We start from the raw sequence: 60,948 nt of genomic DNA, 5'->3' as shown, positions 1-60,948 counted from the left end.
TTTAACTAGCTCAAGTGATTCACATGCTTCCACTCCCAGTAGAGATTCCCATTCAGCCTCTAAAATGGAAAATTTTACTGTGTGAACTCCGTTCTTTAAATTTACGCCGAACTCGCATGCTCCTAGCGTAGTAATTTAATTTCCGTTGTAGTCTTTCAGTAATACTGCTTTACTTAAAACTTGTGGTTTAATTCTCAACTTTCTCAAATCTGACAAACTGATAAGGTTGGCCTTCACTCCTGTGTCTAGTTTGAAATTAATTAATGTTTCATTGATCATCAATGGAACTGTCCAGGAGCAGCACGGTGGCACAGTGGTTAGCATTGCTGCCTCACGGCGCCGAGTCCCAGGTTCGATCCTGGCTCTGGGTCACTGTCCAAGTGGAATTTGCAATTTCTCCCTGTGTTTGCATGGGTTTCACCCCAACAACCCTAGGATGTGCAGGCTAGGTTGATTGGCCACACTAAATTGCCCCTTAATTGGAAAAAATAAATTGATCACTCTAAAATTTAAAAAGAAAATCAAAGGAACTGTCCAGTTATCTTTTGGAGTATTTGCATTTGCTTCAACGTTGCTTTAAATCATCATTAAAGCTTTGTCTTCTTCTATGCCTTAACTATCCTTGTCCTCACTGAAAATCATGTCTACATGTCCCCAAGAACGTGTCCCCAAGGCTTATTTCATCATCCATGTTGATTGATTTTGTTTGTTCTAATCTTTTATTGGTAAAGCATTGTTTAGCAAAATGATTTTGGTTTTTGCATTTTTCCAAATTTTTCCAAACTCCGAATATTGAAGTTGCAAATGTCTATATTGCCGCATTGTTTGCATGAAATGAGGGTTTTGGTCGGTTGCTTAAAATGGCTGCCAGTTTTGGGACCATATTTTGCACTCTGGTGCGCCACAACATTAATGCCGTTGGCTGCCTATCTATCTTCTTAACAAAATGCTTGAGATTTAGAGTGCTAATCTTCTGTGCAGCTAGCTCGCTGGCATGACAAATTTGAATAGCATCATCGAGCTGAAGTTAATCTTCCCTGAACAGCTATCTTCGTGTACCTTGGCATTACAAATTCCGAGCACGGTTTGATCGCGGATCATCAATGCTTGCAAGGTAGCAAAATTACGTGACTGAGCCTTCAATTGCAATTCGGTCAAAAACTATCAAACCATTCACCTGTCTTCTGGGTGCTAACCACTGTGCCACCGTGCCGCCCAACTTTGGGCTGTGGGAGGAAACCGGAGCACCTGGAGGAAACCCAAGCAGACACGCGGAGAATGTACAAACTTCACCCAGTCACCCAAATCCAGAATCAAACCCAGGTCCATGGCAGCAGTGCGTCCTCAGCATTATCACCCGAGGTGAACTGGGGGCTGAGGGACTGGCTGGAGGTGTGTCTGAGCCTGCTCCTGCTGCTGCCTGGCAGAAACAGAAGATCGAATGAATCCCTGGACAGGCAAAATCCAACAGTACATGTAACTCACTGTGCAGGTCATGATATGTTCGACTAATGAATGTTTCATCTGTACTGGGTTTTCTGGGTAATGCGAATCTCCCCTTGGGCACAGGAGTGATCCCTATCATTCACAGCCAACTCGGCTGCCTGCTCCTTGCAGGGAGGGAGCCCCTGAATCTCTGGGGTCCCTCCACGGTCTGGGATTTCTCCCTCTTGTGATGGGCTAGATTTGACTGCGTGAAGAGAGATGGATAGAATGTAGTGAGAACAGATGGAACAGATGTTGTGAAACATGCATGGTAAAGTGTGCCCTCCCCAAAAAGGACAGAAGATATTCATTGTCCAGGAGCTGATGATGATGTTAAAATATGTGGGAGACATTCAATGCAGATGCTTCTTCTAATATTGTATGCGATCTTTGTAACTATAACCCTGAGGGTGCATGATGCCCTCATGACAGAATGAGTCTAGAGTGTATGAAGGTAGGCTTTCCTTGCCGAATCGGACAAGATTATTCATTCTCTTTCTGCACTGCAAGATGTTTCCTTTCCAGACAGGTCACCTGGTCAGGTTGGTCGCCCTACTCCTGCCATCCCTTGGGAAAAGGACATGTTGGAGAACAATCACCAGGGAAGTCACACGGGTAAAACATGGAGCACAGGGTTTGCTTCTCTGAGGGGACATTGTATTTGGTGATGACACATAGCGGGCCTGTAGAAAGTGAATGTGTTTTTGGACGATGCTTAAATATGGCAGCGGGAACTTCAAACCATGAGGCAATGGCAGACGGACAAATCAGTGCCCGCCCCATGATTCGTTGAGCATCCCTCTAATGCATAATTGATGAGGGCATCAACCAGACAAACGGCCAGGAGCATCCATCCCACTGACCCAGGGGAAACACCCTGATTATCCTGCCTGCCACCGTACATAGTCTGAAAAACAGAAAATTCTGCCCACAGTCTTTAGCGGGGTTTAGGCTAGGTGGAAGTTCAAGTTCAATACTTGAATTGTGGGGGAAATTGAATTTCGTAGGCTGCTGTGGCAATATGTATTTACTTATACTGTGCAAAATTATGTTACTGCTTTGTTGCACTGCCTGTAAAGCCTTTAACTTCTTAACTGCTGCTTTCACAACACATGGAATTAATAGTTCAGGTTCTAGCCTATTGTGTTTTTTCATATCTGGAGTAGTATTTGATGATAAGCTGTCCTTTAGTTCTTGTAAGATGTTTTGCTTCTCCCCCTGCACTTTGTCTTTAGTGGGTTCTGAATCAAAATTACTGGGTTCAGTTTGTTTTGAACTTCGAAGCTGACCATCTAAGTCCACACTGACTTCAATTTCCTTTTCTTTGGGGTTTTCAAAAATCTTGTTCATCTTGTGATGAATTTAGGAATTTCAGCTAGATTGTATTCTAAGTATTTAGTGAAGTAAGGGTTAAAAGTCTGGGTTAGAGTGTGCTTGACTGCTAAAATTGTTTTGAAAGATTCCTAGGTTGAAAGGCAACAAAGCTTTTGTGAGCCAGAGGTGCGATTAAACATAATAAAAGGTTAGGGCTAATGAAATCTTGTCTTGATTAAGGGGATTCCCTGGGGAGTTAATTAGTTTTCAGCTTGGTGAGATGATGTCATTACTGGGTGTCATTACATCAGCCTTCTTGAGAAAACACTTTCAGTTCAATTCTGTTCGAGGTGGAGCTAGGACCACAAGTCAGGTTTTGCTCTCTGCAGTTTAGTTAAAAAGCGATTAAAAGCAGTGCAGACACATCTGAGAACAAGAGGGAGCTGAAACAAGCCAGTTGAAACAGCTTTTGAAGTCGTACAGACATAATTTCTGCATGGGTCTGTCCAAAGCCAGATCTTTTATTGAAAGCAGTGTCGGGAGATCTCGCTTTCTCAAAGAATATCTCTGTAAAGCAAGTATTCCTCTGTGCCATTGGTATTTAAGGTGAATTGAGAGCTGAGATGGTTTATTTCCTTATTGCTAAAGTGGGAATAAAGATAGCAATTAAGGGTATTGTATTCACTGTATTGAGTAGTATTGTTCAAGGGGTAATTGTAAGCTATTTTCTGGTGTGATGTTAAATATTTTAATATGTGTTCGTAATGAAGTTTGTTTTAATGTACCATATCCCTATTTCTTTGTGCAATCATTCCTGCGGCAAGGTATCCTTTCCTCAGTCTTACAAAATTAAAATAATATATCGGGGCCTCTGCCCAGTATCCTAGCCGCTGTTGGGGTCTGGTCTGGGATTGTAATAATCTTAGGGAGTATTACCTTCTCTTTTCCTTTGGTTCCTCCCAATTTGTCCCATGTCCAGGGACAATTTGAGGTTTGTTAGTACCTCAAGCAAATTGAATTTCAGTGCCTGAAGAATTTTTGCCATTTTCATAATTACTGCATGACAAACAACATGATAAACAAAGCAACACAGAATTTATTACAGATAAATGAAAGAATTGAACACAGCATCCATTCAAATTATCCGAACTGAAACTTTAAGTCTGTTAGAATTTTAAAGAACTCTTTTCATGATAATATAACAGAAGTGAGGAAAAAGAGAAAAGTTATTATCTACAAATGAGTCAAATAAAGAAAGATAAAGAAAAAACAAATTTAAATCAAAAGCAACAACAGACATACAAATCCTTATATTAAATTGTTTTCCTCGATATCAAATTTTTCTGCAGCACTTTCTATATTTATATTTCTGACAATGTCATTTTCTATTGACAAAATTGCCAGAGAATTTAGTTTTGCTTGTGTCATGGAAGACTTTTTAAAGTCTTTATCAGTTTTGGATTACTAAAGCTTCTTTCTGCCATGGCCACGGGTATTGGAATTGGAAGCATTATCCTTACTGCAACCTGCAGATTCGGCATAATATCCTGCAGCTTGTTAGTGTCGATAAATCCATGGTTAGCATTGCTTCACGGTGCCGAGGTTCCAGGTTCGATCCTGGTCCCGGGTCACTGTCCGTGTGGAGTTTGCACATTCTCCCTGTATCTGCGTGGGTCTCACCCCTACAACTCAAAAAGATGTGCTGGGTAGGTGAATTGGCCACACTAAATTGCCCCTGAAGTGGGAAAACAAATTGGATACCCTAAATTTAAAAAGAAAAGTGTTGATAAATCCAACTGCTTGTGCTGGGGACTTTACACCTTCAGCATTTGCAATTTTTAATTCACTCACAAAATCACAAAGTCACAACCATTAATGTCACTGCTTTCATGATGTTATCCTCCAACCATTGACATGTCAGTTCATTTTTACCTGCCAAATCTTTTAGATGACTTAAAAATCGGCAAGAACAATTGAAGTTTTGCAACTATTCAAATCTTTCTTATAGAAATATTATGACTGTGCCTACTATAACACTAAACAATTCCGAACAGGCTTTTGGGGTTTTCTGCATTAAAAAATTACACAACACAACCATTCTCAAATTGGCTTTACTTGCACCTTGCTCTTGTACTTTCAATTTCTGCAGCTAATTCTTTTGCTGATGTTAGCACCCTGTCATAGCCATTTGCACGATAATCAGTTAAGTGTTGTATTACGCTACTCATTAATGAAAATGTGGTAACCAGTTCCACAGAGACACTCTGCATAGTTTTACTGACAACATTTATTTTGAGTAAGATATCATACCAGAAACTCATCGGCTGAAATTCTCTGCCCGTTGGGATTCTCTATTCTCACAAGCAGCACATTGCTGTATGTGGGTTTCCTGGTGGCGTTGTTGTGTTATGCTGCTTCGGATAACACATGCTGCTACTTGATGCAGTCTTTACTAAAGTATGCTCCAGACTCTGAAATTAGTTCAACGTGTTTATTGAACTATTAACACAGTTCTCAAATGAGTTTGACTCTCTGATAATCTAACTGTAGTAACTCAGTCTAACTGTACCAGCTTGCTCTAAGCCATGTATTGGGGTGTGATGCTGCTGATCAACCCTGTCTAACTCTCTAGATGTCTGTCTGTGGAAAGAGGCCGGGTGTGAGTGCCTCATCTCTTTTATAGTGTTTATGTCATGCCCCCATGTGGTGATGCCACCTCTGAGAGCCCTGACTGCCCATTGGTTGTGTCCTATTCTGAGTGTTCATTGGTTGCATGTTTGCATATCATGACATCTCCCCTTTTTTTAGATGTATATACATGTGAATGTGTTTGTCGAATGTGACTGACTGAGGAATACAGAACAGTGTTATGGACCAGGGTTTAGAGAACCCCAAAGTGTATCATGGAGTTCACTGACCCACAACTTTTACTAGATTGTGGTTTGGCGAACACACGGCCCACTCTACAGGTGTGGTGGAGCAGAAATGGAACAGTATTTTTTAAAGCAAAACAATGTTTATTCTATGAACTCAAGTTAACCTTTTTAAAACATACAGTGAACATCTTAGCAACCATTAATTCAAATACAACCCCCAAAGAATACAACACTAAGTAATCCTTTAAGCTTTCCTTTTAACATCCCTAAGACTTAAAACACCTTTTACCAGAAGCACATCAGGTTAAAGTCACTACTGTTATTAGTTTTAAATCACCAGGATTGATTTACAGTCTTGAGATTACAGAGAGAGTCTCTAATACACCTTCTGGCTGTGACTGCAGCTATCCAGCTCTGAAAATGAAACTAAAACACACCCTGCAGCAAACAGCCTAAAACGAAAGTAAAAAGCTGACAGACATCCCAGCTCCACCCACACACTGACATCACTGATAAACACCTATTTCTTAAAGGTACTCTCACATGACACCTCCACCAAGAAAAAAAATAAACCATCAACTTCAAAATGGTTTCATTTTTCACCTTTTCACCATTCTTTAAGAAATGCACACAGTAAATATACTGTTTTGTTTCAAAAAACAACACACGCAAACAGGTATATTAATATAGTCAATTTTTTCCCCGTCTTCTTCCAACTGAAATCCTTCTCGATTGACGGTCTCTTTGAACAAGAAGGTCCTTGCAGGATCCATCCATTTCTCTACGCCTCAGCATTTCTCTTTAAAGTCAGATCCTTTCGTTCAATCTGAACACAGAGTCCCTTGTAATCCTCCAACACAGGACCATTAGTTATCACAGCTTTCAGGCAGTCAAATGCATGTTGAAACTCTGCTGTCCACTGAAATTGCCGATGTTTCATCAACAAGTCCATCAGTGGAGCAACCACGCTACAAAACCTTTGCAAAAATGTTCAATCAAATCCACTCATGCCAAGAAATTGCATTCTTTCCCTGTGTCTTGAGGGTATCGAAAATTCCTCAAGGAAAGTGACTTGGGCTTTTCCAAATTCACTTTTGGCTAGGTTTACCACCAAACCCGTCTCCTGAAGTAGATCGATTAACTACATCAGATGTTTTAAATGCTCTTTCCATGTCTGGCTGAAAATTACCAGATCGTCGATGCATACCGCACAATTGGGTAATCCTGAAACAACTTTGTTAGTTAACAGTTGAAATGTGGCTGGGGTGTTTTTCATGCCAAATGGCAAAACTTTGAATTGGTATATACCATCTGGAGTCACAAAAGCTGAAATCTCCTTTGCCCTTTCGTATAAAGGTACCTGCCAATAACCTTTAAGTAAATCCAGTTTGGAAATAAAAGCTGATTGTCCCATTTTCTCAATGCATCCTCCAAACGTGGGATAAGATAAGAGTCCATTCTTGTAACTGCATTAACCTTACTATAGTCCACACACAACCATTGGGTACCACCTGGTTTAGGTACGATCACTATAGGTGAGCTCCATTGGCTGCAACCCACTTCAATTATGCCATTTTTAAGAATACTCTCAATCTCTTTGTTAACCTGTGCCAATTCTAAAGTGTTATGTCTATATGGATGTTGTTTGATTGGAATAGCATTTCCCACATCTACATCATGTGTAGCCATTTTAGTACTTCCTAATTTATCTCCACAAACTTGCCCACGTGATATCACTAACTCTTTCAGGTCAGTCCGTTTTTCCTCTGGAAGGTAACTCAACAATTTATCCCAATTTTTAAGAACATCCTTGTTTTCCAATTTAATTTGAGGTATGTCAAATTCACAGTCATCTGGATTTGGTTCATCACTTTGAGTTAGAATCATTAAAACATCCTCCTTTTTCTCTCCTTCCCTTTCAAAGTACCTTTTAAGCATATTCACATGACACACTCTACCAAATAATTCACCTCACTTAATTTCCTTTCAATCTGATAAAGTCCACAAAACCTTGCTTTTAAAAGTTCACCTACCACTGGTAACAACACTAAAACTTTTCTCCACTGGCAAAACTACAAACTTTGGATTTCTTGTCCACTACCCATTTCATCACATTTTGTGCAACTTTTAAATACTGTCTAGCCAATTCACCTGCTCTATTTGATCGTTCCCTAAAGTTTGACAGGAAATCCAATAATGTAATTTCCGATTTTTCACTCACCAATCTTTCCTTAATCAATTTAAGTGGTCCTCTTACCTCATGACCAAAAATTAGTTCAAAAGGACTGAATTTGGTTGATTCATAAGGTGCATCTCTAATTACAAACAGTACGAATGGAATTCCTTTATCCCAATCCTCTGGATAATCTTGACAATAAGCCCTCAACATTGTCTTTAATGTCTGATGCCAACTTTCTAATGCTCCCTGCGATTCTGGATGGCATGCAGTTGATTTAAATTGTTTTATTCCAAAGTTATCCATAACTTCTTTGAATAACCTTGAGGTAAAATTTGATCCTTGATCTGATTTTATTTCTGTGTGTAGTCCATATCTAGTAAAGAATTCAAGTAACTCCTCCACAATCTTTTCAGCTGTAATATTATGTACTGGAATGGCCTCTGGAAACCTTGTAGACACATCCATTATAGTCAAAAGATATTGATTCCCACTTTTTGTTTTAGGAAGCTGTCCTACACAATCAATTAGGACCCTTGTAAAAGATTCCTCAAACACTGGAATGGGTATTAAGGGCTCTGGTTTTATCACTGCTTGAGGCTTCCCTATCACTTGACATGTGTGACATGATTGACAAAATGTAACTACATCTTTATGTAGTCCAGGCCAATAAAAATGTTTCTGGATTTCAGCTTGAGTTTTCCTTATTCCCAAATGACCTCCCACTGGTACCTCATGTGTAACTCGCAACACCTCCTTTCTATACCCTACTGGAAATACTACTTAATGAACTTCTGACCACTTTTCACCCACTTGCATATGTAAAGGTCTCCAATTTCTCATCAAGACATCACTTTTACGGTAAAAACACTCTGGTATACACTCAGATTCCTCTTCCGTAAATGCTTTCTGATACATCCGTTTTATTTCTATATCTTATTGTTGTAACACCGCCAATTTTCTTGAACTAAAAATATCCGCCTCATCCTCCACCTGTTCTTGTTCTTTTTCAACCATCTGATCAAAAATTGTTTCTGATTATGTTTCTGATTACAGTCCAAAGATGTGCGGGTTAGGTGGATTGGCCATGCTAAATTGCCCGTAGTGTAAGGTTAATGGGGGGATTGTCGGGTATACGGGTTACGTGGGTTTATGTAGGGTGATCATTGCTCGGCACAACATCGAGGGCCGAAGGGCCTGTTCTGTGCTGTACTGTTCTATGTTCTATGTTCTATGATAATTGCACTTCAACTTCATCTTCACTCTTTGATTTCTCCTCTTGTTTTAACCTGTGAGTTTGCGACCTTGTTCCTATACAACCCAAAAAAATCCCAGGATATCCGTCCTTCAACACTTCAGTTGTCTGATTTTCCACTGGCTTATCAACCACACTATGCATCACTCCCACCTGTGATCCAGCTATATCATTATCCAAGATAATCTATATTCCTATACAAGATAGTTTCTCTATTACTCCTACTACCACTTCACCACTCTTCACTGGACTTTCCAACTTAACTTATATAATGGAACACTACTCCTCTCACCCTGAATTCCACATATTACCACCTTTTCTGGCAATATTCTTCCCAGACTACATAACTCCTCATCTCTCACCATTTAAGATTGACTAGCTCCCGTATCTCTTAAAATTTTGACTTCTTTATCTGCTCCTCCTGATACACGAGTAAACTTTACCCACACAAGTAAATTCTTTAAAGCGATCTGGCACCTTCTTATCAATCACCTCTTGATCAGGCTGTATAATCTTTTGCACTTCCTTTGCTTCACTTGGGCTTTCCTTTACCACTTTGACAAACCCCACTGTCTTCTCCTGTTTTACCACGTCAACCTTCCCAGTGCTTTTCTTCAACCGCCAACACTGTGACTTTACATGGCCTAGTTTATTACAGTGAAAACATTTGAAATTATTCATTTATTTTCCACCCTCCTGGATTTATTTTTTAATCTGAGGTACACTCTCCTTATTATCTCCCATCAGATCCCCTTTACCTTTACCTCTTGAGTATTTCTCATGTCCCCAGTTTCTATCCCTCACAGACTGAAACTGATGCCAGAAACCAATCTTTGATTTATGAACTAATTCATAATCATCTGCCATTTCTGCTGCTAATCTCGCAGTTTTAACCCTCTACTCTTCCACATGAGTTCTCATGACACCAGGAATTGAATTTTTAAACTCCTCCAAAAGTATAATTTCTCTGAGAGCTTCATACGTTTGGTCTATTTTCAAAGCCCTTGTCCACCTATCAAAATAATTCTGTTTGAGCCTTTCAAACCCCATGTATGTTTGACCAAATTCTTTCATTAAATTTCTAAACCTTTGTCTGTAGGCTTCAGGCACTAGTTCATATGCACCTAAGATGGATTTTTTCACCTCCTCATAAGTCCCAGATACCTCCTGCGGTAGTGATGCAAACACTTCACTAGCCCTACCTATCGGCTTTGTTTGAATCAGTAATACCCACATGTCCTGTGGCCATTTCATTTGTTTAGCGACCTTCTCAAATTAAATGAAAAAGGCTTCTACCTCCTTCTTGTCAAACCTTGGCAATGCTTGGACATATTTAAATAGATCCCCACGAAGCCTTCGACTTTGACGCGCTTTCTCACTATCCTCATCACTATCATCCAACTGTACGTTTCCCTTTACGTCTGCCAATTTTAACTGACTGTCATGTTTCATGGCCATTTTCTGAAGTTCGAACTCTCTCTCTTTATCTTTTTCCCTGATCTGTATCTCCCTCTCTCTTTCTTTTTCTCCAGCTAGGGTAATTCTTTATTTTCTCCTTTCTTCTCTCTTCTTTGCTTTTTCCTCTCTTTTGTAGTCAAGCTGCTTTAATTCTTTCTCATGTTCAAATTGCTCAATCTTCAACTTGATCTTTGCCATTTCTAATGAGTCAAACTGTATCTCAGGCAACTTTAATTGCTTCGCCACCGCCATAATTACCTCACCTTTTCGCATTTTGTCAGATAATGTTAACTGCAATGCTTTTGCCAAATCTAACAGTCTGCTTTTAGTCTCTGTCCGTAAGGTACTGCGTGTGACATTCACCACCCCCAAAAACTTCTGAGCCTCTGAAAGAGCCACTGTCCACAACACACTCCCTACTTAAACTAGAATACCACACCTGATAAGCAACCACAATATGCTCACCCCTCACTGTCTTTAAGTTCACTAAGCCAATCCAATAGATAGACGTTTATCCCCCTTGAGCCCCCAATTTGTTATGGGCCAGAGTTAGAGAACCCCAAAGTGTATCGTGGAGTTCACCTGACCTACAACTTTTAATAGATTGTGGTATGGGGAGCACATGGCCCATTCTTTAGGTGTGGTGGAGCAGAAATGGAAAAGTATTTTTTAAAGCAAAACGATGTTTATTCTATGAACTCAAGTTAACCTTTTTAAAATATACAGTGAACATCTTAGCAACCATTAATTCAAATACAACCCCCAAAGAATACATCACTAAGTAATCCTTTAGGCATTCCTTTTAACATCCATAAGACTTAAAACACCTTTTACCAGAAGCACATCAGGTTAAAGTTACTACTGTTATTAGTTTTAAATTACCAGGATTGATTTCCAGTCTTTAGATTACAGAGAGAGACCCTAATACACCTTTGGGCTGTGACTGTAGCTATCCAGCTCTGAAAATGAAACTAAAGTACACCCTGCAGCAAACAACCTAAAACGAAAGTAAAAAGCTGGCAGACAGCCCAGATCCACCCACACTCTGACATCACTGATAAACACCCATTTCTTAAAGGTACATTTCTTAAACACCCATTTCTTAAAGGTACATTTCTTAAACACCCATTTCTTAAAGGTACTCTCACATGACAACAGAACAAACAAAACAAATGCTCATAAGTCCAGCCTCTGAGGCTTGCGTCTGATCCTCGTTGACTGCCGGAGAGGTGGTGGAGGGGATGATGGTGTCTTGACAGGCGAGTGGGAGGCACAAATGGTTTGAGGTGTTTGGAGGTAGCAATTCGACATGTGGAAATGGAGGGGAAAGTGGTTGTGGACAAGCAACTTTTCTCAGTGCCCTTCGATTCCTTTGCACAATGGAGCCATCAGCCATACGTATGACATAGGATCTGGGCGCGGCCTGTCGAACAACGACAGCCGGAGCAGACCACCCACCATCCGGTATCTTGATCCTGACCGTGTCAGCCGGGGATAGCACGTCCAGATCAGTGGCATGTGCATCATAGCCCTGCTTCTGGCTGTGGCGAAGCTGCTGCATCTTCTGCAGCACTGGGAGGCGACCAAGGTTGGGCAGGTGTGTGGCTGGAAGCATCATCCGCAGGTCCCTGTTCATTAGCAGTTGAGCTGGTGACATGCGACATGCCAGTGGACAAGGGAGTCTCCCTGTATGCAAGTAGTGCAAGTTGTATGTCGGAAGCAGAGTCCGAGGCCTTGCGAATGGGCTGCTTAACGATGTGCACCCCTTTTTTGACTTTGCCATTGGACTGCGGATAGTGCGGACTGGAGGTGACATGCCTGAAATTGTAGCTCTTGGCAAACGTAGACCATTCTCGACTGTGGAAGCATGGGCCATTGTTGCTCATGACGGTGTCCGGGATGCCATGCCCTCAGAATGTCTCTTTGCACGCTTTGATGACGGTCCGTGAGGTGAGGTCAGGCAGCTTCAGCACCTCAGGATAGTTCGAAAAGTAATCGATGATTAAGATATAGTCGTGACCATTTGCGTGGAATAGGTCAATGCCAAACTTGGTCCACGGAGAGGTCTCTAGGTCATGTGGTTGGAGCGTCTCCATGCTCTGCGCTGGTTGGAACCTCTGACTGGTTCGCAGTTCAGGACCATGTCCATGATGTCCTGGCCGGGCCAGTAGGCAGCTTGCCGGTCCTGCGTCTGCACTTTTCTACGCCCAGGTGTCCCTCATGAATCTGCCGCAGCACCATGTTCTGGAGACGTAGCAGGGTGACTATCCTGTCCAGCTTGAGCAGGATGCTGTCGATCCTTGTCAGGTCAGGTCGTCCTTGATGTTGTAGAATTGAGGGCATTGCCCTTTCTGCCAGCCATTGCTGAGGTTGTGGATGACTCGCTGCAACAGGGGGTCTTTGGCCGTCTCTTCTCGGATGAGAACGACCTTCTCATCTGTTGCCAGGAGAGTGCTAGCACACAGTTGTACCTGCAATTCAATGTGCTGGATGATCTCCAATCGTTCACTGGGTGAGTTGACGGAGCGGGACAATGCATCGGCGATGATGAGCTTCTTGCCAGGTGTGTACACCAAATTGAAATCATCCTTTCGGAGTTTGAGCAGAATTTTCTGCAAACGAGGCATCATGTCGTTCAGGTCCTTTTGGATGATGTGGACCAGAGGCCTATGATCCACCTGAACAGTAAATGTTGGCAAACCGGAAACATAATCATGAAATTTGAGGATGCCGGTGAGAAGACCTAAACACTCCTTCTCAATCTGCGCATATCTGATCTCAGTGGGTGTCATCGCCCGTGACGCGTATGCTACTGGTACCCAGGATGACGTGTCGTCTCTTTGAAGCAACACTGCCCCAATGCTATCCTGACTCACATCTGTGGATATCTTGCTCTCTTGGTCTGGATCAAAGAATGCAAGAACGGGTGCAGTGGTGAGCTTGGCTTTCAGCTCCAGCCACTCTGTTTGGTGCTCCGCCTTCCACTCAAAGGTGGTTGATTTTTTTCACCAGATTGCGTAGGGCCTTGGTGTGTGTGGGCAAATTCGGGATGAACCTGCCAAGGAAATTGACCATTAGTGCTGCCTTCTTGTCCTTGGGGACTTTCACTGCCTTGATAGCTTTAATTTTGTCTATGTCCGGGCGCACACCGTGTCGCGAAATCTGATCGCCCAGGAACTTCAGCGTGGATGTCCCAAAACAGCACTTGGACCTGTTTAGCTTGAGGCCATGTTCATGTATGCGTCGGAATACTTTCTTGAGTCGCGACACATGTTCCTCTGGGGTTGTGGACCAGATTATGATATTGTCAACGTAGACAAAAACCCCTTCTCTTCCCTGCATCATCTGTTCTATGATGCGATGGAAAATCTCTGATGCCGAGATGATGCCAAATGGCATTCAGTTGTAGCAGAATCTACCAAAAGGCGTGATGAAGGTGCAGAGCCAGGTGCTGGATTCTTCAAGTTGGATTTGCCAAAATCCTTGGGATGCGTCCAATTTTGTGAAGAAGCGCACGTGTACCATCTCACTCGTGATTTATTCCCTCTTCGCTATGGGGTAATGTTCCCGCATAATGTTTGTGTTTAGATCCTTGGGGTCAATGCAGATGCATAGGTCCCCCGAAGGCTTCTTTACACGCACCATCGAGCTGACCCAGTCGGTTGGTTCAGTGACCTTGGAGACGATGCTTTTTTGTTGTAGACTCGTGAGCTCTGCCTTCAGGTGCTCTCTCAATGGAGCTGGGACACGTCGTGGTGCGTGGACCACTGGCTTGGCATCAGGCCGCAGTAGAATCTTGTACTCGTACGGCAGCGTGCCCATCCCGCTAAATAAATCTGGGTACTGGGTTAGGATGTTGTCGATGCTGGCCTGAAGATCCGAATGGGATGGCGTCGTGGTATAGGCCCTTTAAATGAGGTTCAGTTGCTTGCACGCGTGCGCACCTAGCAGGGACGCCCTGTCTGGTTTAACAATCTCGAAGCGTAAGCTTGCTTGTGTGTGTCGGCTGGACACCTGCAGATGGCAGGACTCCAGTGCCTTGATTGCCGTTCTATTGTAGTCCAGGAGTTTGCAGGCAGCTGGAAGGATTGTGGGGGGCTTCTTGATTCTCTTAGAGTCCACCTACGAAATCAGGTTGGTGGAGGCACTTGTGTTCAGTTTGAACTGGATGGGGCAGTGGTTGACCTTCATCACTGCATGCCATTCGTCCTCGGAAACCACGGCCAGGATTGATTGGACTCGCGATGTGTCCTGTGTGGCATATTCGCACTTCGTAATAATGCCCACTCAGTAAGTGTTGTCTAGGTATTCATCATCTGGATCCGTCGCACTGCCTGGATCAGTCATGCATTCGGTGTTGCACACTTCTGATACGCCGCTGTCGGAATTGGGAGCGCTGGCTCCTCACTGATGGTGCAGATCTGCACAGGGCTTCATAGTGGTTTGGTTTCCCACAGCGTTTGCCTCTTGCAGGGCAGTTTTTTAAAAAATGGGCGGTGCCGCAGTTTGCACACGTCATGACGTCGGCGACATGACGCTCAGTGCGTTTTTGCGCATGCGTGGTGCGGTTCTCGGACGTCTGCACCTGCGCAGTACGGTTTTCGGCCGCTTCGTGTTCCCGATTGCATTGCGCATGCGTCGGGCCCGGGGAAGAGCGCACAAAATGGCCGCTTTCATCAATGTGGAGGCGCTGCATCCGGGAGATGGCCTGAACACTCTCCACCTAGTGAGAGGCTTGTTTTTCAATTTCTGCCATTTTGTACTGTGAATAGCGATTTTTAGAGTGTGATATATTAGGTGGGTTGGTTTGACGTTGACTGCAACTGGATGCAGGGAAGCTAGAAACAAACGTCTAACACGGTTTTATTTAAACTATGAACGGCTGTACATGTTCAGCTGTGGGTTGACGCTCTACTAATCCTACTGATGACCTCTTACTGGTTCGCCCAGACTTACCAGCTACCACATGGCAATAATGTCCACTGACTTGTGCACTCTGACTGTCTCAGTGTCTGGGTCCCGAAAAGAGCGGGAGTCTTAATGCCCTGTGGGCTTTATAGTGGTGTTGTCTTGTCTGGTGATTGGTTGTTCTGTGTTGTGTGTTCATTGGTCATCCTATGTGTCAATCACTGCCTGTCTGCATCTCATTATATACATGAGTGGATATTATGACAGAGTGCTCAGACACAGTACACGTTTCAATCGCGACTGGCAGGTCATGTGCTTGATTTTCAACAATTGCTCTCGCAGAGGATCAGAGTGGACTCCAAAAACGATTTGGTCTCTGATCATGGAGTCAGTGATATCACCGAAGTTGCAGGATTGCGCTAGCAGTCTAAGGTTAGTTAGATAGGAGGTGAAGGATTTGTCTTTACCTCGAATCCTCTGTTTGAAGATGTAGTGCTCGAAGATTTTTTTGGTGTCCACCTCGCAGTGGCTGTCGAATTTGCCCAGGATGGTTTTGTACTTTGTTTTGTCCTGTTCTTCGGAAGAGTGAAAGGAGTTGAAGATCTCTATCGCATGGTCACCCGCAGTGGTGAGTAGACGAGCTATTTTCCGAGCATCGGTTGAGGACCATTGAGGTTGGATGCTTCCACGTATAGTTGGAATTTCTGCTTAAATGATCGCCAGTTAAGATTGCCGATGGGCCTGAGCTGATGAGGAGCCTGAATCTTGTCCATTGTGCCTGTATGCAGTAGCTGGGTGTCACGGATCTTGCTGAGTTAAGACTGCATCAAGTAGCAGCCTGTGTTATCCGAAGCAACATAACACAACATGATACCAGGAGTGACTGTTCAATCTATTTAGTTGAACTAAATAGATTGAACAGTCACTCCTGGTATCATGTTGTGTTATGTTGCTTCGGATAACACAGGCTGCTACTTGATGCACATTCTCCCCGTGTGTGCGTGGGTTTCCTCCGGGTGCTCCGGTTTCCTCCCACAGTCCAAAGCTGTGCGGGGGGGGGGTTAGGTGGATTGGCCATGCTAAATTGCCCGTAGTGTCCTAAAAAGGTAAGGTTAAGGGGGGGGGGGGGTTGTTGGGTTACGGGTATAGGGTGGATACGTGGGTTTGAGTAGGGTGATCGTGGCTCGGCACAACATCGAGGGCCGAAGGGCCTGTTCTGTGCTGTACTGTTCTATGTTCTATGTTCTATACTCCAGACTCTGAAATGAGTTCAACGTGTTTATTGAATTATTAATACAGTTCACAAATGAGTACGACTCTCTGCTAATCTAACTGTAGTAACTCAGTCTAACTGTACCAGCTTGCTCTAAGCCATGTGCTGGGGTGTGATGCTGCTGATCAACCCTGTCTAACTCTCTAGATGTCTGTCTGTGGAAAGAGGCCGGGTGTGAGTGCCTCATCCCTTCTATAGTGTTTATGTCATGCCCCCTTGTGGTGATGCCACCTCTGAGTGTCCTGACTGTCCATTGGTTGTGTCCTATTCTGAGTGTTCATTGGTTGCATGTTTGCATATCATGACAGGCGTGGGGTGTCTTCAATGGGAAATCCCATCGACAAGCAGGGGGAAAAGAGAATCCCGGTGCCAGCGAACGGCGCACTCCCGAGAAACAAGCAGCTGGAGGACCGGAGAATCCAGCCCATAAAAACAAAAAATTTGAAATCTTCTATTTGTGTTTTAAGAGGTCTGGCTTCACGTTGCATTTCAGGATCAGAAGCTGACATTTCTGAAAACATGTAAAGAGCAACTCGGATTCCAATAATTTTGCACCTAGTAGGTTAGAGGCACTTCCATTGGTTCTCGCATGAAGGCTTTGCGGAGAGACATTTTAGATGTTCTTTTTCAGTATATGCCATTGCATATATACGCCATTGAAATAGAAAAAGTACATGGGGATAGGCCATGCTTGACCATGCTCATACATGCCAAGTCACATGATGGGTTAAGGCAACCTTAACACAAGGATACAGAAGATACCAAAGGAAAAGCAAGGTCCACCAATTCCGCCAACTACGGGAGTGCTTCATCAACAGATTGTCAAAGGCATTTTAGCCAAATCATCCCCACTCTCCTGCATCAATAACCTTTTCCAACATCAATTCTAGATCTTCCATATTTTATTCAGATTGACTACATTTTATCTAAACACCAGTTGTGCGTTGTTCAAATCAAATTGCAACAGATATTTGCTGAACTAACAAGCTCTGCATACCAAACGCCTATAAAAATCTGTTTACACTTGACACAAAGGCGCCAACACACCAATGTTCATCCCCCTCTTTTACCCTCCTACCCACTCTACCCCTTTTATGAGGTGCCACTCCACTGGCTTCAGCACGAGAAGTGAGGTGCTGCTGGGCTGATGATGAGGATGAGATAATTGTAATATCCCGCACAGGACCTACAAGGTGGGAATGATTGTCTTGTCTGTGGTCCTCATGGAGTATGAGCTCCTCCACTAGGGGCGGAGAAACTTAATTAACCAATGTATAAAAGGTTGGTCAGTAAGGCATCGACCAGAGAAGAACCCCGTATTGTTAATAAATCTAGTTCTTTTCTTTACTTGGTGGATTCCCCGTGTCCTTATTAAAATAACAATCAGACTGGAGAAGTTCTGGAAAAAACAGCAGCCTTCGTGGTTATTACTGGTCCAGCGGTCTTACTGGCGGCAGCATGGCCTTTGGCTGAGGTGGCGCAGGGAAGCATGTATGCTGAGCCGAGAAAGTCTTGCTGCCAATTGTATAGGACTGTGCTACATATGAATATGGATCTACACATGAACCAACTATAGGAAGGCTCTAAACTCTAATTATCTCAAGAGTCCTCATCATCAGCCCAGCAGCACCTCACTTCTCATGCTGATGTATGCCTTGTGTGTCAATGCCTTGAGAAAAGGGTAGAAAATTGGAAGGTAAAAATCTCAGTTGTTCTCCTTTGTTAATTTTTATTTTCTGCCACGGCTTTCTTAATAAGAATATTCAATAGTTTCCATGACCTGTGTTCTTCTAATAGTCATTGCTTTGGTAGTTAACTGCTTATATATGCAGTACCTCATAACGCATAATGCGTTCAAAGAAAGTGCATTCTACAGTAATTCTTGGTATCCAAGAATGCTTCATCACAGGGCCCGGATTTACTTTCTGTCTGATCAGAAAGCTGACAGTTCAAAAATAAGCAGTTAAAAGTGGTTTTGGAATGCTTTTAATAAGTGAGGGTTATTGATGAAGTTATGAGAGTACTGAAGACCATTTGAAAGTTAAAAAATGGTTCTGATGAACTCAAGCCCACAGATAAGTCTGGCTATATTAAGGTAAAGGAGGCTCCTTCGAAGTCAGTCAGGAATTACCAAGGTTAATTACTCTTTCCTACAAAACTTATTGGTGAATCACAAAATAATTATGACATCAGAGCATATAAACCCTTTCATGCAGATTATGATATAATGTGACTCAGTATCATGCTAACCCAGTGTAGACATGCACAACCACCCAAGCAATTTAGGTTAGTTTTGATTGCTGTCTATAACCTATAGGTATTTCCTTGATTGCATGGATGTAGTGGAACTTTGTACGCAAAATCTGATTTTGAATTCAGTTGAAAGCATTGTTTCTAAGTATCAAGTATCCAATCATCATCATACAATAACTGAAATTGACCTAAAAAACTTCAAGTTGTTCAGCAAGGATTCTTGGGTGCCTCAATAGCAACAACGAGAAGAACAAAAAAGTGTTAAAGAAGATTTGTGAACGCAGAAGAAAGATTACAAATGTGTCCAAGTACAACAGACTCACACCTTCGTCTCCTCCTAAAAGTCTGCTGACAATGAAGGCCGAGCTATAGGTGACAAGAGAGAGAGAATATTTCGAGCATGAACACTGAACAATTTACAGGATACTCTGTCTCACAGAAAATCATACATTCCCCTAAAACGATTCTTCAAAAACCCTCGCATAAGAGAATGTCTTCAATTCTGTCTCACAATGACACATATAACATTATCCAATTTATAGGCGAGGGAGCATATGGGGAAGTGATCTGTTGTCGTAAAAGAAGCAGCAATCAGTTTGTTGCAATTAAGACCCTAAAATGTGATAGCTGCAGTGCGGCAGAAGTAAGAATGTTAAAACTCTTGCAAAATGTGGATGGAGACAAGTTTCATATTGTGAAACTTCTTGAATACTTCCACAGAGATGCAAAATCCTACCTTGTTTTTGAACTGATGGAGCAGAACTTGCAAGACTTCCAGATTGCGAACAACTTTGCCCCTCTCCCTGTCAAGCATATTCGGACCATTGCCATCCAGTTGCTGAGGGCTCTGGAGAAGCTTAAGGAATTGTCTATTATCCACACAGACATCAAGCCAGACAATATCATGTTAGTCGAACACATGCGATTTCCTTTCAGAGTCAAAGTGATCGACTTTGGCTCAGCCAGTATATTGCCTGAGGTCCAACATATTCAAGGTATATTTTTTGATTAGCCATTTCCTAATAACTTTTATGATGAGTATTTGGATTTGTTTCAATTCGATTCTCTGAAGAAAGGACTCCATTATTTCAGACTATTTTACCCATTTTATTCTATTTTATCCCCACTCCCTTTCAAAACTACGGTGTGGTACCCCTCTGGTAATTTAGTAAAGTAACCATTCTCCATGTTTTGACTTGGAAGTGGTGCTTGTGGACTTTGTCTAAGCCCAAATTGTTCTCAGCCACACATTTGTGATTTCAAGGGAAGGGACGAGGTATTGGATTGTAGCCATTACTGGAAAAGTCATACATTCCTCCCTTCTGCTAGCCAATGGATGCTGGTGACAGTTGTAGTGTCGGTACTATGTCTTGACTGAGCTGGCCTGTTATTGACTGAAGATGAAAACTGTGAACCTCCTCTGGTTGTACAACCTAATGCTATACATTGCAGTGCCTTTATCCAGATAAGCGTTAGGCAAACTTTGGCACCATTTCTAAAAGAAAGGCAATTTTTTAACAATAATTAAACGTGAAATGTCTCAAAGAGAATCAGCACTGTACACAGTTTATGTATCTAGTATTTTTATCTCTGAGCAATCTGATTGCTTTGGTGTTTCTCCTCGTTTTAACTGATTAAATGGTTCTCCGACTTCCAAATGGCTTAGAAATGAGTATTTTCTCAGCGATGCTAACAGCTCTAACTGGGTCTGATTCCATTTTCACTGAATGGCTCAGTCACTGTAATGTTTCCAAATAGCACCTTGCTGCTTGGCTGAGTCATTTGAATGTTTCTGATTGGCTCAGCGATTCGATTGTTCCTGATTGGCTCAGTGCTACTGATGTTTCCTATTGGCCCAGTGATTCTCAGGCCTCCCATTTGCTCTGTTGTTTATTGACTGACTCTGTGGAAGTCTGACCCCCAGGCACTGTTGCTCAGTCATGTCCAGAAAGCTAATCCTTGGCCTGTATACCGTGTATTGGGTGTCTTGCCTTCTTCAAGTAGGAACTGACTGCTCATTCTCTCTGCCCTGTGGAGTAGCTGGTGGTCAAGGTGATGGTCGTCGCTCCTGCTGCCGCTGGTGTTGCTGTTGCTATTCATTTTGTTCCCCACCAGAAGCCAAAGGTAGAGTTCCGTAGCTCGTTGTCCTACCTCCGAATTTAATGGCTCTCTGGCTGTTATTGCTCAGCACCATTAATTCTCGCAGTGCTATCGCCTTGTTCAACCTGATGAGTTCCAGAAGCCTGAGGGTTAAAGATGCACTTAATTGCGTTTTAACATAAGTTAATAGCAAACTTTGCTGAGGGGTTCCTGTACCCTACAAAAACAATCAAGTTAAATGTCAAGTTGGCAGCGTTGTGCCAGTTTCCAACATGCCAGAATTGTTTGCTCTTTTAATCTGCTGCATGCACCAAACCTGGCCAACACATTCAGGTTAAAATTCCCCTCAGTGATTCAATGTTTCTAATTAGCTCTGACTGGCTCTGTGATTCTAGGTGTTACCCATTGGATACATAATTCTGTTGTTTTGAATCAGAGGCATAGGGCAGAATTTAATGCTGCAGCCAGCATTTTCAAGTGAAGGGGGTGAATTTAAGCAGGCAAAGGGATACCGGGTAGGAATTGATCGAGGGGTGACATCAGGAGGAGGGAGGGATTGCTTGCATAGAGGCACCCCGCCACCCTTTCTGCTGATCCCCCACTCCCCCGACCCCCACACTGCAACTCTCAGCCCGCCCTTACTCACCTTCTCATCTTTAGCCTCGGTTCCCTCGATAATCCTGGGCCTTGGGTGAGTGCATTACCAGTAGGGGCCACCGCTCCCAGTGGCGCTGATGGAGGTGGAAAGCTGCAAACCTTGGTTGGCCAGCAGCTTGGAGGGTTGGGGAGCAGGGGAGGTGGGTGGCGGTGGGGTGGTGCGGTTGAATGGGATTTCCTCCCCAGGATTTAGGATCCTGGAGCAGGCCCAATGCTGGCCATTTAAGTACCTAATGAGCAGTATTCTGGTAGGTCATCTTCACCAGAGATGACATGGAACCACACAAGTTCTCCTGCCATTGTAAAATTTAATTCTGTCCATAGAGCCAACATGGCACAGAAGGAGGCCATTTGGTCCATCGAGATAATGCTGGCTTTCGCGGAGCTATCCAATCTGTTTGATTTTCCCTCTCCAAATCAATAATCCTGCAAGTTTATTTCATGAAGTGTCCCATCGAATTTCTTCTTAAAATTAAGTTATAGTGCTACTAACCACAGTGTCCTCATCCAAATTATTTTTGAGCATTGTAAGTTGTTCTCACCCTAATATTCACGCTTTTGAAGTGCGTTGCTAATCTTATTCTACAATGATGGTAGAATGCAGGTTCAAATACAATTATACGTTGTTTCATCTTAATTTTTTTATAAATTTAGAGTACCCAATTCATTTTTTACAATTAAGGGGCAATTTTGCGTGGCCAATCCATCTTTGGGTTGTGGGGGCTAAACCCACGCAAACACGGGGCGAATATGCACACTCCACACGGACAGTGACCCAGAGCCGGGATCGAACCTGGGACCTCGGCGCCGCGAGGCAGCGGTGCTAGCCACTGTGCCACCGTGCTACTCTGTTTTATCTTTTTGAGTTGATTTCTGATCCATTCTGGTGGTTTACCTAATTCCATAACTTCCAACCCTGTGGACCTAACTGTTGTGAACATGCATACATTTGAATTAGGAGCAGGAGTAGGCCACTCAGCCCCTCAAACCTGCTCTGCCATTCAAATACAATCAAAGCTGATCTGATTGTAACTTCAACCCCACATTCCTGCCTACCCCCTATAACCTTTCACCCTTTTGCTCATCAGGAATCTATCTAGTTCTGCCTTAAAAATAGTCAACACTCTGCTTCTGTTGCCTTTTCGGGAAGAATTCCAGAGATACACAACCCTCAGGGAGAAAAACATTATCCTCATATCGGTCTTAAATGGGAAGCCCTTTATTTTTAAACAGTAAGCCATTCGAGATTCTCCTACAAGAGGAAACATCTTCTCCACATCCACCCTGTCAATACCCCTCAGGATCTTACATGTTTCAATTAAACCACCTCTTATTCTTCTAAACTCCAGCGGATACAATCCTAGCCTGTCCTCATGAGGCAACCCTCTCATTCTAGGCATTTGTCTAGTAAACCTTCTTCTCCAATACAGAATCAGGAAATCAATACTGTACACTGTATACCTGATGTTGTCTCACAAATGCCCTGAGAGCATACTTCTCTACTTCTGTGTTCGATAAAGGATAACATCCTATTAGCTTTCCGAATTACTTGTTCTACCTGCACGCTAACCTTTTGTGATTCATGCATCTCAGAGCTCTACAATTTTTCACCATTCAGATAAGATGTTCTTTTTTATTCTTCCCGCCAAAATAAACAATTTCACATTTTTCCACATTACATAATAATCTTTATTAATAATCATTATTTTTCTCACAAGTTTAACCTTGAATTTATCAAAGGGTCCCGCGATAACATCTTTAACAATAACTTTGAAATTTTCCTTATGACGGATGTTAAGCTAAGTTTGGTGCTTTCTTTCTCCCCCCCCCCCCTTTCTGAAAAAAAAGGAGTTACATTTTCAAATCTAATGGAACCTTCCCTGAATCTGGGGAATGTTGGAAAATTAAAACCAACCATTTCACTAGCCATTTCTTTTTAAACCCTAAGATGAAGCCCATCAGGACTCAGGGACTTGTCAGCCCACAGCTCCAACAATTTGCTCAGTAACACTGCCCTTTTGATGATAATTTTCCTGAGTTCTTCCCTCCTTTCTGTTTTCTAATTATTTCTGGGATGTTACTTGAGTCCTTTATAGTGAAGACTGATGAAAAATACCTGTTCAATTCATGTGCCACCTCCTTACATGTAGCACTGAATGAAAAAGTTTACCGAAATTATAAATATATATTCCTGCCATTAATTCAACAGAACTTCACTGGAATGGTTGGGAAATAGTTTGGAACTTTATGTTTTTTAGGGCTAGTTTTTATTGAAACTTCCTTAATAGCCTGCTGGGTGAGAGTATTTGCCTGCTCCAAACATGTAATCACTGAAGAATGGGCTCCCCATCTCAGGAGGCCCACCAGTAAGATTTGGCACATGGCATGCCGAGTTCAAGTGAGCATACTGATCAAGCACGGACCATATAGACGTTTAGCCTAGGATCAGGGCCTGGACTACAAGAATAAGTCCAGAGGCCTCTTCACAGTGGCACAAACTAACAAATATTTCTGGGGAGACTAAATTGCCTCCACCTCTCTCCCCAGTCGCCCCATTGATGGATTATTGGTTGGACTTCACGTCTCTTGGGAAAACACTAAGTGTCTCCCTATTGGCTGATCTGGTGCCACTGGCAACTAAATTAAAGAAACACAACTATGAAAAGTGCCACAAATGCTTCTATTGGAAACCTGCTGGATCTTGAAAATGGGTCCTAGATTTTTGGGATTGTAATTTCTTCTAAATTTTCATTATCCACTAAGTCGATATGATTTTTTTGTCTTTATACTTAAGAAAGAACACTCAATCCGCAGGCATAAAGCATGAAGATTCCCATCTCAATGGGTTTCCACCCATTTATATTGACCCGGGGTTTCAGGGGTGTTTACTGAAGGATACAGAGCGATTGCAATAAGCATATGTAAAGCATAACCATGTACGTTTGGTGGGTAGTAGTAATCTCATCCTTGGTTCACCAGAAAATCTCCCATTTTGAAAGGCATCTGGAGCACGAGGAATTGGGCTTGAAATTAACCCAATGAGTGGGATCTGGCTATGCAGGGAGCACAACAAATGGATCCTGTTGGGGCTGCATGTAGACTCCTGGGGTGGGGAGTGGGTCCCTAATTCAAAGACACTTGGTGCTTGCTCGAGGCACCTGGCAACAGAAAAGAGTGAGGTAAGCACCCTAGCCTTGCTGCACAATCCCCACCCCACTAGCACTCCGCCCCTCTGTCATCACGCACTCACCTGTCGCCTACGGTTCAGTGACAATACTTGACCTGGAAAAGGTTTCATAGCGGCAACAGACACCATCTCTCTGGTGGCACTGCCATTCAAAACAACTGTCAGCCACTGATTGTCCGGCATCTACCAGCAGGCAAGACTTCCCTCCCTGGAATCTTTGATCCTGGGGAAATATCGCCATTAAGTCCCGAGGTGGCACTTGGCCAGGCCTTCCTGAAAAGAGGTGTCACAGGGCTATCACTGGGTATCAATCAGCTGAATGATACCCCCGTAATCTCCATTAAATACTGCTATCTATGGGGGACAGCACAAAGTGTACCAAGAAGGTAAGTCTCACTCTTATCTCAGTTTCTCTTCCTGCACCTAATGATGCACTAAGGCAGACTTTAGTCAGTTAATCAGTTCAGAATCATTCAGTGCATTTTAGGAATATTTTGCTTACCCAGTGCCTCGGCACAGCAGGGTGCGATGAGGGAATGAAATCAGTACAGTTGTTCTGGTAAAGAAATTCAATAGACTTGTCAAAAATGATCCTCCTTCGATATAAACATGCTTGGTTTCCCTTACTCTTGCTTTGTCATGATTTCCTCCCCCGGGATATTTTATAATGTTTTTACCGCAGTAGCTGTCCATATAATTTTGATTTCCATGTGATTTCCAACTTCTGTTGTACTTTGGGACATTTGTGACTGGTGTCCGGCGGCAGCAGGGTGGAACCTGTACCAACGGCGTGCCATGGAGGACTCCCATATGAAGCAGGGAGAGGTGACATTCAGTTCATCATTCTATACTGTTCTCTGATCCAAATCTTAGAAGTGAAAGGCTAGCCTGCTGACTCGCTATCAATAATGCAGCAACAACAAGCGATTAGGAAGGCAAACGGAAGGTTAATGTTTATTGCCAGGGAATGAAATATAAAAGTGGGGAAGTTGGGGCAGCATGGTGGTGCAGTGGGTTAGCCCTGTTGCCTCACGTCACCAAGGTCCCAGGTTCGATCCCGGCTGTGGGTCACTGTCTGTGTGGAGTTTGCACATTCTCCCCGCGTTTACGTGGGTTTCGCCTCCACAACCCAAAGATGTGCAGGGTTGGTGGATTGGTGACGCTAAATTGCCCTTTAATTGGAAAAAACGAATTGGGTACTCTAAATTTATTTAGAAAAAAATATAAAAGTGGGGAAGTTTACTGCAGCTGTACATGACGTTTGTGAGATCACACCTGGAGTGCTGTGCATGTTGTTGGCCTCCTCATTTGAAAATAGGTATAAATGTTTCAGAAGCAGTTCAGAGAAGGCTTGCTGGACTCCTTCCTGGGATGGAGAGCTTACCTTCTGAAGAAAGGTTGAACATGTTGGGCCTGTACCCATTGGAGTTTAGAAGACTGAGCGGTGACCTTATTGAAACATATAAGATCTTGAGGAAACTTGACAAAGTGGGTACCAGGAGAATGTTTCCTCTTGTGGAAAAGCCCAGAATAAGGTGACACAGTTTAAAAACAAGACATTCCTCTTTTAGGATGGAGATGAGGGAAAATAGTAGAGGCTGGGTCATTGAATTTATTCAATGCTGAGTTTGACTGATTTTTGGTAGTCAAGGGAGGCAAGAGTAATGGGTAGCAGGCAAAAAAGAGGAGTTGAGGCCACAATCAGATCAGCCATGATGTTACTGAATGTAGAATCAGGCTTGAAGGGCCAAATTACCTACTCCTCTCTCAAGCCTAATGTCCCTCTGTTCCGATAAAAATCGCAACACTTAATTTATTTAATTATTATGTGGGTTCTCTCTGAGTTTCCCAAGAAAACAACTTTTATTTAAATGTAATTTTCCATTAATAGAGAAATTTATTTTTACTTTGAAGACCCATACATCCAGGCCAGATACTACAGATCTCCAGAGATCCTCTTAGGCTTGCCTTTCTGTGAAAAGTTGGATATGTGGTCCCTCGGTTGTGTGCTGGCTGAGCTCCGTCTTGGTAGCCCTTTGTATCCTGGCAAAAACCAATATGATCAGATCAGAATCATCATTGAAACGCAAGGACAACCCCAAGATCATCTGCTCAATCAAGCAAGTAAAGCTCATCTTTTCTTCAAAAGAAACTCCTGTCCTCAATCAGGTCGCCATTGGCAACTTAAGTCGCTGTCTGAGTGCCAAATGAAGATGTTTGCTGAGCCTTTGGAACCAAGAAGACATACTTTGAAATCACTCGATGAACTTGAAACATTCAGCATCATCCAAACTTTGTTCCCAAATGGTGAAGATATAGCTGAGTTCCATGATCGCAACAGTATGGTCACACTTGTGAAGAGAATGCTGAACTTTGATCCCAAAAGTCGCATTTCTCCAAGAACTGCTTTAAGGCATCCATTCATCACTATGGAGCAACTGGAGAAGAACTATAAACACACAAAGTATTTTGAGCTGTCTGTTCAAGGCCTTGGTGCTGCTCTGAATTATTTTAGAGCTGAAAATAAAAGAAATAATTCTCACCTGCTTCAAGAGTCCCACAACGCAAATACTGTGCATCATGACAGTATGCAGGCCCAACCCAATCACAGTACTGCATTTGTGCAAAGAGTAATCGACAAAAGGGACAACTTCACTGTTGGAAAGTCAGGAAAAATGCATGGGCATATGACACCATGTGGGGAAACTATCAGTCCAGTCCATCAATCCTTCACTCCATACACACGGGATGCCAGATACCTCCCTTATCCATATCAAGAAAATTGTCACCAGATATCCTGGTGCGTACACAGGCATACGGCAGGATCAACACCAGGAAATCTTACCAACCTATATTCATCTCACCTATCAAGGCCAAATAATTCTATTGGCAATGTAAGCCCACTTGGTCAGACGTCTGATAAGAACAGAATCACTAATAAGCTCCCAATAGCCTTCCCATCAATGAAAAAATGTCAAGAGAATGAGGACAACAAAATAAAAAAATATTCTTCAAGATCGTCTGTAACAGAGGTATGTGTCTAGGAATCTGTAAACTGTTGAGAGACCATTAATATCATTTACCAGGAATTGTTAACAATGATTAATTTCTGCACAAATTAAATTTGTTGGTTAATTAATGACGGGAGTCAGAAAGTATATTTTTGGATAAAGGAGTGCAATTAATTACACTAATAATCATTTAATAATAATTATTCTAGTTTTCTCAAAGAGTAAAGTATAAATGTCTTTTTAATGATTATATAACTTCCTATTGTAATAACTAGATGCAATGCTTTTTAACCATTGCAGTAAAAGATTAACACTAAGAATGACTGAAAATCACTGGGACATTCTTTGTTACTTTTTCTGTTACACTGGGGTCTCTGCTCTTCTCCAACAGGAAAAAGAGGACAAGAAAGTTCAAATAAAGGAAACAGCAGCGGTAAACCTGAACAATCCCAGTGCAAAAACAAATCATTGTCCACTAAAGAAATCTAACACACATCTCAAGAGGAGTGCCATGAAGGCCTTGATTCGGAGAGAAAACGTGGGGGCAGTGTTGGGATTCGCAAGCCCAATTGACAAAGACAGCTCTTATGCTGGGACAAAGCAGCACTTGAAACCTGGAGTGCACCTGCACGAACAACAGAACACTAGTTCAACAAGTCCGCGTATGTCAAACCTGAGAAATACCAAAAAGACACCAGTCCTCATAGTACCTGAGCAGGAACAGCTAGGAAGTGACTACGCTAAAGAAGTTGTAAAGAATGGTAAGAATTATAATGCCGGCTTTCAGGAATTCAAGCACTGTACTGTTCTTTAGAAAATATAGTGAGCCCCATTTCTTCCGAATTAGCTGCCAGAGTTGGGGCTGGAATATTGGGAGATGGGCTCAATTCTGGGGCGTGAACATAACTCTGTCGCCAGCCAGCTGGAAAGCAGCGTTTTCCGAGGCTCAGAGTAATTATTAATGACCCTAGTGGTGAGTCTGCTGCCTAGTTGGTGGCCAGGGTGTGGGAATGGAGCAGGGGCACTAGGGAGGCAGCCTATGTTCCAGCCCAAATCAGCAGCATTGCATTTGTAAATTTGGCCGCCTTACTAAAAGTTGGAAAACTTATCAGAGCAGGCTCTTAATGCACCCGCAATCATCTAAATTGCCTGATTAATAGGAGTGGGCGAGTTCTGAGGCATACTTCCTCCCATGCCTTGAGAGAAATGGCAGAGGGAAGAATGGAAGTGAGATTGAAATCTCCAGCCTCGATGCTCAGTAGCCATTTTGTTTGCTGTCCTATCCACCCACACCCACCCCAATTTGCTGTCCTATTCATCCCCCCCCCCCCCCCCCAGCCCCCACCCCAATTTTGTCCTGAACTAGGGCAAGCTAATTCCAGCCTTGGACCGGAATTTCACCCACTACGTGTTTCCCCCCAGCAAATGGGTGTCACCGTTGGCTGAACGCGACAGAGTTTTGCATGGCTCGCCAGCCACGCAGCCTGGGTTTCTGCTGTGGGGGTGGGGCACCTGCGTTGGGACTGGAACATCCCACCAGCAGAAAGGGCCAGAAATTCCCACCCTGGTCTTTACCTGAGGATAGCTGGAACACAAAGGTCTGATAGTTACAGTAATAGCTGGGCAGATCCCTAGTTAGACTCCATCAGGAGTACTGAATTGCTGTCAGGGTACTGCACCTCAGAAAGGTGACTTTGGAGGTGGTGTAGACCAGATTGAGTATGAGGCCAGCTTACCGAGACTAGTCTTGTATTCCTTCAAAATAGAAAATTAAGGGTGACCAAAATAAGAAGTGTAAATGATTAAAAGATTTGCGAGGGGAGATAGAGAGAAACTATTTCCTTTTGTGGGATACTTTAGAACTAGAAGAAATAATCTGCAAACCAGAGCTAGATTGTTCAGGGACAATGGGAGAAAGCTCTCCTTTATACAAAAGAAAGTGGAAATCTGGAACTTCCCCTGAAACTATTAAGGTTATGTCAATCGTAAATTACAAAACTGAGGTTGACAGATTTTTCTTTGGCATTACCAAAGCAGATGGAATTTATAGATTAGTCATGATCTTATTGTGGGGGCAGCATGGTTGCACAGTGGTTAACAGGGGTTATTGGGTGACTGGGATAGGGTGGAAGTGAGGGCTTAAGTGGGCCGGTGCAGACTCGATGGGCCGAATGGCCTCCTTCTGCACTGTATGTTCTATGTTCTATGCACTGCTGCCTCAGTGCCCGAGACCAGGGTTCAATTTCGACCTCGGGTGATGTGTGGAGTTTGCACGTTCTACCCGTGTCTGTGTGGGTTTCCTCCGGGTGCTCTGGTTTCCTCCCACAGCCCAAAGATGGGCAGGTTGGGTAGATTGGTCATGCTAAATTGCCCCTAAGTGTCCAAAGTTTAGGTGGGGTTACTGGATAGGGCGAGGGATTGGGCCTGGGTAGGGTGCACTTTTGGGATCGGTGCAGACTCGATGGGACGAATGGCCTCCTTCTGCACTATTGGGATTCAATAATTCTATTCTATTGAATGGCGGAACAGACTTGAGGTGTTGAATGGCCTATTCCAGTTGCTGTTGACACCATTCTATGCCATATCTATAAGAGCCAAAAGGCAAGTTATGTCCCTTATCCTCAAAACTATATAACTCAGCCTCCCTCGTGAAAGGTCTGGTGACCGCAGGTCCTCAGCCGGCCTCTCAACCGAGACTCCAATATCCCTCGGTCCACTCCAACAAACTCCCAGATCTCACCTATCCTCCCTGCCGAAGCTCCCCAAAGGTTTTGTGGCATTTGACTCCTGGGATGTAGGCTGGGATTCTCCATTGCGTGTCCGTCCCGCTACCACAGCTAGCGAGGACAGAGAATTTGACGCTCAGCCAAATCTCCCATTCACTGCGGCTGGACTGGAGAATCCCGCTGCTGTGAATGGACACAGAATCTCACCCAGTGTTTCTGGACAATGTCGTTTCTGGTGCTTTCGGGATAGAGAGCTGCTGGACAGTTAGATTGGCTGGCAGCTCTCTGAGGAGGGACTCCCTCCCCTATCAGGGGCAGAAGTCCCACCACCAGTCAATTAATGCTCATCGGAGCACGATGTGGCTGCGAGGTAGGGATGTGTTCCCCTCCAACTCTTCAGATGGCCGGAAGGTAAACAGCTCTATCCTAAAAATCCTGGCACAATATTTTCCTTGGATCATCTTTCAAATTTCTAACTTTGTGCTCTTCCTTGCCCAAATTCAACATTTGTCCCAAACATGGGTTGTCACAAATGGTTGGGTAATCGTGTGTAGAATACATCTTAACTTATGAAATATGCTGAAGCTTTCTGTCAAAACACATAGTTGAAAAGCTTCCCTTATAATCTATCAACAGAATTTCAATAAGACTTTTTTTTCCATTTGTGGGAAATATGGCCATCCAGTAACCCCACCTAATTGTGCCAGCATTTATTGCCCATCCCTAATTTCCCTTAAGGGGGCAGTTAAGAGTCAACCACATTGCTGTGTGCCTGGAGTCACATGTAGGCCAGACCAGGTAAGTACATCAGGGGCGAAATTCTCTGCAGACCGTCGTAACGCCGATTTCCGGCGAGCAAAATTGGAGTAGATGACTCCGGCGTGGGGGCCTTCTTTTAGGCGGCGATTCTCCGTTCCCGGAGGGGCCAGCAGCGGACTGACGCGTATCGCGTCAGTTTCGCCAGCTGCGGAAGTGGTGAGACCCGGCGTTTTTTGGGGGGGGGGGGGAGAGAGACAGACCGGCATTGGGGGGGGGGGGGGGGGGGGGGAGGAGGAGGAGAGAGACAGACCGGCATTGGGGGGGGGGGGGGGGGGAGGGAGGAGGAGGAGGAGAGAGACAGACCGGTATTTTGGGGGGGGGGAAGAGAGCGAGAGAGAGAGACTGGCATTTTGGGGGGGGGGGGGGGAGGAGGAGAGAGACAGACCGGCATTTGTGGGGGGGGGGGGGGGGGGGGGGGGGGGGGGGGGGGTGGGGGGGGGGAGGAGAGAGACGACCGCATTTGGGGGGGGGGAGAGAGAAGGACAGAAACCGGCATTGGTGGGGGGGGGGGTGGAGGAGAAGACAGACCCTGCATTTGGGGGGGGGGGAAGATAGGATGAGAACAGATCCGGCATTTGTGTGGGGGGGTTGCGGCAACAGGGGGGGTTGCGGCATCGTGGGGGGGGGGGGGTTGGGGGGGGGGGGGGGGGGGGGGGGGGGGGGGGGGGGGGGGGGGGGTTTGGGGGCAGCGGCGTGCAGAGAGGGGGGCGACGGATGCCCGGGGCCAACGCACCGTCGCCCCCCCCTCTGTACGCCGCTGCCCCTACCCCAACCACCCCCCCCTCACCACCCCTACCTCCCTCCAACGCCCCTACCCCCCTCCCCACCACCCCTACCCCCCTCCCCACCACCTCTACCCCCCTCCAACGCCGCCCCCCCATCTCTCGCAAACGCCGCAACCCCCCACCCTCAACGCCGCAACCCCCCCTCATCGCCGCAACCCCCCCCTCTCAACGCCGGGTCCCCCCCCTCTCAACGCCAGATCCCCCCCCCTCTCAACGCCGGGTCCCCCCACTCTCAACGCCGGGTCCCCCCCCCTCAACGCCGGTACCCACACCCCGTCCCCCTCCCTCTGAAGGCCGGTACCCACAACCCCTCCCTCTGAAGGCCGGTACCCACACCCCCCCCCTCTCTCCTCCTCCCCCCCTTCCTTCCTCCCCCCGCCCCCTTCCTTCCTCCACCCCCGCCCCCTTCCTTCCTCCACCCCCGCCCCCTTCCTTCCTCCCCCCCCTTCCTTCCTCCCCCCCTTCCTTCCTCCCTCCTCCCCCTTCCTTCCTCCCCCCCCCTTCCTCCCCCCCTCCTTCCTCCTCCTCCTCCCCCCTTCCTTCCTCCTCCCCCCTTCCTTCCTCCGTTAGTGGGGGGGGGGGTGCGGCGTTAGTGGGGGGTGGGGGGTTGCGGCGTTGGAGGGGGGTAGGGGTGGTGAGGGGGGGGTTGGGGTAGGGGGCAGCGGCGTACAGAGGGGGGGGCGACGGTGCGTTGGCCCCGGGCATCCGTCGCCCCCCCTCTCTGCACGCCGCTGCCCCCAAACCCCCCCCGATGCCGCAACCCCCCAATGCCGCAACCCCCCCAATGCCGCAACCCCCCCCGATGCCGCAATCCCCCCCGATGCCGCAACCCCCCCGATGCCGCAACCCCCCCCGATGCCGCAACCCCCCCATGCCGCAACCCCCCCCGATGCCGCAACCCCCCCGATGCCGCAACCCCCCCCGATGCCGCAACCCCACCCCGATGTCGCAACCCCCCCATGCCGCAACCCCCCCCGATGCCGCAACCCCCCCGATGCCGCAATCCCCCCCGATGCCGCAACCCCCCCGATGCCGCAACCCCCCCCGATGCCGCAACCCCCCCATGCCGCAACCCCCCCGATGCCGCAACCCCCCCGATGCCGCAACCCCCCCCGATGCCGCAACCCCACCCCGATGTCGCAACCCACCCCCCCCGATGCCGCAACCCACCCCCCCATGCCGCAACCCACCCCCCCCGATGCCGCAACCCACCCCCCCCGATGCCGCAACCCACCCCCCCCGATGCCGCAACCCACCCCCCCCGTGCCGCAACCCACCCCCCCCCGATGCCGCAACCCACCCCCCCCGATGCCGCAACCCACCCCCCCCCCCATGCCGCAACCCCCCCCCCCCCCCCCCCCCCCCCATCATCAATGGTTGACGCCGTTTTAAAGCAACTGTGATTGCCGGGCCGGAGATTTGTGGAAACCAAAATATTATGAAATCCCGCCGGCGCCAGCTGTTTTCAGAGGCTGCTGGCAGGATTTGCACAGCACCGGTTTTTGGCCGGTCAGAGAATTAAAAAGCCTGCGGGAGCGGGATTAATGCCGCTGCCGGCCGATTCTCCGACCCTGCGTGGGGTCGGAGAATTTCGCCCCAGATTTCCTTCTCTAAAGGACATTAGTGCACCTGATGGGTTTTTACGACAATTGATTCATCATTCGACTTTTCATTCCAGATTTTATTGAGTTTAAATTTTACCATCTACAGTGACAAGATTTGAACCTGGGTCCCCAGAGATTTATTCTGGGTCTCTGGTTTACTAGTCCAGTGGCAATACCACTGCACCACTGCCTCCCCACATTTATCGTACTGTCCCATCGCTCCATAAAAATCCTCCTTGTTGGCTTTTGTGACTCTGCATTCAATACTACTCTATCTTCCCATTATTTCTTTTTTTTAAAAATATTTTTATTAAGTAATTTATATACATACATCAAACACAACCATTGCTTCTTGGCCTTTTGGCTAAGATGAGAGTGGGATCAGTTGTAATGCCGGGAACTGGTATGTCTCTCTTGTGGAGACCCCATGAATTGGATTGAATTTGGGTTGGTTTTTGGAGTGGGCGGGGAGCTGAATTGGGTGTTTGCCCCTGTCCACACTCTGAGCTCTGGCTTTGTGGCTCTGATAAAGTAATGGGTAAAAAAAATACATCAAACACAACCGAAACCAAAGAGAGAACAAACAGGAAATCACAGAACAAATAAATAACAAACACCCCCACACCCCAACCTCCCTGCCGTTATCCTCCACCTACTCTGCTTCCTTTTTATTAACCCCAAAGTAACCCCCTCTCTGCCACCCCCCCCCCCCCCACCCCCCCCCCCCCCCCCCTCCCCCACCTCCCAATCCCCCTGCTGACTTCTTAACTATCCTTTTTTTTTAATAAACAATTTTATTGAGGTAGTTTTTGGCTTTATAAACAGTTACAGACATCATCAGAAAGGAAGCAAAAAACATCCACATACTTTCAATACTTCCACCGTAACATATTGCACAAGCCCGCTCCCCTCCCACCGGTAATACCCGCCATATTTTCCCTCCTACTCTACTCTACCCCCCCCCCCCCCCCCCCCACCCCCCTGCTGACGCTCACTCTCCCGCAAAGAAGTCAATAAATGGTTGCCACCTCCGGGTGAACCCCTGCACAGATCCCCTCAAGGCGAACTTAATTTTTTCCATCCCCAGGAAACTCGACATGTCCGCAAGCCACCACCCAGTCCCCGGGGGCCCCGAGTCCCTCCACGCCAATAACATTCGTCGCCGGGCTATCAGGGAAGCAAAGGCCAGCACATCGGCCTCTTTCTCCCCCTGGACGCCCGGGTCCCCCGAAACCCCAAAAATTGCCACCCCTGGACTCATCACCACCCTTGTTTTTAGCACCTGGGACATGACCCCCGCAAATCCCTCCCAGCACCCCCCCAGCTCAGGGCACGCCCAGAACATGTGAACATGGTTCGCTGGTTCTCCCGCGCACCCAGCGCACCCGTCCTCCATCCCGAAAAATTTGCTCATCCGAGCCACCGTCATATGGGCCCGGTGAACGACCTTAAATTGGATCAGCCAGAGCCTAGCACATGTCACGGTCGAGTTCTCCCCACTCAGGGCCCCCGCCCACAGCCCCTCCTCCATCCCCCCGCCTATCTCCTTCTCCCATTTAAGTTTCAGTTCCTCTGTCTGGGACCCTTCCTCCCTCATGAGCACCCTATAGATACCCGAGACTCTACCCTCCCCTTCGTCCCTCCCAGAGACCACTCCGTCCAGGATCCCCACTGGCGGGAGGCGCGGGAAAGACGGGACCCGTCCACGAACAAAGCCCCCCAACTGCAGGCATCCAAAATCATTTCCCCCCACCAACCCAAATTTCTTCTCCAAGCTCCCCAAATCCGCGAAGCTCCCCTCCAGGAACACACCACCCACCCCTCCCGCCCCCGCCCGCCGCCACACTCGGAACCCCCCATCCATTCTGCCGGGGGCAAACCGATGGTTGTCGCAGATTGGCGCCCAGACAGACACCCCCATCTCCCCCACATGCCTCCTCCACTGGCCCCATATCCGCAGGGTCGCCACCACTACCGGGCTGGTGGTGTACTTGGCCGGCGGCAGCGGTAGAGGAGCCATGACCAGGGCTTCCAAACTGGAGCCCCTGCACGAAGCCGCCTCCACCCGCTTTCAGATAGACCCCGTACCCACCATCCACTTCCTTATCATGGCTATATTAGCCGCCCATTAGTAATTGATCAGACTCGGCAATGCCAGCCCTCCCTCGCTGTGGCTCCTCTCAAGCATCGCCTTCTTCACCCGCGTGGATTTTCCTGCCCAGACAAAGCTCATGATGATTTTGCCAGTCCTTTTGAAGAAGGACTCTGGGATAAAGATCGGGAGGCACTGAAAAATAAACAAAAATCGAGGGAGGATTGTCATCTTTACAGTCTGCACCCTCCCTGCCAGCGACAGCGGGAGTGCATCCCATCTCCGAAACTCTCCCTTCATTTGCTCCACCACCCTGGCCAAATTTAACTTATGCAGCCTGCCCCAGTCTCGTGCCACCTGGATTCCCAAATACCGGAAATTTTCCTCAACTAGCCTAAACGGTAGCCCTCTCAATCTGTTCTCCTGGCCCCTTGCCTGGACCACAAACATTTCACTCTTTTTTTTTTCTCTTTTTTTTTTAAATTTAGATTAGCCAATTTTTTTTTTCCAATTAAGGGGCAATTTAGTGTGGCCAATCCACCTACTCTGCACATTTTTGGGTTGTGGGGGCGAAACCCACGCAGACACGGGGAGAACGTGCAAACTCCACACGGACAGTGACCCAGAGCCGGAATCGAACCTGGGACCTCAGCGCCGTGAGGCGGTTGTGCTAACCACTAGGCCACCGTGCTGCCCTACAAACATTTCACTCTTGACCGTATTTAATTTGTATCCTGAGAACTGGCTGAACTCCCTCAGCATTCCCAGTATAGTTCCCATCCCGGCCACTGGGTCCGACACGTACAGGAGCAGGTCGTCTGCATAAAGAGAAACCCTGTGTTCAACCCCGCCCCTCACCATCCCCTTCCAACCCTCTGCGGCTCTCAGCGAAATCGCCAGCGGCTCTATGGCCAGCGCAAACAGCAGCGGGGAGAGCGGGCAGCCCTGTCTGGTCCCTCGGTACAACCTAAAGTACTCCGACACTTCTCTGTTGGTCCTAACGCTGGCCCTCGGGGCCTGATATAATAATTTGATCCAATCCACCAGTCCCTCCCCGAACCCAAACCGTCCGAGCACCTCCCATAGATAGTCCCACTCCACCCGGTCAAAGGCCCTCTCGGCGTCCATTGCCACCACTACCTCCACCTCTCTACCCGCCGGGGGCATCTCCTCAGATTGGCCGCCAGCTGCCCACCCCCCACAAACCCCGTTTGATCCTCCCCAATCACCCCCGGTACACAGCCCCCCATTCTACCCGCCAGTACCTTTGCCAGGAGCCTGGCGTCCACATTAATCAGGGAGACCGGCCTGTAGGACCCGCACACCTCCGAGTCTTTACCCCGCTTCAATATCAGAGATATGGTGGCTTGTGACATTGCCGGCGGCAGGGTCCCTCTGTCCCTCGCCCCATTGAAAACCCTCGCCAAGACCGGGACCACCAGCCCAGAGAACCTCCCATACAACTCCACTGGGTATCCATCCGGCCCCGGGGACCCCCCTGACCGCACAGCCCCAAGGCCCTCCAATACCTCCTCTACCCCAATCGGGGCCCCCAGCTCCTCCACTCGCCCCCCACCAACTGTTGGGAATGTTAACCCGTCCAGAAACCTTTTCATCCCCTCCGGTTCCTCCGGCACCCCGAAGTACACAGCCCACGATAGAAGTCCCGGAATACCCTATTCAATTCTGCCGGATCCTCCACTTTGCGCCCCCCCCCTCGTCCCCCACTCCACCCATCTCCCTGGCCGCCTCCCCCCTCCCGAGTTGCTGCGCTAACAGTCCGCTAGCCCTTTCCCCATACTCGTACACCACTCCCCTCGCCTTCCTAAGCTGTTCCACGGCCCCGCCCGTGGACAGCGCCCCCAGCTCCGCCCGCAGCCTCCGCCTCCCCCCGAGCAAAACCTCCCCCGGGGACTCCGCGCGCCCCCCATCCATCCGACCCACCTCCCCGACCAATCTATCCATCTCTGCCCGGTCCGCCCCGGCTCCACGGGCCCCAATTGAAATCAGCTCCCCCCGCACCACTGCCCCCAGCACCTCCCACACGGTCGCCGCCGAGACCTCCCCAGTGCCACCCACCCGCAGGCAATCCTTCATACATTTCCGAAGCCTCTCGCAGATCCCCTCCTCCGACAGCAGTCCCACATCTAGCCTCCATTGCGGGCGTTGATAGCTCGCTGCCCCGAACTGCAGGTCCACCCAATGCGGGGCACGGTCCGAAACGGTAATTGCTGAGTATTCCGTGTTCTTTACCTCCCCCATACAGTCCCTGCTTAGCACAAAGAAATCTATCCTGGAATATACTCTGTGGACGTGCGAGCAAAACGAGCAGCCCCCTCCTGCTGGCCGTCCCTCTCTCCAGGGGCCTACTGCCCCCATTTGCTCCATAAACCCTTTCAGCTCCCTTGCCATTGCTGAGAGTCTACCCGTTCTGGGACACGACCGATCCAAAGTCGGGTCAAGGACCATGTTAAAGTCCCCTCCCATTATTAGCCTGCGAGAATCCAAGTCCGGGATCTTCCCCAGCACTCTTTTAATGAAGTCCACGTCATCCCAGTTCGGGGCATATATATTCACCAGCACCACTCTTCTCCCCTCCAGTCTGCCCCGTACCATCAGGTATCTGCCCCCCCCCTGTCTACGGATATGCCCTCTGCCTCAAATTGCACGGGCTTGTTGATCATGATTGCCACCCCTCTGGACTTCGAGTCCAAGTCCGAGTGGAAGACCCGGCCAATCCAGCCCCTCCCTAGCCTGGTCCGGCGCGACACCCCCAGATGCGCCCCCCGCAACACAACTACGTCCGCCCTCAGGGCCCGCAAGTGCGCGAACACCCGCGCCCTCTTAACCGGCCCATTCAGTCCCTTGACGTTCCAGGTGATCAGCCTGATCGGGGGCACATCCCACCCCCCCCCCCCCCCCCCCACCCCGCCGGTCAGCCATAGCCTTTCTCGGGCCGGCCCCTGACCCGTGCGTCGCGCCATTCCTGGCCCGCCCTTTGGCTGCCTCCACCCTCGACCTCCTTTCCAGTGCCTATTTCAAGTCCCTCTCCCGTCAGCAGAACAACCCCCCCCCTCCCCTAACCCCATCCCCCGATACCCCCACCCCTGCCATCTACTGGCTGTAACTTCCCCCCCCCATCTGACTTCCTTGACTAGCCAATCTGCTAGCCCGGTGACTCAACACTCCGGCGCCTTCCTGTCCCATTCCCCTTGTTTCCCCGTCCTCCCCCCCACCCACTGGAGCAAGCCGGCTCCAGTGTCTTCCGCGAGCTGCACAAAAAGCCCAAACAGGAAAAAAAAAGAAAAAAAAACCACAGAAAAAAGAGAAAAAGCACATAAATGTCCATGAACAAAGGAAAGAGTCTCAAATGTTCCGCTTGGCCCCCCCGGCCCAGCAAACCGTTGAGCAGCAGTCCAGGCACATTCGGCGCCCCTTCCCACAGAAATCCTCGGGCCCCAACCCGCGCCCCCGGGGCCCCCCCCGGGACCAGCCCCAGGCCCCCCACAAAATCCATCGCTTCTTCGGGCGCGGAGAAGCAGTGGTGTTGACCCTGGTGCGCGACCCACAGCCGAGCCGGGAACAGCAGACCAAACCCCACGTGCCTCCTGAACAGCACCTCCCTGACACTCCCAAAGGCTGCTCGCCGCCGAGCCACCTCCTGGCTTAGGTCCTGATAAATGCGGAGAACACTGTTGTTCCACGTGCTGCTCCCGGCGCTCCCCGCCCACTGCAGCACCCGCTCCCCGTCCACGAACCCGTGGAACCCAATCACCACCGGGCGGTGTGGTCCGCCCGGCCGCCCCCGCCCCGCCCGCACTCTGTGTGCCCCCTCCAGCTCCAGCGGTCGCGGAAAGGCTTCGGCCCCCATCAGCTGCTTCAGCAGGTCTGCTACAAACGCTGCAGCATCAGCTCCCTCCGCCCCCTCCGGGAGGCCGACCATCCTCAGATTGTTCCTGCGGACTCTATTCTCCAGCTCCTCCACTCTGTCCAGCAGTCTTCTCTGCCGCTCTTTCAGGCCGTCCACTTCTAGCGCTGCAACCGTTTGCGCATCCGCCTGCTCCTCCACCGCCTCTCCCAGCTCCTTAACTTTAACATCCTGGGCATCCAGCCTCTGGTTCAGCTGATCCACCGCTTTCTGGATTGGGTCCAAGCTGTCCCGCTTCAGCGCCCCAAAACTGGACCCCACCACCATGCCATCCAGCGCCAGCCGGACTACTGAGTCCGGGGTCCGCGCGTCCGCCATCCCAGGCCCCAGGCAATCCTCTTCAGGTCCTTGTCTCTGTCCCTTTCCCTCCCCCCTCCCCCGCCCCCCGGAATCCCGCCGCTCCATGCGCCGCAGCCCGCCCCCCAGCGCCCCCGCCGCCGCCCTCCCTTGCCAGCTCCTTAAATTTTTCCCCTCCTGGGCATCTGAAGTGGGCCCAAGCCGTCCCCCCCCAGCAACCCCAAACCCCTTTTTCCCCTTGTCCTGGAGGAAGGAAGGCCCGTGGGTCCGCCATCTTACCCTTCAGGTCAGCTTCCTCCCTGCCTCCGTCTCTCTCTCCTTCCTCCTCACCTGCTGGCCTCCCACACTTCCATTTGCTGCAGCTCGCTCTCCTCCTCCCTCACGGCAGCCCTTCTGCCGCCCCCGTGGTCCCGCCACCGCGGGGAATCAGCTGTTCCGCCCCGCCGGAGTGAGAGCCCACCGAATGTGCGGCTCACTCGAACATCGCCGCCACCGGAAGTCCCTTCTTAACTATCCTTGAAGAAGTCGATAAACGGTTTCCATATCTGGGGAAACCCCATCCACAGACCCTCTCAAAGCGAACTTGATTTTTTCCAACCATAGGAATTCCACGAGGTCGCTAACCCACACCCCCAGTTTTGGTGGCCCCGAGTCCCTCCATTCCAACAAAATCCGTCTCCGGGCTACCAGAGAGGCAAAGGCCCAAAACGTTGGCTTCTCTCACCCCCTAGACTCCCGGGTCTTCCAACACTCCAAAAATCGCCACGTCTGGACTCGGGGCCACCTTCACTCTCAGCACCTAAGATATCACGGCCGGGAGTCTCCAAAATCCCAGCGAAGTGTTGACGCCGGCATAAACACCGGAGCATTTCACGCTAGCATCAATGGGCCTCTTGGCCCAGCGATTCACTGGTTCACAGGGTGCCAGCAAGGCACCGAAGTGCTGCACGCAGCTCCAGCGCCGATATGCAGTCCTGCACTGCTGGCGCGGGTCTGCCCAGGCGCGCGGCGGCTGTTACCGCACCGGCACATGCGCGTGGTGGCCATTTCCAGGCCGGCACCGCACAACATGGCGTAGCAACACAGCGGCCCGGCACGGAAGAAGGTGAGCCCCCCCGGATCGCGCGGTAGCCCCCGATCGCGGGCCTGGCCATCGTGGAGCCCCCCCCCCCCCCCCACCTAGAGTCTGATCCACTCACCCCGCCACCAGGACAGCCAGTGCGGCAGCGGGTCCGAGCTCCTGCCAGGTGGAGCCAGGTTGGAACCATGCCAGCGGAACTCGGCGGTAACCCGGCCAGTCGATTGCGGAGAATCGTCGCGGGGACCGTTTTCAACAGCCCCCGATAAACGCCGCTTCGACTGCGCGTGCGCGACTAGCGCCGATTCTCGCCGGAGAGAGCGGTGTGGCGGAAATTTCTGGCGTCACCGCCGATTCTCTGACCCGGCACAGGCTTGGAGAATCCCGGCCCAGGTCAGCGAACCCCCGCCAGAATCCCTCCAGTTTCGGACAGGCTCAAAAATGTGGACATGGTTCGCGGGTCCCCTCCTCCCACGCACCGCCTACACCTATCCTCCACCCCCTCAAAAAACCTGCTCATTCTGGCCACCGTCATGTGCGGCCTGTGGACTATTTTAAGTTGAATGAGGCTAAGCCGAGCCCACAAAGAGGATGCATTCACTCTCCTCAGAGCCTCCTCCCATAACCCAGCCTCCAGCACCCTCCCCAGCTCTTCTATTTCCGCTTAACTTCTCCAATTGGGATGCCCTCCGAGTCCATTAATTCCTAGTAAATCTCCGACACCCTGCCCTCACCAACCCCTGGTTTCAACACCACCTTGTCTTGGAAGGGGACAGGAGGTCAGGAAAGGATGGCACATGTTTCCTCACATAGTTTTGCACCAGGAAGCACCAGAATCCATGGCCGTTAGGCAGCTCATACTCCATAAAGTAATCCGCAAGTACATCCTGCGCACATGGGAGAAGTATGAAAACTCCTTCGGCCTCGGCCTCCCGAATCTCCATAGATCCAACCCCCATGCGCTCCACGAATCCCTTCAGCTCCTTCGCCACCGCGACATCCTCCCCAACCTCGGGCTCGACCGGTCCAACCCTGGATCAATGACTGCGTTAAAATCCCGCCCCATAATCAGCCGGTGCGAGTACAGGTCAGGGATCTTCCCCAGCACCCGCCTCAATAACCACATCATCTCAGTTTGTGGCATAAATGTTTACCAGGACCACTGGCATCCCCTCCAGCTTCCCACTCACCATCATGGACCTTCCACCCGAATCTGCTGCTATATTCCCCACCTCAAATGCCACCCGTTTATTTACCAGCACCGCCTCCCCCCCGCATCTCCATGCCTAATCCGAATGGAAGACTTGCTGTACCCACCCTTTCCTCAGCCTTTTCTGATCCCCAATCTTGAAGTGTGTTTCTTGTCAAAAGGCCACGCCTGCCTTCAAGCTTCTCAGGTGCGTGAAGACACGCGACCGTTAAACTGGCCCATTCGGCCCCCTCACATATCATGTGACCAGCCTGGTCAGAGGGCATCCGCCCCTTCTGTTGCCGATCAACCATACTCCTTCTTAGGCCAGCCCCCCGTCCACGCCACGTCACCATCCAGGCCCACCCTCGGATGACCACGTCACCACTCCCTCCCATACTACGCCACAGCAACAACACCTTTGTCAGCAGCCCCCACCTCCCCCTGCCCCTTCCCTTGAACAAAACAACAACCCCATCCCCCACTACTTCACTAACCACCTGATCAGACCCCCATTGCGCTCCTGTTAACTATCCCACCCAGCTAACCTGGCAGCCCTCATCCAAGGTGCCTGAGCCTCCTAGCCCTCTGATGATTCCCCTCCACCCTGCTCACACACCTCACAAACAACAATGGAACAAGAAAGAAAATATGCACTCACCCTCAAAGCAACAAAACATCGCGAAGGAGAAAAGTTCTCCAACAATCGCGAAAAAAGATACAAGAAAAATAGACAGAAAAAGCACCCATATTCCACAGTTCAATGTCCTCCTTCTCCTGCCAGTCCATTGTCTCTTAAAAACTCCATTGCCTCCTCTTGTGTTCCAAAATAATGTTTTTGACTATTAAAGTCACCCAGAGGCGCGTCGGGTACAACATCCTAAACTTCACTTCCTTTTTAAATAGGGCAGCCTTCACCTGATTAAACCTGGCTCTTCTCTTCGCCAGGTCCATGCCCAGGTCCTGGCACACCTGAAGCTCATTTCCTTCCTCATCCGCCTCGCCCATCTCAACATCTCCTTGTCGGTGAATCGGTGAAGTCTCACCACTATTGCCCTCAGTGACTCATTCGCCTGTGGCATCCTCATCAGCTTCCTGTGCGCTCGGTCGACCTACAGGGGCTGGTCAAAGGCCCCCTCCACCATCAACCTCTTCAACATCTTGGCTACATACGTGCCAGCTTCCTCTCTCTCGATGCATTCAGGCATCCCCACGATTCTTAAATTCTGTCTCCGGGAGCGATTCCCCAGGTTCTCCACCTTTAGCAGCTTCTGGGTCTCTTGCATCAGGCCCACTTCAGCCACCAACAAGGCAAGCTGCTCCTTGTGCTCCTCCACCCCCTGCTCCATTTTCCGAATAGCCTGACTCCAGCCTCTGCTCCATGCGGTCAATTCCCGCTTTTAATAGTTCCACCACCTTGGCTAGGTCCTCCTGGGCCTCCCTCCTCTGCCGGGTAAACTTCTCATTTAAGAAGTCCACCAGTTGCTCCGTCGACCATTAGACAGGCACGGCAGACCATTTACCCTCCGCCATATTGACCTGGGGAGCATAGAGAATCTCCTGCTCAAGCTGCTCCCTTCTTCTCGACCCACTTCTGGTCCGTGGATCCATCCACCAGTCCCACCAGTGGAGCTAAACATTTCTCCAGTCATCCCTGCACCTTTTTTCCACAAAACATCCACCCTACAAACAGGGAAAAGGTCCGTGAAAGGCCTCAAGCGGGAGCTGCCAAATATGCGACCACTCACACCATGGCCGCCACCGAAAGTCCCTCATTATTTCTTTTTGAGGGTATCCATGACCACGGGCCCCTTATCATCAGTTATAGAATTGTACAGCACAGAAGAGGCCACTTGGCCCATCATGACTTTGCCAGACTTTTGAAAGAGTTATCAAATTCATCCCATTGCTTGTTCTTTCCCCACAGCCCTGCAACTGTTTCTTTCAGTTACATATCCAATCTCCTTTCAAATGTTCTGATTGAGTTTGCTTACACTATCCTTTCAGGTAGTGCTCTCCTGATCACAACAATTTGCTGTGCAAATAAAAAGTCTTCTCATGTTTCTCTTTGCTCTTTTGCCAGCTATTTTAAATCCGTATCCTTCGGTTACCCCACTCCCATCAGTGCAAACAATTTCTTCCAATTTTAATCCGCTTCTTAATCAATTTTGGCATCCCTGAGACCTTATCCCAGATTGTTTTCCCTGAGTTTCTTAGTGTCCCAATTCTCTTGCCATTTACTTGATTGAGCTCTCGCTTTCTCACTAGGTTCTCCAAGTTTTTCTTTCTTCAGAAATAGAATCCTTTCTCCTTTCTCTTTCCCACAGATTTGACCTCGCCAAAGCGGTGAATTATATAATCGAAGCTTAATGCTTTAGCTTGGTAAGAGTGGTGAGAGCGAGGCTGAGTTCTTCAACCGCAGTGATCAATATTTCTTTAATTTATTTCTCCGTTGTTTATCTGCTAGGAAGTAGGAGGAGCGGAAGTAAATCGGGACATATATCCAGGAGTGAAATTACCCCGTGAGTAGTCATACAAAAATCTATATATCTTTGAAAGAACATTAAACACTTTCCCACTCATAACGTCCTGAAGATGTGAGAGAAAATTAGTGTGGTGCATTTGAGGAATGCTCAGCTCTTCCAGCACAGAAAGTTCTGTTAAGTAGTCAGCCCAAAGTGTTGCCTCTGGATGGCTTAACTGGACCTCTGCTTGCAGTCAAAGAATGGGGCAAAAATGGCTCTTCCAGACTCCTGCTTTCAGTTCCTTTCTGTTAATTCATGTTACACCCCAAGTCGGGGGCTCGCCAAGAAGCTTTGCAGGTATCCTCTGCAGGCGCTGAAGATGGTTGCAGTGTAGAAAAGTATTTTCAGTTGAAAGTGTATTGCTTTCCACTGGAGCAACCTTCAAGTGTTAAGAACAGCAGTCGGGTCGGAGAATTGCCGGGGGTTGGCGTGAATCCCGCCCCCACCGTCCTCCGAATTCTCTGGCCCCCCCCAAAGGTCGGCGAGGTGTGAATCCCACCACCCGCCTCGGAGAATGGCGGGGACCGGCGCGACTCAATGGGCCCTGGGGCTGCCCAAATTCTCTGGCCTGCGATGGGCCGAAGTCCCGCTGGTTTTTTGCCGGTCCCGCCGGTGTGGATCAGACTAGGTCCCTTACCGGCATGGGACCTGGCGGCGTGGGCTGGCTCTGGGGTCCTGGGGGGGGCACAGGGCAATCTGGCCCCGGGGTGTGACCCACGGTGGCCTGGCCCGATCCGCGGACGGGCCTGTGCCGTGGGGGCACTCTTTTCCTACGCGTCGGCCGTGTCAGCCTCTGCGATGGCTGCGTGTAGGTGAACCCCCCTCCCGCGCATGCGCGGGGATGACGTCAGCAGCCGCTGACGGTCCCGCGCATGCACGGTCTCTTGTCGGCCAGCGGAGACCCTTCGGCCCCGGCTGGCGTGGCACCAAAGGCCTTCCACGCCAGCCGGCGGGCCGCAAACCACTCCGGCGCCAGCCTAGCCCCTGAAGGTGCAAAGGATTCCGCGCCTTTGGGGCGGCCCGACGCCGGAGTGGTTCACGCCACTCTGTCCTGCCGGGGCCCCCCGCCCCGCCGGGTACGGGAGAATCCCGCCCCAGTTTTCTCAATTCAATGCCCTTTCAGGGGGTGAGAATGCTGTGAGACATGTGTGTTGGCTGGCCATGAAAATCATGGGCTTTACTTCAGAGTGAACGTCAAGTTTAACCCATTTATTTACTGCATTTGAAAAGGATCCTATCATTTTCCGGGTCAGGTTGACAAACAACAATCTGAAAAACTAAAGCAAGTGAAGACGGGAATGTAGCCTTACATTTTCAAGAAATAAATGTACATATTTTTGTAGGTGGAAGGACAAGTTGAGACCGCTGTTATAAAAGTATGTGGGTTCCTTTATAAACATACGCATTGTGCACTAAAACACTGAAATTATGCAAAACCTTTATAAATCAGCTGGAGTATTGTGTCCAGTTCTGGTCAACACCCTTCAGGAAGAATGTCAAAGCCTTAGAGAAGAGATTTCCTGGAATGGCATGAACTATATGTGACCTTAGTTAGGTGAAGAGACTAGCAAAGTAGGGGTTGTTCTACTCAGACCAGAGAATGATCAGGGGAGAATTCATGGGGATGTTGAAATTCCTGAAGCGTTTTGATTGAGTAAGTATGGGGAAATTGTTCCCAACGGCAGACGGGGTGGTAACCAGAGGACACGTTTATGATAATTGCCAATAGAACCAGATTTTTTTTTAACGTACCAAGTTGTTATGCTGGGGGATATGCATATTCAGTTGTAACTTTTAAAAGGGAATTCGACATCTAGTTTGAAAGGAGAAAGTTATTTGTGGAATCATATCAGCCAGATCTCTTCATGGGGAGGAGGGCGGACAGCTTTGCCTTTGCCTCCCTGATCGCCCGCTGTAGAATCCTGCTCGGCTGGCTGTCAGCAGCACCACCTAAAGCTGAAGACCGGCTGTCCGACCTATCAGAATTTCTCCAAATGGGGAAGGCCAAATTCGCCATCCAAGGGTCGGAAGATGGCTTCCTCAAAACATGGTAGCCATTCATCCGACTGTTCCAGGACCCGTTCAGGACCAACAAACAAATAATTAAGTAGCGAAGAGTCAGGGGGGAAGTAGCCAGGACATGATAGAAGGGAGGGAAGAGAGGGAGGACCAGGTGGGGCGTGTGGAGCAAGAGGGAGTAGCCAAACCCAGCAGGAAAGAAAGGGGAGTAGCAGAGAAGAAGGGGGTGGGAGGGGAGGGGGGAGGAATAAGGGGGGGGGAGGGACGGGGATCAACAGAGGGGAGCCAGAAGGGAGGAAAGAGGAGGGCAAACACACTGGGGGAGAGCGCAGGAAACAACAAGGACCACAACTAGCACAGCAAGGTGAAAGAGAGTAAGATGGAATAGGAAGAAGGAGCGACAAATGGCCATGTTGTGTTATGCTTCTTCATGTAGCATAAGCTGCTTCCTTGATGTATGCTCTGACAAAGGAAGGTTCAGACTTGGAGATAGGTTTAACACCTTTATTGAACAGTTATCAATTCTCCTACTTGAGTTTGAATCTCCTGCTAATCTTGCCATAGTAAGTCAGTCTAACTAACCAGTCTGCTCTAAGCCATGCGGTGGGTGTGATGCTTCTGATCTGCCCCTGTCCTTCTCTCTGAGTGTTGCCTGTGGAGAGAGACAGAGCATGTGTGCCCTGTCCTTTTATATGCGTTGCTCCCTTGTGGTAGTGTCACCTCTGGGTGTCTTGACTGCCCATTGGTCGTGTCCTATTCTATGTGTTCATTAGCTGTATGTCTGCATGTCATGATGTCTCTGGTGCTCCCTCTAGTGTTTACTTAGTCTCAGTGTATTTACATTAACCCCTTGTGTATTTACAGTGATGCATATCACCAAATCCACCTTTTTTCGTGTTACATATTTTCTGTACTACGTTAAAGAAAATTTAACAAAATAGGTAGAGAAATGATGACATGTACAAATCATGATGACAGTTATGATTATACAATATCAAATAATATGTATGAGTCCAAGTTGATGAATTAATATGGTCGAGTGGCTTTCTTGTTTTGTCATTGAAGTGTCAATGTTGATGTTGCCATTTCCTTGTGAACGCCGCCAGTGTCCCTGAGCTTAAGGAACCAAGAAGTCATCAGGAGGTGCGCAAATGGTCAAATGGTCTGATTTGGACTCTTTTTTTTTCTATGCTTGTGGTAGCGATGCAGTATGTAATCTGCCTTGAAAACTAGTTTTCTGTATGTGCGACAAAAGCTTTTGACAAAGAGTCATCGGACTCGAAATGTTAGTTCTTTTCTCTCCCTCAGGTGCTGCCAGACTTGCTGAGATTTTCCAGCATTTTCCCTTTCGTTTCAGATTCCAGCATCCGCAGTAATTTGCTTTTATTTAACTGCGCTGGGATCAACTGGATAACCCTTTCCAGGAACCGACATATGAGCAATGGGCTTCTTAGCCTCCTTCTTGAGGTGTATCGTTTCACGACTTTCTGATTCTGTGACATTTGAATTATCCTAGCAAGTATATCAAGGTGTTTTACAGTTTTGTGAGAATCAAATCATTCATTGTTATTTTTAATCAATATTGTTTCAGCTGTAACGCAAACAAGCAGTTGGTCCTGGAAGATTTTGGTGAACAGGAAAGTGAAGAAGTGTCCCTGGAAAACAATGCTCCAAAACAAAACATCAAGAGGCACAATCTGGTAAGGTTATTAACCCTACATTCACACAAATCTGGTTAGACCACATCTGGAATGCTTTGGGAAGTTATGGGTGCCACACCTGAGGAGAGATATACTTTGGAGAGAGCGAGGCGAAGACCTAGACTCCAAGTTACAGTGCGAGGCGATGTTCCAGAAGCTAGCATTATAATCCCTGGAATTTAGAATGTGAAAGGTAATTTGATTGAAACTCCTAAGATTTCATTTTAAATCTTTTTATTCTCATTTTCAACATTTTCATCAAACAAACAACAAAAGAAAAGAACAAAACTAAAAACAAATACAATAACAATCCCCCAAACAAAAACATCTCCCTCCTCAATATACAGACCAAAACGTTCACCAAGCGTTCCAGATAAAAAAAATCAACAGTCTATCAATAAACAGTGTAACCAAAAACAACAAAAAACAATAACTCCAACTCCCCCTTCCCCCTATGTTCAATGGCAACCAATTTTCGAAAGTGCACAATAAACAGTCCCCATGAATTGTAGAACCCTTCCTTCACCCCTCAGCTCAAATTTCACCTCGAGAGTCGGAAATTCAAGTAGGTCCCCCCCGCCATGTCGAGGCACAGGGTGGAGAAGCTGACCTCCACCCCAACAGGACCTGTCTCCAAGCAATCAGTGAGGCGAAGGCTAAAACATCTGTCCCTGCAGCTTGGGCCGGTACCCCGAAAATGGCTTCTAGGGGCCCTGGTTCCAAGTTCACATGTAGTACCCCGAGATGATACTGAAAATCTCCCCACAATACCTCTCCAGCTTCGGACAGGACTAAAACATATTTACATGGTGTGCGTGACTCCTCCCACACCGCTCACATACATCCTCCACTCGCTCAAAGAGCCGACTCATCCTCTCCCTCGTGAGGTGCGCCCTATATATGGCCTTCAGCTGTATCAGCCCTAATCTCAAGCATGAGCTTGAAGCGTCCACCCTCCGTCCAGAGCGCCTCACACCACAGACCTTCTTCCATAACTTCGCCCAACTCTTTTTCCCACTTGCCTTTAATCCCCTCCAAAGACACCCCATCCATCCCAAAATCCTCCTGTAGATCACCGACACTACCCCCTTCTCCATTCCCCTTGCCATCAATACCTCTTTCAACAGCGAGGGGGTCGACGCTATCAGGAAGCTCTGAACCTCCTTCCCAGCAAATTCTTGGAGCTGCAGGCACCTAAACCCTTCCCCTCGCCCCAGTCCATATTCCGCCCCAACTCTTCCAACCTCGCAAAACGTCCCCCCAGGAACAGGTCTAAAACCCCTGCCTCGCTCTATGCTCATTTACTAAAAAGTGATCCCATCCAATATGGGCAGGATTCATATCGCAACGTCTCCTGAGATTGCGTTGAATCTCGTGAGGCGTGGCGAGCCGGGTAGATCCCTGGAACGGGGTCTCCTGGCTTTCAACGGCTGCACTGTGCCGCGGCGAGCTGCTTTTCCAGCACAGTGTGGTTGTTAGGTTGTGCCCATAATAATTAAACAAAGTACTTTGCTTGTGAGATGATGATCTGTGCAGAGTTAGCCAATCACAGTGTGAGGAAATTAGGCTTCAATTACCCTCAGTGCCAAGGCTGGAACCGATAAATATTAACGAGGGAATCTGGCAATTACTGCGAGAAATGTGTGTGGATGACAGAAAGGGGCTCAATTGATGAATAGCCCACAAACACTGTCCAAGCTCCTTTGTGAAGAATGGTCACCTGGATCTGACACTGCAGAATGGCTGCCTCTGTTCAGACTTCAATCCAGTGTGTCACTTTCTTCACAGAAGAGGAAGAAGTCGAAGAAGAAATGTGTTTACAATAAAGTCATTGAAATTTATCCTTTCTTTATGTAGGGTTCAGAAATGGAAATTAATTTTTCACAAGTACATGTCAATGAAGTAGAAGGTTTGGAGGAAGAGAAGTGTCCAGAAAAGTAAGTATGGATGATTTATGGATTCCATATACGATTCATATGGACACGGGTGCATCCTCCATGAATATTTGGTTGCTCCTGTAAAATGTTTTGAAAGAGTAAGTGTGATGGCTCAAGACATACACAGGAGGCTTCCAGTAATTAACAAAGGGGTTTATTGATGAAAAGCAAAGGCAGTTAAGTGACAGGCACAGAACACGATACAACAGGACTGAACAATTCGGCACCCCGGTCCACACTGCCCGGGATCCTGCACACAGGCCCCATGCGAACTCCCCATTGGCCAGGATTCACCCGCTCTCCCACGTGATTGACCCCAAGCTGGTCATGTTGTCCTTGGAGCCCACCCCCTTAAGGGCCGTGCTATCACAGTAAGAAAAGAGAAACATCATTAACCAGAGGGCACAGATTTAGATCCATTGGCAAAAGGCAGAGGGGGGATGAGGGGCATGATGTACCAGCAGCGTACCGCCCGAGAGGCATGATACTTCCAGTAAATGCCGGGAGAGGCTCCACCCGGCCTTTCCGATGGCCATTACGCCTCACGTGATCGAAGCAGATCCCGCAAGGTGTCGCATGACCAGGTGGGTTTAAGAACCCACTTAACTGTACTGATGCCAAAGGGCGGCACGTGGCACAGTGGTTAGCACTGCTGCCTATGACAATGAGGATACGGGTTCGAACCCCGGCCCTGGGTCACTGTCCATGTGGAGTTTGTATAATCTCCTCATGTCTGCGTGGATTTCACCCCCACAACCCAAAGATGTGCAGGTTAGGTGGATTGGCCATGCTAAATTGCCCCTTAATTGGAAAAAAAATGATTGGGTTCTCTGAATTTTAAAAACATTGTGCTGACACCGGATATAACTGGCTCCCGGCATTTAGTGACCTCATCAGGGAGAGCCAAGCCGTTCGCAGGTGAGTACTGGTCCACGCAAACGTGGAGGATCACCCAGGTTATGGGAAGCCCCTGGGTGGTCAGAGGCAGAGTAGGGTGGTACCCTGGCTCTCCCTCTGGCACCCAGGCAGCTTGGCACTGCCAGGCTGGCACATTGGCACTGCCAAAGTGCCAGGGTGGCACTTCCAAGTTGGCAGGATGACTGCCTGGGTGCCATGGTGGCAGTGCAGGGTGCCCAGGTGCCAGGGTGGCACTCCCATGAAAGGCGGGATGAGGGGCTATGAAGGCTGAGGGTGTGAAGGGCGGGTATAAAGGGGCCTCTGGAAGGTTGGAGATGGTGAAGGGTGGGGGGCCCTTGAGAGGGGGCATGGAAAAGCTTTAAAAGGGGGCCGTCATCGATCCCATAGTGGGGTGTCCTGACTTGGTGGGGGTGGGGGTGGGGGGGGGGGGGGGGGTATAATGCCTATGTTTGGGGGGAGGGGTGACATTGCCCATGGGTGTCGGGTGTGGGTGACCCTTCAACTCACTTACAGATCGGGGCACCCTTTCCAAAATGGTGGCCCAACCTCTGAGGTGCCTTTCTAGCCAACGGGATCAGCTCCCAAATGATGAACAAAATGTGGGCTAGCCCGGTGAGAAACTCCCCAAGGCCCAAAAAAGTGACTAAGTGTGATTAGATAGCGGTGGGGAACCCGCCGACAGAGCAAGGGAGAAACTCCCAGCCAAACCCGCCTGAAATGACACTGAGAAACTTTCCCGCTAGATTGCACGCTCTATCGCAGCTTTGTGGTCTAATGTGCAGCAGACTGCTTTGTCGTTCACAGTTCATGTGTTCTCTTTTCTGAAGGAACAGCTGCAGGATTTTCAAGCTAGCAAAGTGCCAAAGGAGAAGCAAGAAATGCAAAAAGAAAGTGAAAGTGAGTCCGATAGAATTCTGCATAATTTTCTTTTGAACTAGTTAATCATCTGATTGACAGCACAGGTTTTCCGGTGTATAGACGAAGAACAGATTGAAAGGCTGGATACTAAGCAAGGCTTTCTCTGTAGTTTGTATCAGAACATAACCTCACACAGTTGGAAGTAGAACAAATTTTAAAGGGCAGATGGATTCCGTAGTCACATGTAGAAATTCAGTGAAGACACATATAGCAGTGTAGTGGGTAAGAAAGGAAAATCATTCACCATTGGAGTATGCTCTCTTTTTGAATAATGATATACTCCATATCTCCAGATGGTGGGGCCGTACTGGTAATGTCACTAGACTCGGACCCCAGAGGCCCAGGCCTGGGGACATGGGTCCAAATCCCATCCGTAGGCAGCTGGTGGAATTTAAATTCAATTAATAAATCTGGAATTTTAAAAGTAGGTTCAGTAATCGAACCATAAAGCCGCAGAATTCCTACAATGCCAGAGGAGGCCATTCAGCCTATTGTATCTGCACCGACCATCTGAAAAAGCACTCTACCTAGGCCCACTCCCTGGCCCTATCCCCTTAACCCCACCCAGTCTGCACCTTTCGGTACTAAGGGGCAACTTAGCATGACCAAGCCATCTAACTTACATACCTTTGGACTGTGGGAGAAAACTGGAGCACTGGGAGGAAACCCATGCTGACATGGGGAGAACGTGCAACCTTCACATAGACAGTCACTCAAGGCTGGAATTGAACCCCGGTCCTGGTGCTGTGAGGCAGCAGTGCTAACCAATGTGCCACCATGCCCCCCCCCCCCCCCCCCAGTAATGGTGATCATGAAACTATCATCGATTCTTGTAAAAACCCATCTGGTTCACCAATGTCCTTTAGGGAAGGAGATCCGCTGTTCTTACCTGGTCTGGTCTACATGTGACTCCAGATCCACATCAATGTGGCTGACTCTTAACTGCCCCCTGAAATGGACTAGCAAGGAACTCAGTTCTGGAATAATGGGCAACAAATATTTTGCCAGCAATGCCCATGTGGTAATATGACTAGGGACATTATGGTACCTTAGAACCGAGCTGCTATTGGTGCAGAAGACTCGCTGCCCATTGGACCAGGCAAGTCATGTGCCTCTCTGCCGATTGGCTGAGGAAGTAATGTGCCTCTCGGCCGATTGGCTGAGAGGTAGGTAGCTCCGCCTACAAGGCGGAGTACAAGAACCCGAACTGTCCAGCAGTTAGCCTTTCTTTCTATACGTCTACTGCCGGGCACACATCTTGTGCATTAAAGCCTGTCGTTTGGAACTTCTTCTCGTCTCGTGTCCAATTGATGGTGCATCAGCCCATATCCCGTTAAAGATGAAAAAACACAGCTATCAACCTCCCCTTGAAAATCACTGGGATATGGGGGCACGGTGGTGCAGTGGTTAGCACTGCTGCCTCACGGCGCCAAGGACTCAGATTCGATCCAGGCCCTGGTAACTGTCCATGTGGAGTTTGCACATTCTCCCCATGTCTGCGTGGGTCTCACCCCCACAACCCAAAGATGTGCGGTGTAGGTGGATTGGCCACACTAAATTGCCCCTTAATTGGAAAAAAATATTGGGTACTCTAAGAAAACTTTCAAATCACTGGGATATCCATCTGCTTAAGATTTTATTTAGATCAGTAACTTTTCTTCCATGACATATTTGAGTTTCCATGATCTGCAGCTCCCAGAAGGGGGAGCCAGGATGCTATAATCTACACGACCTGTCAATGACTAACTTCAGCCCTTGTATCATGCACTGAATAACCTGTAGTACGTGTAAATAGGCATTCTCAACCCTTGCACCATTGCACAGGATGAGCCTACACTACCTATTAATTGCCAACCTCAGTCCTTGTACCATTGCAATGAATATAAATAATTACATGTTTATATTAATAATTTAGATATGAATGTAGGAGGGTTGATCTGTGAGTTTGCAAATGATACAAAAATTTGTGGGGTGATAAATAATGAGGAGATAGTCTTCAATTAAAGGAGGTTATAGACGGGCTGGTCAGATTTTACGAGGGATGTGATAGCACTGGAAAGGAAATTTACCAGGATATTGCCTGGGCTGGAGAGTTTTCATTATGAAGAGAGGTTGGATAGACTTTGATTGTTTTCCTTGGAGTAGAGGAGACTGAGGGGGAACATGATTGAGATGTATAAAATTATGAGGAACATTGATAGAGTAGACAGGAAGATACCTTTCCCCCTGGTGGAAGGTTCAATGCCCAAGGGGCATAGATTTAAGGTAAGGGGCAGGAGGCTTAGAGGGGGTGTAAGGAGAAGCTTTTTTACCCAGAGGGTGGTGGGAGTTTGGAACTCACTGTCTGAAAGGTTGGTGGAGATAGAAACCCTCATAACATTCAAGGAGTATTTAGATGTGCACTTGCGATGCCAGAGCATACAAGGTTATGGGCAAAGTGCGGAAAATGAGATTGAAATAGTTAGGTGCTTATTTTTCTGTGCTGTATGACTCTATGAATACCGTGCAATGTTTCTTTAAAAAAATAAATGCTTGAGTTGATGAAAAATGAATGTTAACTAAGAAATATATCACAGAACGTTATAGCCATCCATAGCCAAAGATATACAGGTTAGGTGGATTAGCCATGATCAATCCGCAGGGTTCCAGGAAAAGGGCTGGAGTGTGGGCCTGGGTAGTGCTCCTTTGGAGGGTCAATGCAGGCTGGATGGGCTGAATTACCTCTTTTTGCACTTTAGGGGTATTATGGATTCATTGTTTAAGGTATTTTTTTTCTTCCAGGGAGTTAGTAAGAAGAGATATTATCAATAATATTGTGCAAAAAGAAAGTTGTTAAATGTGATCATGATGTCTCCGGAAGGTAGGGAGGTGGAGGTTGTGATCGCAATGGATGTAGAAAAGGCTTTTGGGCGGGGCTTTATTGACTGGGTCAGGTTGCTGTATCAGGCTCCTGTGGCAAGCGTACGGACGAATAGGACAACATCGGACTATTTTAGACTGCACCGGGGGATGAGACAGGGATACCTCCTCTCCCCACTATTGTTCGCGCTAGCTATAGAGACGTTGGCAATTGCTCTGAGAGCCTCAAGGGGCTGGAAGGGGCTAGTTTGGGGGAGGGGGGGTGTGGAGCACAGAGTCTCACTCTATGCAGACGGCCTGCTTCTGTATGTATCGGATCCATTAGAGGGGATGGAAGGAATCATGAGGATTCTAGGGGAATTTGGCCTGTTTTCGGGGTATAAGCTAAATATGGGGAAAAGTTTGCGTCCAGGCGAGGGGACAGGAGAGGCGATTGGGGGAGCTGCCGTTTAGATTAGTAGGGGGAAGCTTTAGGTACCTAGGCATTCAAGTGGCGCGGGAATGGGACCAGCTGCATAAATTAAATCTGACCCGGCTAGCAGACCAAATGAAGGATGATTTCAGAGATGGGAGGCACTTCCATTGTCACTGGCTGGGAGGGTGCAGACGGTGAAGATGACGGTCCTCCCGAGATTCCTGTTTATATTTCAGTGTCTCCCCATCTTTATTCTGCGGTTCTTTTTTAAACGGGTCAACAAAGTGATCACTGGCTTCGTTTGGGCGGGCAAGATCCCGCGGGTAAGGAAGGTAAAGCTTGAGCGGAGTTGGGGAGATGGCGGGCTGGCACTGCCAAATTGTAGTAACTATTACTGGGCAGCGAATATAGCCATGATCAGGAAGTGGTGGTGGGGGAGGGGTCTGCATGGGAGCATATGGAGGCGGCTTCATGCAAGGGCACCAGTTTTGGGGGCGTTGGTAACTGCACCTCTGCCATTCCCGCCGGCACAGTACGCCATGGTGGTGGTGGCCCTGAGAGTCTGGGGGCAATGGAGGAGACATGTGGGATCAGAGGGAGCATCGGTCTGGTCCCCAATCTGTAATAATCACCAGTTTTCCCCGGAAAGTATGGATGGGGGGTTCCGTATATGGCGGAGAGTAGGGATTGAGAGGATGGGGGATATGTTTATATAGGGGAGCTTTCCGAGTATGAGGGCGCTGGAGGAGAAGTTTGGGTTGGCGAGGGGAAACAAATTCAGGTATCTGCAGGTGCGGGACTTCCTAAGTAAACAGGTGTCAACCTTCCCGCTCCTACCGCTAAGGGGGATTCAGGACAGGGTAGTTTCCAGAGGGTGGGTAGGAGAAGGGAGCATCACGGACATTTACAAGGAACTTATGGGGTCAGAGGGGACACAGACCGAGGAGCTGAAGCACAAGTGGGAGGAGGAGCTGGGAGGTGAGATGGAGGATGGTCTATGGGCTGATACGTTGAGTAGAGTCAACACGTCCGCAACATGTGCCAGGCTCAGCCTGGTACAATTTAAGGTCGTTCACCGGGCTCACATGACAGTGGCCCGGATGAGCAGATTCTTTGGGGTGGAGGACTGGTGTGCAAAATTTGCGGGAGGACCAGCGAACCATGTCCACATGTTCTGGACATGTCCGAAGCTTAGGGGATTTTGGCAGGGGTTTGCAGATGTCATGTCCACGGTGTTAAAAACAAGGGTGGCACTGAGTCCAGAGGTGGCCATTTTCGGGGTGTTGGAAGACCCGGGAATCCAGGAGGAGAAAGAGGCAGACATGCTGGCCTTTGCTTTCCTGGTAGCCCGGAGATAGATACTATTAGCTTGGAGGGACTTAAAGCCCCCGAAGTTGGAGACCTGGCTGTCGGACATGGCTAGCTTTCTCTGTTTGGAGAAAATCAAGTTCGCCTTGAGAGGGTCACTGTTAGGGTTCGTCCGGAGGTGACAACCATTCGTCAACTTCTTTGCGGAAAATTAATCATCAGCAGAGGGGGGGGGGAGGTTAGTTTAACTTAGAGTAGGGGGTTAATAAAGGTGAGACCTGTAAGGGAGGGAGACGGATTTCGCACTATGTTTATAGTTTCATGTACATTGTTTATTGTGTTGTTATAATACCAAAAATTACCTCAATAAAATGTTTATTTTAAAAAAAATAATATTGTGCTAAATAACTCTTATATAATTTCAATTCTCTGCACCTGTTGGCCTTTGCACTGAATCTTTTACCTGCAAACGGACACCAATTTCTGTCTCATTCCTGCATAGGTAGCCTGCTGGGGGTGAAGACAATGTCTGACATTCGCTGGACCCTGTATATAAAGATATTCTTTGAAGTTATGTTGGCCTAGCTGATTAATACATTGCTGAACAAATGAACTGTACATTCACGAGTGCATCTGTTCCAAGGAATATTATGTCTATGTGCTAGGAGCATCAATTATAAAAATATATTTATTGAGAAAATGAACAAAAGAAAGAAGGAATTAAAATCCCTCATACTGCAAAAGTGTCATTCCTTCTTGTATAAAGTTAGAATTTATAGAATTAAGTAATCAAAATAAGCACTGAATATCGAAGATTTAATGTAGGATATTTTACTGTTTCACAACTCAAAACTGGTTTGAGGAAAATATCTTGCGTTTCCCAGTTTTTTTTATACTTATCGACTATTGGGGCAGCATGGTAGCGCAATGGTTAGCACTGCAGTTTCACGGCACAGAGGAACAGGGTTCGATCCTGGCCACTGTCCGTGTGGAGTTTGCACATTCTCCCCGTGTCTGCGTGGGTTTCACCCTCACAGCCCAAAGATCTGCAGCGTAGGTGGATTGGCCACGCTAAATTGCCCCTTAATTGGAAAAAAAAGAATTGGGTACTTTTAAAAATTGTTATTGACTATTTTGCTGACTGAAGGATAGAAATTACTATCAGATTGCGAAAGTATCTAATGTGCTCAACATCAAATCTTTTCTGCTATTTTAATGGGCGTTTTACCGAAACATTGAGCTCCCATTGAAAGTGTAATCTATCTGCTAAAAGTAATGTTACATCTGTAAAGACACTGTTGTGAGAAACAGAAATAATGCTCTGGGTTAGAAGATAAGAGGTTACATTACACAGTGAAAAGTGAAGGAAGCTTTACACTGCATCTAATTTTGTTATTCTTGGCTCAAGAGACATTTGATAAGACAAGGTAGAGGAAACATTAGTCTCCAACTGCCTTTTAGAACTTTAGGACAGTACAGCACAGAACAGGCCCTTCGGCCCTCGATGTTGTGCCGAACAATGATCACCCCACTTAAACCCACGTAACCCGTATACCCGTAACCCAACAATCCCCCCATTAACCTTACACTACGGGCAGTTTAGCATGGCCAATCCACCTAACCCGCACATCTTTGGACTGTGGGAGGAAACCGGAGCACCCGGAGGAAACCCACGCAGACACAGGGAGGACGTGCAGACTCCACACAGACAGTGACCCAGCCGGGAATCGAACCTGGGACCCTGGAGCTGTGAAGCATTGATGCTAACCACCATGCTACCGTGAGGCCCCTTGTGCTGTTTCTAATCTTGGAGCGTTCGATGAGACAAATTTGACAGAAATATTTCTTTCTACCTGTCTTGGGAGTTCTTGATTTTGACAGTGGACACAATTGGCTGAATTCTCCGATTCCCCAGCAGTGTGTTTCTCAGCGGCTCGCTGCCGGCAGGATTCTCAACTCCCACCGCCTGTCAATGGGAATGCCCATTGAAGCCACCCCTCATCATCGGGAAACCCGTGGGTGGGGGTGCCCTGCTGATGGGAAAAGAGAATCCCAATGGCTGGAGAATTCTGGCCAATATGGTCAACGGTTTCCTATCTCCTACCTTTGATATTCCTCACTCTGGCAAGCACAAACTCTACAAAGAAATACGATCATGGATAATGAGTGACCAAACAGTGTACTGGCCCCCACTTTTCATTTATTTTTAAACGTACCTTTAAGTGTAACTCATTTATTTAGAAGACACAGAGAAACAGTCCTGCTCACAATTGGTCTGTCTATGCTGATTTCTGAATTCTCCATCACTCCAGTAATAGTACACTCTTCACTAAAGAACTTGGGTGGTTATATTGTTCCAGGGAAAAGATTTGTACACAAGAAGATTGAACATAGATGTGGAACGTGATAGGTTCCTTAAGTCACTGACATCAATGACTTACAACAAAGGTAGTTTATTCCTAAACTCATCAACTGTATACAGTACTTGTGCTCTGCTCGAGATCCTGGGGATCCCACCCCATGGCTTCTAATTATGCCGTATCATCACATTTTCATGTGACCACTCAGTCTACAATGGGTTAACATTTTAAGCAGGAGACAAAATCCAGGAAGTGCTATATTGGCATATATTGATATTTACCTTCCCCTTTATTGCAATATTTTGTTATGGTGGATTGGCATCTTCGCTTAGCACAGTCCAGACTCATCTGTGTATCAACCCAGGGGCACTGCTCCATCAACCCTGCCTGGCCCTTGTAAAATGTATTTTATTCCAAACTGGCGGCATGGTAGCACAGTGGTTAGCACTGTTGCTTCACAGAGCCAGAGACCAAAAGTTAGGTCGGGTTGGACAGATGGGGTGGAGGTGCTCTTTCAGGGGCTAGTGTACACTCGATGGGCCGAATGGCCTCCTTCTGCACTGTAAATTCTATGACTTCTTTGATTTATACAAAATATTACAATACATTAGCAAATCGGGAAACAAAACTCCCAACGTGCAACTGTACAGTTTGTACAAATTCCACCCCCCCCCCCCCCCCCCCCCCCCCAGCTCAAAACCGTGATTTTTGCACAGCGGCATTAACACCGACATCCCCTCTATCAGTTGGTTCCAGACCTTTACCGTGCACAGCACCACCGGGCTCTCCGAGTATTTCTCCGGGGCGCCATTGGCAATACCGCTGTCACTACAGCCCTCAAGGTGGAGCCCCTGCAGGAATCTTCCTCCATCCTAACTCATTCTGCCCCCTCTCCTTCCCACCACCGCCTCACCTTCTCCACATTTGCCACCCAATAATAATGTAGAAGCTTCGGCAATGCCAACCCTCCCTACTGCCTCTGTCTCTGTAACAGGGTCCTCTTAACCCCAAGCACCTTCCCCACCCACACAAAGTCGGAGATAATCCTTTTCTTTTACTTTTAGAGTACGCAATTCATTTTTCCAATAAAGGGGCAATTTAGTGCGGCTAATCCACCTACATAGCACATCTTTGGTTGAGGGGGCGAAATCTACGCAAACATGGGGAGAATGTGCAAACCCCACATGGACAGTGACCCAGAGCTGCAATCAAACCTGGGACCTCGGCACCGTGAGGCAGCAGTGCTAAAGTTGGAGATAATCCTGTCCAGCTTCACCACTTGGACCCTCCCTGCCAGAGTCACGGACAGCGTATCCCACCTCTTCTGATCCTCCCTAACCTCCTCCACCAACTTTGTTGGACTCCATTTATAGAGCATCACCTATTCTCTTACTACCTGAGTCCCCAAGTATCTAAACCTGTCTCCGGCCACCTTAAATGACATCCCCCCCAAGATTAGTTCGCCGATCCAACTCATTCACCAAGAGGCCCCATCCTTGTAACTGCGTAACCTAACCT

General features: G+C 47.9%; 1 protein-coding gene across 2 annotated transcripts; it reads left to right on the top strand.

The window, feature by feature from the left end:
* The first annotated feature begins 19,057 nt into the window (after positions 1 to 19,057).
* LOC119962395 (homeodomain-interacting protein kinase 4-like) lies at positions 19,058 to 57,783 on the top strand. 2 transcript variants are annotated; one of them, XM_038790360.1, is made up of 8 exons: positions 19,058 to 19,993; positions 26,857 to 27,974; positions 28,345 to 28,714; positions 44,939 to 44,993; positions 48,607 to 48,715; positions 50,573 to 50,652; positions 52,398 to 52,467; positions 57,573 to 57,783. In XM_038790360.1, the coding sequence occupies exons 1-8, from the start codon at positions 19,399 to 19,401 to the stop codon at positions 57,588 to 57,590; spliced, it is 2,415 nt and encodes an 804-aa protein (XP_038646288.1). In that variant the 5' UTR covers positions 19,058 to 19,398; the 3' UTR covers positions 57,591 to 57,783. The 2 variants fall into 2 exon arrangements, with proteins under 2 accessions (XP_038646288.1, XP_038646290.1); XM_038790362.1 differs by lacking the exon at positions 19,058 to 19,993 and adding an exon at positions 20,919 to 21,122.
* Positions 57,784 to 60,948: the final 3,165 nt, after the last annotated feature.

The sequence above is a fragment of the Scyliorhinus canicula genome, chromosome 2, assembly GCF_902713615.1.
Source record: "Scyliorhinus canicula chromosome 2, sScyCan1.1, whole genome shotgun sequence".
Classification (NCBI taxonomy): Eukaryota; Metazoa; Chordata; class Chondrichthyes; order Carcharhiniformes; family Scyliorhinidae; genus Scyliorhinus; species Scyliorhinus canicula.
The sequence above is the reverse complement of the archived record's forward strand: the minus strand, read 5'-3'. Positions and strand labels throughout refer to the sequence as shown.

Coding starts and splice junctions, on each gene's coding strand:
- LOC119962395 (XM_038790360.1), top strand. CDS start 19,399: ATGAACACTGAACAATTTACAGGATACTCTGTCTCACAGAAAATCATA. Junction 19,994..26,856: donor TGAGGTCCAACATATTCAAG/GTATATTTTTTG, acceptor TTTACTTTGAAG/ACCCATACATCCAGGCCAGA. Junction 27,975..28,344: donor CAAGATCGTCTGTAACAGAG/GTATGTGTCTAG, acceptor CTTCTCCAACAG/GAAAAAGAGGACAAGAAAGT.